The 72089-nt window shown below is 51.2% G+C and overlaps 1 protein-coding gene across 1 annotated transcript; it reads right to left on the bottom strand.

Annotated features, from left to right (window-relative positions):
- Nucleotides 1-953: 953 nt before the first annotated feature.
- On the bottom strand, nt 954-45285 carry LOC140427126 (neuropeptide Y receptor type 2-like). Its single transcript, XM_072512664.1, has 2 exons — nt 44946-45285; nt 954-7843 (listed from the first exon to the last, which is right to left on the bottom strand). The coding sequence occupies exons 1-2, from the start codon at nt 44972-44974 to the stop codon at nt 6655-6657; spliced, it is 1218 nt and encodes a 405-aa protein (XP_072368765.1). The 5' UTR covers nt 44975-45285; the 3' UTR covers nt 954-6654.
- Nucleotides 45286-72089: the final 26804 nt, after the last annotated feature.

A 72089-nucleotide genomic window follows, 5' to 3' on the forward strand; every position in this document is an offset into this window, starting at 1 on the left:
CCTGTCCTGGGAGTGTGGATGGGGTCAGTGGAGAGAGAGCTTTACTCTGTATCTAACCCTGTGCTGTACCTGTCCTGGGAGTGTTTGATGGGGACAGTGTAGAGGGAGCTTTACTCTGTATCTAACCCCGTGCTGTACCTGTCCTGGGAGTGTTTGATGGGGACAGTGTAGAGGGAGCTTTACTCTGTATCTAACTCTGTGCTTTCATAGAATTTACAGTGCTGAAGGAGGCCATTCAGCCCATCAAGACTGCACCGGCTCTTGGAAAGAGCACCCTACCCAAGGTCAACACCTCCACCCTATCCCCATAACCCAGTAACCCCACCCAACACTAAGGACAATTTATCAGGGCCAATCCACCTAACCTGCACATCTTTGGACTGTGGGAGGAAACCGGAGCACCCGGAGGAATCCCACGCACACACGGGAAGAACGTGCAGACTCCACACAGACAGTGACCCAAGCCGGGAATCGAACCTGAGACCCTGGAGCTGTGAAGCAATTGTGCTAATCACCATGCTACCGTGCTGCCCCTGTACCTCTCCTGGGCATGTTTGATGGGGACAGTGCAGAGGGAGCTTTACTCTGTATCTAACCCCGTGCTGTACCTGTCCTAGGAGTGTTTGATGGGGACAGTGTAAAGGGAACTTTACTCTGTATCTAACCCAGTGCTGTACCTGTCCTGGGAGTGTTTGATGGGGCCAGTGTAGAGGGAGTTTACTCTGTATCTAACCCCGTGCTGTACCTGTCCTGGGAGTGTTCGATGGGGACCGTGTTCAATGGGGACCATGTTCGATGGGGACCGTGTTCGATGGGGACCATGTCCGATGGGGACCGTATTCGATGGGGACCATGTTTGATGGGGACCGTGTTTGATGGGGACCGTGTTGCCTGTCGTGGGAAGACCTGTGATAAGATAATAAAGTGACACACAACAAATAAAATTCAAGGGATGGTGCGCAAATAAAATTTAATACTTTGACAATACAATAACATGATTCTTTAAAACATTGCAATAGTTTATTTAATAAAGGTTTAATAACCAGTTAACATTTTAACGCAGTTGGCACTGGAATAGCTGACATAAAGAGGAATGTCAGAGCCTCAGTTGGATGTGTGGTGACCAGATGCATTAAGCTGGAATTGCGGACACACTAACACACGAATGAGTGGCCTCGCTGTGGATTTGTCACTGGATTTATTACCCAGAGAAAACCACATCACGGCAATTTTAGAATTCAAATTCAGTTTCAAAAATAATTCTGGAAAAAGTTGCTCTTGGGAAAATGGATTGTGAAGCCTTCCGATTTGACATAAAAATCCAACTGGTTCCCTGATATCCGTTTGGGAAGGAAATGTGTCGCCCTTACCCAACCTGGCTTACTCCAGAGCCACACCAATGTGGTTGACTCCCAAATTATTGTGAAGTGACTGAGCAAGAGGTCGAGTTTGCATCAAACCTGCTGCCAAGGAAAAGGTTCACGATCACCTTCTCAAGGTAACTAGGAATGACCAATTCAGAAGGGGGTGGCATAATGGTATTGTCATTGGACTAGTAAACCAGAGACCCAGGTTCAAATCCCACCATGGCAGATGGTGGCATTTGGATTCTTTTTTTTTAAAGAATGGAGTTAAAGTTGACTGTGAATCATGAGGGTCATTAATGCCCTTCAGGGAAACAAATCTGCCATCCTCCTGTGCTGGCCTACACGTGACTCTAGAGACACAACTTTGCCCCCAAATGAACGAAGCTGCATCACAATCACAAGTGAGAAGGCAGCTCACCACTAGCTCCTCATGGCAATTAGGAATGGGCATAAATGCTGGCCCAGTCAGCGATGCCAACATCTCACGAATGGCGACAAAAAAAGTTAACATTGACTTTGGGGGCATCGTTGACACCTCGAGACTGAATTTAAAAGAGGCAGGTGCTGAGACTGGGCCGTGGCCTAGTGTCCAGGCTGGGCCATGGCCCGGTGTCCAGGCTGGGCCGTAGCCTAGTGTCCAGGCTGGGCCATGGCCCGGTGTCCAGGCTGGGCCGTGGCCTGGTGTCCAGGCTGGGCCCCTGACCTGGCGCCCAGGCTGGGCCGTGGCCTCGTGTCCAGGCTGGGCCGTGGCCTAGTGTCCAGGCTTGGCCGTGGCCCAGTGCCCGGGCTGGGCCGTGGCCCAGTATCCAGGCTGGGCCATGGCCCGGTGTCCAGGCTGGGCCGTAGCCTAGTGTTCAGGCTGGGCCATGGCCTGGTATCCAGGCTGGGCCGTGGCTAGTGTTCAGGCCGGGCCGTGGCCTAGTGTTCAGGCCGGGCCGTGGCCTGGTATCCAGGCTTGGCCGTGGCCCGGTGCCCGGGCTGGGCCGTGGCCCAGTATCCAGGCTGGGCCATGGCCCGGTGTCCAGGCTGGGCCGTAGCCTAGTGTTCAGGCTGGGCCATGGCCTGGTATCCAGGCTGGGCCGTGGCTAGTGTTCAGGCTGGGCCGTGGCCTAGTGTTCAGGCTGGGCCGTGGCCTGGTATCCAGGCTGGGCCGTGGCCTAGTGTTCAGGCTGGGCCGTGGCCTAGTGTTCAGGCTGGGCCGTGGCCTGGTATCCAGGCTGGGCCGTGGCCTAGTATTCAGGCTGGGCCGTGGCCTGGTATCCAGGCTGGGCCGTGGCCTAGTGTTCAGGCTGGGCAGTTGTGTCCGAGCAGCTAGTTTGACCAGCTATGATTTGTCACTCCTTTGATTGAGGTTCTTGACTTCAATGGCTGCTTCCTACAATTAGATGGCTTTCATTTCTAAATCACTGACCCTTTGACAAATGCTGAGTTCACTGATCAGAGTGGAGACAGCAGCACAGTTTCTATCGCTGGGCTCTGCTACAGAGGTGGGGGAGACAGTAAATCAAACTGTAACTGTTCCCTTGACAAAATGTTCTCTGGCACTAACTGACTGCACCTCTCCATAAAGAAACATCACTTGGGCAAGTGACTGAATGATTGGGAGCTGTGAAAGTTGAGCTTTGTTATAGCTGCAGGATTCTGCATTGGAGTTGGTACTTTTATAGATTTTTTAAAAATCTGTGATGCAGAAACCACATCATATAAAAGTCAGCGAATATAACAGATAGCTACCTTTCTGCAAATTAATTCAGCGCGTTGGGTGATATGCTCAATAGGGCCAAATAACCATTAATGAAAAATGACAACAGCTTAATTACACACTTTCAATCAATTTAACATAACAGCTCCTGAATAAAAGTAAATAAAATCAAAATCAAGAAAAAGCTAACGGCTGCATTGAGCATAATCTCTCGTAGTGTGTTTAGAGGTGGAGAAGGCATTTAATCGAGCAGGTGGGTGGCAGGTGACTACCTCTACCCACTTTGCCATCCTCCCACTCCAATAAGGTTCAGGGCAGGAAGTCTCATGGCTGTCCTTCCCACCCCGCCACCTATTGAGGTCCTTAAGTGCCTGATGGGGGGACCCGGCAAAAGGTGGGTGGAGGTGGAGGGAGGGGGGCGCTGAGAGCCAATCCCCTGCTCTTGCTCCTGACCATCCCCTACACATCCCTACGCCTTCCAAGCCCACAATTCCCGCCACCGTGAAGCCCCTCCCACCATTACTTACCTGTGGGCTGGGTCATTCTGCAATCCTGGGCCTCTGCTGGATGTCATTCAGGCAACAGCCATGGCCACATTAGTGGCGCTGCTGAGCAAAATGGCCTCCTCTCCCACGCTGAGCAAAATGGCCTCCTCTCCCACGGTCCTGATCCCAGGAAAAGGCCCACGGCTGGCTTATCAGCTGCCTGATTTACTTTTTTTAATAATCTTTATTATTGTCACAAGTAGGCTTACATAAACACTGCAATAAAGTTACTGTGAAAAGCCCCTCGTCGCCACATTCCGGCGCCTGTTCAGGTACACGGAGGGAGAATTCAGAATGTCCAATTCACCTAACAGCACTGTGGTAATACCAGGTATTGCAGTACCTGAGAGGTGGATGCCTATTGGCTAGACCTAGGAGTCTACCATTGGCTAACGCACATAGCTCCGCCCTGAGAGGCGGGGTATAAGAACCAATGCCGTCCCAGCAGCCTTCACTTTCTGTATTGAAGCTGCTGGGTACAGTTCTAGCTGATTAAAGCCGATTATAGTGTGACTCTCCTTGTCTCACGAGTAATTGATTGTGCATCAAGCACGTCTTTCGGGACTTGTGGGAGCACCCGGAGGAAACCCACGCAGACACGGGGAGAACGTGCAGACTCCGCACAGACAGTGACCCAAGCTGGGAATCGAACCTGGGACCCAGGAGCTGTGAAGCAACAGTGCTAACCACTGTGATCCGGCGGGCCGTCTCCAATGAAGACAACGCGGATCTCTCGCTGAATCTGCAGCCGACAGGCGAGCCCCCCCTGCCACTTCCAGAAGGTTCCACCCATCAACTCTCCCATTGAAGCTCCGCCCTCTACAGTCCCAACGCAACGTGACCCTCGACCTTCCTAAAACCAGGGCAAAACTCACAAAATCTGGGAAATGGAAATAAAAGCAGGAAGGGCTGGAAATGCGCATCGGTGGCGAGACGACGGTGCTGAGGGGGTTTCCCTGGAGCTTCTGAGCAGCCGATTGGGAGAATTGTCCAGGGGCATTGCCAACCATCAATAGCAGGGACAGAAATGAGTAACCTCTGAAAATAAACAGACGGTTAATCACATTACCAGACTTTAGGATGGATGCAAGGGTCCTCACGAGGGTCCAAAGGGGGATTTACCAGAATGGTTCAGGGTTGAGGGAGTTTAGCTGTTAGGTTAGGTTGCAGAAACTGGGATTGATCTCCATGGAGCGAAGGAGACTGAGGGGAGATTTGACAGAAGTGCAGAACATTGTGTACTTGAGGCATCATGGTGGCACAGCGGTTAGCACTGCTGCCTCACAGCGCCACCGACCCGGGTGCGATTCTGACCACGGGTGACTGTGTGCGGAGTCTGCACGCCCTCCCCGTGTCTGCGTGGGTTTCCTCCGGGTGCTCCAGTTTCCTCCCACAGTCCAAAGATGTGCAGGTTAGGTGGATTGGCCATGATCAATTGTCCCGAAGTGTCTAAAGATGTGTAGGTTGGGTGGGGTTGCGGGGATAGGTCAGGGGAGTGGACCTGGGTGGGAAGCTCTTTCAGAGGGTCGGAGCAGACTCGATGGGCCGAATGGTCTCCTTCTGCACTGTAAAATCTATGATCATGATATGATGGGGAGATGCCGGCGTTGGACTGGGGGTGGACACAGTGAGACGTCTTGCAGGTTAAAGTCCAACAGGTCACCTGATGAAAGAGCCACACTCTGAAAGATCGTGATTCCAAATAAACCTGTTGGACTTTAATCTGGTGTTGTAAGACTTCTTACAATGATCATGACAGGTTCAGATGAGGCAGGCAAAGTATGCTGATCTCATTAGCCAATGAAACAAGGGCTAAAGGACACAGATTTAAGGTTTTGAGTAAGAGACACAGTAGAGGGAGAATAAGAAGAACATTGCTGCCCCCAGGGGTACAGGAAGTGGAGGTATCAGTCGTTTCGAAAGGAAATTGAATGCAAACCGGAGGGAAATTGAAGGGCTACAGAGTGGGGGAATGGGATTCACTGTGTTTCTCCACAGAGAGTGGGAATCGACCCAATGGATTGAATGATCTCCTTCTGTGCCACACCGACTACACCATCGCTGAGATATCGACACTTTTGGCAGGCAGAGAAGCCCAGGACACAGTTAAAAGCTCCTGAGGCAAGAATCCAGGAAGGTTTAGCTCTGCAACTCTCCTGGTCCCTGTCAAGGTTTCGGAATCCTTTGGGCCGACACCCAACTGAGCTGGCAGGCCCACTGTCGCCTGAAAGCTGACCGCGGTGGTTTACCTGGGACATCTAGGAAATGGAGTGTGCGCAGCTCACTCTGCCTGGGAGTGAGGGGTGGGTAGAGGAAGGGGGAGCAGCGGGGAGGGGAGGGTAGGGGGGGTGGGGGGTGGCAGCATGCAAAATGTCAGCGAGACAGCGGGTGAGTAAAGGAGTCAGCCGTTGTGATGTCGAGCATGGCCTTCAACATTGTAGGAAAAGGGCCAACTTGACGGAGAGAGGGAAATTTACATGCATGAAAAATATATTCCATTTCTGAAGCTGCAATAATATCATTCAGGACGATGGGCGGGATTCTCCGCTACCCCAGCCCCGTGTTCCTCGAGGGCGGGCCGTTCGCTGGTGACGGGATCCTTTCTTCCTGCCGTTTGTCAATGGGATTTCCCACTGAGGCCCCCCCCCCCCGCCGCTGGAAAGCCCACAGACAGGGGTGCGCTGCCGCTGGAAAAGAGAATCCCAACGGCCAGAGAATGCCGGCAGATTTTAATTGACAATTGTCGAAATCCTGGAATTCCACCCCTGACAGGACTGTTGGATGGACTGGTGTCTCAGGAAGGCAGTTCGCCATCACTTTCTCGAGAGCAATTAGGGAAGAGCAATAAGCACCAACCTTGCGAATGATGCTCACACCCAGAAATAAAAAGAAAAGTCGATGCCAGGTGTAGGTGGGGTTACTTAATACCTTACTCCATTAGACAATTCCAGCTTAATTGGACAATATCTACCACTGACCAGAAGCAGCCTATCCCACCCGCCATCAATACTTTATCGCTGCACCACAGATGGACCACCCACTAAACGTCTGTGGGCGGATGCCCGTTCGAGTCCCTGTAACGGTGAAGGCTGCAGTTGTGAGCCTCTACCCGGAAGGTGTGCAACCTCGCCTTGACTGAAGTCTCCATGCTGAGGTTGTCCACGTGCTGGGTGCAGCGGAAGAAGTGGATGAAACCGTTGCGATAGTTCTTGTTCATCCAGCCATACAGCAGGGGGTTGGCGAAGGTCGAGCACATGGCCACTACGTGAAAGACGCTGTACAGCAGCTTGTATTCGGTGAACTTAAAGAGGCGCTTGTCCAAATCGCTGGCAAGCTGGAAGGTGTGCAAGGGTAACCAACACACTGCAAAGACCACCACCACCATCACAAGCATTTTGGTGGTTTTCCTCCGCCTGTAATGGCTGTCACTCCGCGCACAAGGGCTAACGTGGTTCTTTAACTTGATCCAGATTCTAATGTAGGCGTAACTGATGATTCCCAAAGGCAGCACGTACTGTAGGATGAACATCGAGACACTGTAGATGGTTCCATCGCGAGTGTTCCCACTGGGCCATTTCTCAGAGCACACGACGATCTGCAGGTTGATGGGTTGTAAGTCGATGACCTTGTATTCTCGGAAGATAGCCAATGGTCCGGCAAGGACAGCAGACACCAGCCAGGTCATGGAAATGGTGATGAAACTGAACTTCTTGGAAATCCGGCTGTCCAAATGGAAGACGATGCATCGATGGCGGTCCAGAGCGATCACCGTTAGAGTTAGAGTAGACACGTGGACGCTTAAAGCCTGGGCATAAGGGACCAGGTGGCAAAGGACAGCTCCGAGTTTCCATTCGTCCAAGAGAGTGTAAACCAGGGTGAACGGCAAGCAGAGTGTGTCCACCATGAGGTCAGCCAAGGCCAGGTTGGCAATGAAGAAGTTGGTGACAGTTCGCATGGTTTTGTACTTGACAATCATATAAATCACCAGGGAGTTTCCTACCAACCCCAGGAGAATGATCAATGCGTAAGCTGTAATGAGTGTGATCTGGACGCCCAACAACTTGGTACTCTCGACCATAGACGGGTAGACCTTGTTTTTGGACTGGCCAATGGTCACCGAGTGCCACTCACCGGAAATGTTCCATTGGCTGCCATCTACAATGTCCGTGCCATTGTCTGCACTGGTTGGCTGCGTCGTGAGAGGTTCGGACTTGACCTGGTGCTGCTCCCTGTGAATAACAAGGACATCGTTAGAGCGCGGAACAACTGAATCAAAATGTTCTGAGGCGAGGCATCTCGCGCCTCTTAATCAGACGTGTTCCTTCATACCTTCGCTCAAAATCTACTCATTAACCTGTTAGAAGTGTGAAATAATAACATCACGGAGAGAGCATTCAGAGACCAGACTGAACAATGGGATCACCAGGGATGGAAATGGGATGGAACCATGGTTCAAAACGGGTACAGAAAAGGAAATAGGGGACTAGAATGATCTGACTTCAACAAGAGAGAAAAAATTAGAGGCTGAAAGGGAGCGAAGCAACAACAAAAAAAATGATCTTGTCATGTGAGAGTACCTTTTAAGAAATGGAGCTGCTCATGTTACTGGAGTGATGTCAGAGTGTGGGTGGAGCTGAGCTCTACTTCCGCTTTTTAGTTTCAGTTTGAGAACAAGCTTGGGGGTGTCTGTGTTTTTCAGTGATCTGCATCTGGAGTTAAAACAAAGGGCTGTACTGTTGATCTCTGCCATCCAAAGACTATCTATGGATCATTTGGTGAACCCAGAATTGTAAACGGTCTCAGTATTGAACGTAAACCTAATGAAGGTTTGTTAAATCTTCTGGATGTTAAAAGGACAGCTTACAGGGTTACTTAGGGTTGTAGTCTTTGGGGGTGTATTTGAATTAATGGTTGCTTAGATGTTCACTGTTTGTTTTAAAAAAGGTTAACATGCGTTCCTAGAATAAACATTGTTTTGTTTTTAAAAATACTTGTCCTTTTCTGCTGTACCACACCTGAAGAGTGGGCCATGTGCTCCCCATACCACAATCTATCAAAAGTTGTGAGTCAGGTGAACTCCATGATACACTTTGGGGTTCTCTAAACCCTGACCCATAACAATATACACTTTAAATTTGGAGTTTATAAAAATCTCTAAAAATTTACCACCCAAAGCAGTTTAAGTTGTTCCCATTTTTGGACCAGAGGGGGAACCGCCCGTTATCGATAATTCTCGTCACTGAAGAAATACTGAACCTCTTCATTTACCTTTCTCTGGTGACTTTAATGTGCAATTGATGTACAAATGTAACAAATTCTTCAAAACAACATGGGGGGGGGGGGGGACCAAGGGCAAGATATCACCTGTGCCAAGAAAACAGCAGAACTATCCGAATCGACCAACAGGTGAAGATTTTTAATCACTGAACATCTCTTCGTCCCCCGAATTTGGACATATGTTGGCCGTTTCTTCATCGCTGGATCAGAACCCTAGCATTAACGGCATCTCCAATGGTACAAAAAGGTCGCTCGCCACTGCCACCTTCTCAAGGGGCATGCGTGGATGGGTAATAAACACCGGCCTTGCCAGCAACACCCAGAGTGAATGAAGAGCAAAAAAGCATTGCCAAAAAAGACGGGTCACAACTGGAAATGAAATTGAGGACGAGGACGAGGAACTGTACAATTATGTAACACTATCAATACTCTAAAGATAATTTATGCATGAAGACAACAATAGGTACGGAACAACCTGCTGATCCAGAGCTCATTATTACAGCTCTCAGGAAGGCTTCAAAGTGCTTCACCAAAAAGTTAATTGCTTTGAAGTGTAGCAATTTTAAAATGGCAAATGCAGCTGCCATTTACAAACAGCAAATCCTCGCAAACAGCAACGGGATGAGGGGACCAGATTATCGAGAGCTTTTCTGAGCAGTCATATAGGTTGAATTCTTCAAAACTTGGTGTGAGGTAAGTACCATATTTTATTATATTATTATTTTTTATAAAAATTTAATTTAGTTGTTAGCCAGATCTTGGTAGAAAGTTAGAGGAATGGCAGGGAAGGGAGTGCAATGTTCCTCCTGCAGGATGTTTGAGGTGAGGGATGCAGTTAGTGTCCCTGCTGATTTTACCTGCAGGAAGTGCTGCCATCTCCAGCTCCTCCGAGACCGAGTTAGGGAACTGGAGCTGGAGTTGGAAGAACTTCGGATCATTCGGGAGGCAGAAGGGGTCATAGATAGCAGCTTCAGGGAATTAGTTACACCAAAGATTGGAGATAGGTGGGTGACTGTAAGAGGGACTGGGAAGAAGCAGTCAGTGCAGGGATCCCCTGCGGTCGTTCCCCTGAGAAACAAGTATACCGCTTTGGATACTTGTGGGGGGGACGACTTACCAGGGGTAAGCCATGGGGTACGGGCCTCTGGCACGGAGTCTGTCCCTGTTGCTCAGAAGGGAAGGGGGGAGAGGAGCAGAGCATTAGTAATTGGGGACTCGATAGTCAGGGGCACAGATAGGAGATTTTGTGGGAGCGTGAGAGACTCGCGTTTGGTATGTTGTCTCCCAGGTGCAAGGGTACGTGATGTCTCGGATCGTGTTTTCCGGGTCCTTAGGGGGGAGGGGGAGCAGCCCCAAGTCGTGGTCCACATTGGCACTAACGACATAGGTAGGAAAGGGGATAAGGATGTCAGGCAGGCTTTCAGGGAGCTAGGATGGAAGCTCAGAACTAGAACAAACAGAGTTGTTATCTCTGGGTTGTTGCCCGTGCCACGTGATAGTGAGATGAGGAATAGGGAGAGAGAGCATTTAAACACGTGGCTACAGGGATGGTGCAGGCGGGAGGGATTCAGATTTTTGGATAACTGGGGCTCTTTCTGGGGAAGGTGGGACCTCTACAGACAGGATGGCCTACATCTGAACCTGAGGGGCACAAATATCCTGGGGGGGAGATTTGTTAGTGCTCTTTGGGGGGGTTTAAACTAATGCAGCAGGGGCATGGGAACCTGGATTGTAGTTTTAGGGTAAGGGAGAATGAGAGTATAGAGGTCAGGAGCACAGATTTGACGTCGCAGGAGGGGGCCAGTGTTCAGGTAGGTGGTTTGAAGTGTGTCTACTTCAATGCCAGGAGTATACGAAACAAGGTAGGGGAACTGGCAGCATGGGTTGGTACCTGGGACTTCGATGTTGTGACCATTTCGGAGACATGGATAGAGCAGGGACAGGAATGGATGTTGCAGGTTCCGGGGTTTAGGTGTTTTAGTAAGCTCAGAGAAGGAGGCAAAAGAGGGGGAGGTGTGGCGCTGCTAGTCAAGAGCAGTATTACGGTGGCGGAGAGGATGCTAGAAGGGGACTCTTCTTCCGAGGTAGTATGGGCTGAAGTTAGAAACAGGAAAGGAGAGGTCACCCTGTTGGGAGTTTTTTATAGGCCTCCTAATAGTTCTAGGGATGTAGAGGAAAGGATGGCGAAGATGATTCTGGATATGAGCGAAAGTAACAGGGTAGTTATTATGGGAGACTTTAACTTTCCAAATATTGACTGGAAAAGATGTAGTTCGAGTACAATAGATGGGTCGTTTTTTGTACAGTGTGTGCAGGAGGGTTTCCTGAAACAATATGTTGACAGGCCAACAAGAGGCGAGGCCACGTTGGATTTGGTTTTGGGTAATGAACCAGGCCAGGTGTTGGATTTGGAGGTAGGAGAGCACTTTGGGGACAGTGACCACAATTCGGTGACGTTTACGTTAATGATGGAAAGGGATAAGTATACACCGCAGGGCAAGAGTTATAGCTGGGGGAAGGGCAATTATGATGCCATTAGACGTGACTTGGGGGGGATAAGGTGGAGAAGTAGGCTGCAAGTGTTGGGCACACTGGATAAGTGGGGCTTGTTCAAGGATCAGCTACTGCGTGTTCTTGATAAGTATGTACCGGTCAGACAGGGAGGAAGGCGTCGAGCGAGGGAACCGTGGTTTACCAAGGAAGTGGAATCTCTTGTTAAGAGGAAGAAGGAGGCCTATGTGAAGATGAAGTGTGAAGTTTCGGTTGGGGCGATGGATAGTTACAAGGTAGCGAGGAAGGATCTAAAGAGAGAGCTAAGACGAGCAAGGAGGGGACATGAGAAGTATTTGGCAGGATGGATCAAGGAAAACCCAAAAGCTTTCTCTAGGTATGTCAGGAATAAGCGAATGACTAGGGAAAGAGTAGGACCAGTCAAGGACAGGGATGGGAAATTGTGTGTGGAGTCTGAAGAGATAGGCGAGATACTAAATGAATATTTTTCGTCAGTATTCACTCAGGAAAAAGATAATGTTGTGGAGGAGAATGCTGAGCCCCAGGCTAATAGAATAGATGGCATTGAGGTACGTAGGGAAGAGGTGTTGGCAATTCTGGACAGGCTGAAAATAGATAAGTCCCCGGGACCTGATGGGATTTATCCTAGGATTCTCTGGGAGGCCAGGGAAGAGATTGCTGGACCTTTGGCTTTGATTTTTATGTCATCATTGGCTACAGGAATAGTGCCAGAGGACTGGAGGACAGCAAATGTGGTCCCTTTGTTCAAAAAGGGGAGCAGAGACAACCCCGGCAACTATAGACCGGTGAGCCTCACGTCTGTAGTGGGTAAAGTCTTGGAGGGGATTATAAGAGACAAGATTTATAATCATCTAGATAGGAATAATATGATCAGGGATAGTCAGCATGGCTTTGTGAAGGGTAGGTCATGCCTCACAAACCTTATTGAGTTCTTTGAGAAGGTGACTGAACAGGTAGACGAGGGTAGAGCAGTTGATGTGGTGTATATGGATTTCAGCAAAGCGTTTGATAAGGTTCCCCACGGTAGGCTATTGCAAAAAATACGGAGGCTGGGGATTGAGGGTGATTTAGAGATGTGGATCAGAAATTGGCTAGCTGAAAGAAGACAGAGGGTGGTGGTTGATGGGAAATGTTCAGAATGGAGTACAGTCACAAGTGGAGTACCACAAGGATCTGTTCTGGGGCCGTTGCTGTTTGTCATTTTTATCAATGACCTAGAGGAAGGCGCAGAAGGGTGGGTGAGTAAATTTGCAGACGATACTAAAGTCGGTGGTGTTGTCGATAGTGTGGAAGGATGTAGCAGGTTACAGAGGGATATAGATAAGCTGCAGAGCTGGGCTGAGAGGTGGCAAATGGAGTTTAATGTAGAGAAGTGTGAGGTGATTCACTTTGGAAGGAATAACAGGAATGCGGAATATTTGGCTAATGGTAAAGTTCTTGAAAGTGTGGATGAGCAGAGGGATCTAGGTGTCCATGTACATAGATCCCTGAAAGTTGCCACCCAGGTTGATAGGGTTGTGAAGAAGGCCTATGTAGTGTTGGCCTTTATTGGTAGAGGGATTGAGTTCCGGTGTCGGGAGGTCATGTTGCAGCTGTACAGAACTCTGGTACGGCCGCATTTGGAGTATTGCGTACAGTTCTGGTCACCGCATTATAGGAAGGACGTGGAGGCTTTGGAGCGGGTGCAGAGGAGATTTACCAGGATGTTGCCTGGTATGGAGGGAAAATCTTATGAGGAAAGGCTGATGGACTTGAGGTTGTTTTCGTTGGAGAGAAGAAGGTTAAGGGGAGACTTAATAGAGGCATACAAAATGATCAGGGGGTTGGATAGGGTGGACAGTGAGAGCCTTCTCCCGCGGATGGATATGGCTGGCACGAGGGGACATAACTTTAAACTGAGGGGTAATAGATATAGGACAGAGGTCAGAGGTAGGTTCTTTACACAAAGAGTAGTGAGGCCGTGGAATGCCCTACCTGCTACAGTAGTGAACTCGCCAACATTGAGGGCATTTAAAAGTTTATTGGATAAGCATATGGATGATAATGGCATAGTGTAGGTTAGATGGCTTTTGTTTCGGTGCAACATCGTGGGCCGAAGGGCCTGTACTGCGCTGTATTGTTCTATGTTCTATGTTCTAAGGCAACACTCAGTGCCGACAAGGCAGCACTCAGTGCAGACTAGGCAATGCAGACAAGGCAGCACTCTGTGCAGACAAGGCAGCACACAGTGCCGACAAGGCAGCACTCAGTGCAGACTAGGCAATGCAGACAAGGCAGCACTCTGTGCAGACAAGGCAGCACACAGTGCAGACAAGGCGGCACTCAGTGCAGACAAGGCGGCACTGAAGAAGCTCTCTTTTTATGGCCCCTAATTCAAGGCAAAGTGTGAGATCCACTCACACAGACAGAAAGAGAATGAAAAGCGCACACACAGACAGATAGACAGAGAGAGAGAAAGAAGCAGAGGAAGAGAGACAGACACATCGATAGAGTGACAAGGTGAGGCAAAAGAGAGATCCACACCGAGACAAACACTCAGAGATAGTTAAAGAGTGAGGTGGAGCCAGAGAGAGAGAGAGAGATAGAAAGAGTTGGAGAATCAACCGAATAGATACAGTCTGTGTGTGGGCAAAGAGACACAGAGTGGCAGTGATGCATATGGGAAGAAAGAAGGAGATGGAGAGAGAAGGAAGAGAGTTAAATACTTCCAGCCATTGTTCCTGAGCTGAAGTAGCAAAGGGTTTCTGCAGATTAAGTACAGTGAGTGTGTTCCCCACTTGAATAGGATGAGACCGAGGAGCCTCTTGTTCATGTTCAATAGGGATTCAATTAAATCATAGGGACACCCCTTTCAGCTGACTTTTGTCATTAACGTTAATCATCTCACTCTCAATAGGAAAGCTCTCAATTTCAGCCTTGAAATCTCCAGTTGACTCTCAGTCTCAACAGTTTCTGGGTATGGGAGGCGTAGATTTCCACCCCCTTTGTGTGAAGAAATGCCTCTTCACATCATCCTGAACGGCCCAGCTCAAATTTTAAGATTTTGTGCCCCTTCTTCTGGATTCCGCCCTCCCACCCCCCCCCCCCCCCCCCCCAGCAGAGGAAGGAAGTTCTCTCTGTCGACCCTATCAAGTCCTTTAATCATTCTAAACACAACCATAAGAATGCGAATTTGCCTTTAAGAGTGCCTTTAATCAAATAAAATATCCCAAAGTGCTTCACACCAGCACTGACACTATTACACCAAAGCACAAAGGAATTACTAGTATCAGGGTTAGAGCTATGGTTAGGGTATTAATCTGAGCATTAGGTTAGAGTCGCAGTTAGGTAATTAGCATTATGGTTAGCGTTAGGGTTAGATTAAGGAATTAGGGTTAATGTTAGGGATGGGTTAGGGCTTTAAGGTTAAGGTTAGCATTCAGATATTAGGGTTAGAGCATTAGTGTTAGGATTAGGGTATTAGGATTCGGGTGTTAAATTTGGGTATTAGAGTTAGGGTTATGATAGTGGGGTTAGAGTGCTTAGGTTGGGGTATTACGATTGGGGTTAGGCTTAGGTTATTGGAGTTACGGTAAGGACCAGGGTGTTAGGGTTAGGGTGTATAATGTTAGGGTTAGAGTATTTGGTTTGGATTATTAGGATTAGTGTTAGGGTTTGAGTTAGGACACCAGTATTAGGGTTAGTGTTAGGGCTCGGTACTAGGGTTAGAGTGAGCACTAGGGTGTTAGTGCTATGATTATGGTATTAAGGTTAGCATATTTCAGTTAGCATATTAAGATTCGCGTTAGGGTTGCAGTTAGGGTTAGGATATTAGGGTTATGGAATTAGATAATATGGGCAGCATGGTAGCACAGTGGTTAGCACTGTGGCTTTACAGCTACAGTGACCGGCTTGGGTCACTGTCTGTGCGGAGTCTGCACGTTCTCCCCGTGCCTGCGTGGGTTCCCTCCGGGTGCTCCGGGTTCCTCACAAAAGTCCCGAAAGTCGTGCTGTTAGGTGAATTGGACATTCTGAATTCTCCCTCTGTGTACACGAACAGGCGCCGGAATGTGGCGACTAGGGGATTTTCACAGTAACTTCATTGCACTGTTGATGTAAGCCTGCTTGTGACAATAATAATGATTATCATTATTATTATTATCATTAGCATTAGATTTAGGGTGCCATGGCTAGAGTTAGGATTAGGGTTAGGGTTAGGGTTAGAGTATTAGGCTAAGGCATTACAGTTAGGGCAGTATGGTTAGAGTTAAGGCCAGGGTATTTTGGCATTATGGTTAGAGTTCGAATTAGCGTAGCAGGATATGAGTGTTCGGGTTAATGTATTAATGTTAGGCCAGAATTACAAATGTTCTGCCCTTGTTCAAAAAGGATGTAAGAATAGTTTAACATTAATGGTGGGCGAGCTTCTAGAAACAATTATTGGGATAGAATTAGTAGTTCCATGGAAAGATTTGGGTTGATTGGGCAGAGTCGGCATGGATTACTAAAGGGATAATCATGTTTAACTAACTTGCTGGAGTTTTGTGAAGAGGGAAGGGTCGATGGGGGTAATGCTGCAGACGTGGTGTTGTTACAATCCCAGTTGGACAGGAAGGTTCCAGAATGGAACTCTAGCTCAAAAGACTGCAACTTCTACTTATTTTATAGAATGTGGATGAATAGAGTCAGTCACAGGGACCGTTGCTCTTTGTAGTATATATAAATGATTTGGAGGAAAATGTAACTGGTCTGATTAGTAAGTTTGCAGACGACACAAAGGTTGGTGGAATTGCAGATAGCGATGAGGACTGTCGGAGGATACAGCAGGATTTAGATTGTCTGGAGACTTGGGCGGAGAGATGGCAGATGGAGCTTAATCCGGACAAATGTGAGGTAATGCATTTTGGAAGGTCTAATGCAGGTAGGGAATATACAGTGAATGGTAGAACCCTCAAGAGTATTGAAAGTCAGCGAGATCTAGGTGTACAGGTCCACAGGTCACTGAAAGGGGCAACACAGGTGGAGAAGGTAGTCAAGAAGGCATATGGCATGCTTGCCTTCATTGGCCAGGGCATTGAGTATAAAAATTGGCAAGTCATAGTGTAGGTTAGATGGCTTTTGTTTCGGTGCAACATCGTGGGCCGAAGGGCCTGTACTGCGCTGTATCGTTCTATGTTCTATGAATGAATTTGATCGGAATATCAGGAGACGTGCCGTCCTTCCCATCATTTCATGGCAAGGGAGTACAGAATGAAATCCCCATTGAGGCATAACAAAAAATAGCTAGAAGTAAAAATAAAAGCCAAGTCAAGTGGCCATAGCCCCAAATGACCATAGGTTGTTTTCCCCTTTGAGGGGAAGAGCTGACTGGTGGTGATTTAACCCGAGGGTCACCTTCATGAATAACCTCAGCCAGTACGGGGATTGAACCCGCGCTGGAGGCCTCGCTCTGCACCACGAATTAGCTGTCTAGCCAACTGAGCTAAACCGGCCCAGCAGTAGAAAATGGAGGAAACTCCGAGGCAAGCGTGTTGTGCGGATAATTGTGTGGACTGGGCCCGAATTTCCTTCACCTCTTACATCTGGCTCTCCGTCCTCGTTTCCAAACACCTCCCGGCCATTATAAATAGGCCTACATCCCAGGCTGTGGAGGTGAATGTCCTGCTGTGCAGTGATCCAAGGCGGCTGTAAAATTAAGCCCAGAATTTTAGACACAGGAAAACCGACATTTTGTTGCTGCTTTTTTTTTTAATTGAGTGGCTTGTTTTTGATTTTAAAACCTGCTCTGCATTTTATGTTCCTATCAATAAATTTGCCTGGCCAGCCTTTTGTGTCAAGTTAAAAATTGAAAAGCTACTCTGGTTGTATAATAATTATGCAGGTGCCAGAGCTCAAAACTTTTGTTTTCGCTTTTAACAATATGTATCTGAGGCGCGTCTGCTGCTTTCCTGGATTGGCCATGCTAAATTGGCCCCCGAGAGTCCAAAAGGTGTGCAGGTTAGGTGGGGGTTATGGGTACAGGGTGGGCTGTGTGTCAGATGAACTTTCGGAGGGTCGGTACAGACTGGATGGCCCAAACGGTCTCCTTCTGTACTGAAATGAAAATCGCTTATTGTCACAAGTAGGCTTCAATGAAGTTACCGTGAAAAGCCCCGAGTCGCCACATTCCAGCGCCTGTTCGGGGCAACTATGATTCAGAAAATGTGGAACAAATGGGCAGAGTTTCCAGTTCAACTGCCCTATTAAACCCTCCACTGGACATTCCACCCCGGTTTCATCATCACCAATCCAGAACAGGTAAAGAGAGTTTCACTGAAGGTTCGTAAAACTGTTTTTACGTTGTACAAATGTGGTATAAAGTTAATAATTGTTAAATACAAGGCAAGGTTTAGTGTGGTTGCAAGCAGCGGTGTGCGAAGAGCAATTGATGCAGCTTGTATGTACCAGAATTATATCTGGGCTCAAAGGTTTCAGTTATCATAGAATCTTAGAATTCCCACAGTGCCATTCGGCCCATCGTGGTCTGCACCGACGCTCTGAAAGAGCACCCAACCTAGGCCCACTCCCCACCCTGCCCCGTAACCCGTAAATGCAGACAGTCACCCACAGCCTGAATTGAACCTGGGTCCCTGGCTCTGTGGGGCAGCAGTGCCAACCACTGTGCCATCCACTAGGGGGCAGGTTGAAGCTCGGTTGCATAGACTAAGGTTTACATACCAACATGCAAACTAGGAGCAGAAACAGGCCATTCAACCCCTCAAGCCTGTTCTATCATTCAATAAGATGGCTGATCTGTCTGGTGTTGCAAATTTCACATTCCCTTCTCTTCCCCCCCCCCCCCCCCCCACCCCGCACCCCCCCCCCCCCCCCCCCACACCAACTAACCTTTAAATACCTTGCCGAACAAAAATCTACCTGAAAAATGTTCAGCGACCCCGCCTCCACCACTTAGGGAGGCAGAGAGTCTTAAAGTTGCGCAACCTTCAGGAAACAATTCTCCTCATCGCTGTCCTAAAAGGGGAACCCCTAATTTTATAACCTTAGTTCTGGAAAAACCCTTTCAACGTACACCTCGTCCAGACCATGCGGGATTTTACATGCTTCAATCGAGTCACCCCTCTCATTCTTCTAAACTCCAGTAGGAACAAGCCCAGTTTGTCTTACCTCATATTAATAAAATATTATTTATATTTCCTTGAATAGAAGCAATTAAAGGACGATCTAACCGAGGTGATTAAAACATTTGATATAGAATTTTAAAAAATAAAACAATTTAGAGTATCCAATTTTCTTCTCCAATTAAGGGGCAATTGTAGCGTGGCCAATCCACCTACCCTGCACACCTTTGGGTTATGGGGGTGAAACCCACGCACAGACACGGGGAGAATGTGCAAACTCCACACGGACAGGGCCAGGATTGAACCTGGGGCCTCGGTGCTAACCACTGCACCACCTACGTTTGATATAGGATATGATATAATACTAGATTGAAGCTGAGCTATCAGGGATGAGGTCAAAATAAACTTGATCACACAAAGGGTAATTGAAATCTGGAAGCCCCCTCAGAAAGGTTGTTGAGGCCAGAGGGAGAATCAATTGAAAATTTTCAGGATGAGGTTGGGGGGGAAATCAGGGAAACAAGGCAAAAATGTTGCGTCAAAATACAAAATCAGCCCCTGTCTAACTATGATAGAACTGGTTCATAATGCTCAAGTTTCTAGATACTGTATGGGAGTTTTCTATTTGATATATGGGAGTATTTTATACTAAATAACTTCTCAGACCAAATGCCTCAAACCAGACCAAACATATATCTGGAGTAGATCAATGCGATCCCGTCAAAGGGTGATTTAAGTGCAATTTGCCATAACTGACTCACACATTGCGTTTCTAGGGCATTCATTTTATATTATCTGGAATTTAATTCCTGCTGCTAGTTTCAACAATATATTATCACAGAATTTGCTTTAGGCATGAACTGAGCGGCTCATTTGGATATTATTCCGTGGCAAGCTGCTGAATGTATGATTTAAGGTGGTCGGTAGAAAGATTAGAAGGGACAAGGTGTAAAACCCTTTCATCAGCAGGGTGTCTGGAGTTCACTGCCTAAGTTGCTGGTTGAGGTTGAAACTCTCAACTCATTTAAAATGGTCCCTGGATCTGCATCTGAAGTGCTGGAATGTGCAAGGCTCGGACCGGGTGCTGGAAAGTGGGATTAAAATCAGGGGCGAATTTCTTTTTTCGAGCAGCGCTGACGTGATGGGATAAACGTGGCTGGATTCTCCGATTTAGAGACTTTGTCTCCACGCCACTGAGAAAACGGTGGCGTTTTACGGCTGGAAAACTGGCGCAAACCGGCCACTGATTCCCAGGGGCTAGCAGGACGGCAGCGTAGAGCACCCGGCCCTAGCTGCCGAAACGCCCCGGAGAATTGCCGGGTCCGTGGCCGCGCACGGCGGCGGCCTGCAGCGGCCACGCCGTGCAATATGACGGATGCCGCGCGCGGACCCAGCCTGCAAAATAGTCCCCCCTCTTCAGCCAGCTCGCGCGCCCCTGACCGGGGTGGGAAAACCAGGAATGAGGAAAGACTCCCTCCCCCGACTGTGACGCTGCTGGACTGAGTCTGCAGCCGCCACGCTGAATTCCCGATGGGTGAGACGACACGCAACCCGCGCCGTCGGGAACTTGGCCGGTCGGGGACGGAGAATCGCGGGGCGGGCCTCAGCCGACATACGGAGGTCGTGGATGTGGCGCGCGGCGGCTTTACAAGGGGAGGAGCATCGTGAAAGAGGCGCTGCCCCCATTTCAAAGTCATCGGGGATTCTCCGCCCCGTCACCCAACACGATTTTGGCGTCGGGGATCGGAGAATCCAGCCCATGGTCTCTTTCGATGTTTAGATGCGAGTGTTGATAACAGAGCAGTGAGGGAAAACCAGGAATGAGGAAAGGTTAGACAGAACTGTGCATCTCCTGAATGAATCAGATAGTGTAAGGGTCCTTCCTGTTTATTCCCTATTCCCCCTTTCTTTTATTTTGCTGTTATCATTTTTGATCCATGGGTGATTAATGGACATGTGTCTTTTAGTCAAGCAGCAGAGAGTTGAGGAATTCAGAAGGTACAGGGGAGAACACTTCTAGTTTGAACAGGAGCTTCAGACTTTTCAGCACCGTTGAGATGGGGTGGGACTCGGTTTGATTGATTGGCTGGTGGCCAAAGAATTGGGCAAAAGGCCGTACTCTGCCCGGTAACAGGTGGTGATTGGATCCTCTCCCAGGGGGATGGTTCTGAGAGATCCGAGGGAGCAGTTGAGTCCTAGATACAGAATAATAATAATCATCTTTATTATTGTCACAAGTAGGCTTACATTAACACTGCAATGAAGTTCCTGTGAAAAGCCCCTAGTCGCCACATTCCGGCACCTGTTCGGGTACACTGAGGGAGAATTCAGAATGTCCAATTCACCTAACAGCACGTCTTTTGGGACTGGTGGGGGGAAACTGGAGCACCCGGAGGAAACCTACACAGACACGGGGAGAACATACAGACTCCGCACAGACCGTGATCCAAGCCGGGAATCGAATCTGGGACCCTGGCGCTGTGAAGCAACAGTGCTAACCACTGTGCAATTCACCTAGCAAGCACGTCTTTCGGGACTTGTGGGAGGAAACCAGAGCGCCCGGAGGAAAACCTACGCAGACACAGGGAGAATGTGCAGACTCCGCACAGACAGTGACACAAGCCGAAAATCGAATCTGGGTCCCTGGCGCTGTGAAGCAACAGTGCTACCCACTGTGCTACCTTGCCACCCATACAAGGACCTGCTTTCGCTTCCTCTCCAGAAAGGCTGTGAGTGCTATATTCCTGAAACTGCAGAGAACCTGAATTAATGAAACGACAGGGAAATCACTGCAGGCTGCAAACAAAGACAAGAACCAGCTCTCTCTCTCTCCAGAAAGCCTGTGCGTGCTGTATTCCTGAAACTACAGAGACCTGAAGGAATCCAGAGTAAAATCTTGAACTGCAAGCAAAGTCTGAAGAGGAGTAATGTGCTAGAAACTCCCATCTGCAACAAAGATTCTTTTACTTAAGGTAGGAATTAGGAAGGCTAAAAGGGGTCATGAAATGTCATTGGCAAACAGGATTAAGGAAAATCCTAAGGCATTTGATACATATGTAAAGCGCAAGAGGGCAGCCAGAGAAAGGATTGGTCCATTCAAGGATATTGGATGGAATCTATGTATGGAACCAGAGGAAATGGAGAGATACTAAATGAATACTTTGCATCAGTATTCAACAAAGAGAAGGACTTGGCGGATGAGGAGTATAGGGTACAGTGCGTAGATATTCTGAGTCATGTTGATATTAATAAAGAGGTGGTGTTGGGCATCTTAAAAAGCATTAAAGTAGATAAGTCTCCAGGATCTACCCCAGAATACTGAGGGAGGCAAGGGGGGATACAGGAGCGGTTTACTAGGATGTTGCCTGGTATGGAGGGCATTAGCCATGAAGAGAGGTTAGATAAACTCGATCTGTTCTCACTGGAACGATGGAGGTTGAGAGGCGACCTGATAGAGGTCTACAAGATTATGAGTGGCATGGACAGAGTGGATAGTCAGATGCTCTTTCCCAGGGTAGGAGAGTCAAATAGTAGGGGGCATAGATTTAAAGTGCGTGGGGAAAAGTTTAGAACTGATGTGCAAGGCTTTTTTTTTTACACAGAGGGTGGTAAATATATGGAACGTGCTGCCTGGGGAGGTGGTGGCAGCAGGTACGATAGCGGCATTTAAGGGGCATCTAGACAAATATATGAACAGGGAGGGAATGGAAGGATACGGACTCCGTAAGTGCATACGGTTCTAGTTTAGGCAGGTACCATGGTCGGTACAGGCTTGGAGGGCCGAAGGGCCTGTTCCTGTGCTGTATTGTTCTTTGTACTTATGTTTTTTTAACCCCCTTTCCCCTCTGTGTTTGTCTATCTTGTGCCCATGTTTAGAGGTTGGGGGGCAAGTTAAAGTGGGGAATTAGGAATTAGATGATAGTTAGCCAGTTGTATTTGCTGCATACTTCATTATAATTCTGGTTGTCAACAAACAGTAACTGTGTTCACATTTACAAACCTGGTGACTGCAATTATTGGCTCACCCAGGACCAAAGACTTGGGGTACCTTTCTCAGAATTATTGCTTAATTCACTGGTGTTGTGACTTCAGGGCGAGTGTGGCTGGAATTGATCGCACACCAGCCTAGGGTCTCGTAACAAGAGAAATGATTGAAAATTAAACAGCATAAAAGCTGTTAGAATGGGTGTATCCAATGACAAATCAGGTACAGAAAGAGAAGGAAAAAAATGGATGAACAGAGAGTGAAAAGCAACAGAATGAAAATGCAAAAGCATTTGCTATTTTTAAAATCTCCAAACAATTACTACCTGAAGGAATGATATTTGTAATAGTTCATTTCCATTGCCAGCGAGATTGTTTGAACCTAATTAACATTGGTCACTCCTTTAAAACAGTGTTTATTTTGAAACATCCAGCCCTAACTTTCTGTGGTGGGTTGAGTCTCTATCTATAGTTCAAATTCAGTAACTTCACTCCATTCAATGTGTTTCAGCCACAAGACAAATAGGGAGATGCTGTCTTCGCAAGGCTGGCTGTGGGGCAGCGCGTCTTAGACAACATTACCCAAATACTGCTGAGCGCACACATTTAATGAGTCCTCGGAGAAAGGTGGTATACCACATACAAACAAATAATGTCAAATGCCATAAGCCTCAATGCTTTAACAGTAATATCTAGGCTATTTGTTAACAGATCAGCCCATTCTAATGCATTTGGCACAGAATCCACAAAGCCCACACCTGGAATTGCCCCCACTTTGTGAGAGTGTCAAAATCCATTCAATCAACCAGCTTTCCTATTGGTTTTTTAAGTGCACCGAGCTGGAAATGAATGGAAGTAGTGAAAAATTGATTACTTTCAGCTAAGCAGAGCTCTTGGAAAGACCAGTCAACCAGCCCAAGACAACACCAGTCGCCGCATGATCAGTCAGTGCAGCAGATGGCTTCCCGCACCAAACAGCCAGTGCTGCAGATGCCAGCCAGCACCAAACGATCAGCATTGCAGATACCAGCCGGCACCAATCGGTCAGCATCGCAGATACCAGCCGGCACCAATCGGTCAGCATTGCAGATACCAGCCAGCACCAACCGATCAGCATTGCAGATACCAGCCGGCACCAATCGGTCAGCATCGCAGATACCAGCCGGCACCAATCGGTCAGCACCGCAGAAACCAGCCAGCACCAAACGATCAGCATCGCAGATACCAGCCAGCACCAATCGGTCAGCATCGCAGATACCAGCCGGCACCAATCGGTCAGCATCGCAGATACCAGCCGGCACCAATCGGTCAGCACCGCAGATACCAGCCAGCACCAATTGGTCAGCATCGCAGACAACAGCCAGCACCAATTGGTCAGCATCGCAGATACCAGCCAGCACCAATAGGTCAGCATTGCAGTTACCAGCCAGCACCAATCCGTCAGCACCGCAGACACCAGCCAGCACCAATTGGTCAGCATCGCAGACAACAGCCAGCACCAATTGGTCAGCATCGCAGATACCAGCCAGCACCAATCGGTCAGCACCGCAGATACCAGCCAGCACCAATTGGTCAACATCGCAGATGCCAGCCAGCACCAATCGGTCAGCATCGAAGATACCAGCCAGCACCAATCGGTCAGCATCGCAGATACCAGCCAGCACCAATCTATCAGCACCGCAGATACCACCCAGCACCAATCGGTCAGCATCGCAGATACCAGCCAGCACCAATCAGTCAACATCGCAGATACCAGCCAGCACCAATCAGTCAACATCGCAGATACCACCCAGCACCAAACGGACAGCATCGCAGATACCAGCCAGCACCAATCGGTCAGCATCGCAGATACCAACCAGCACCAATCGGTCAGCATCGCAGATACCAGCCAGCACCAATCAGTCAACATCGCAGATACCAGCCGGCACCAATCGGTCAGCATCGCAGACACCAGCCAGCACCAATCGGTCAGCATCGCAGATACCAGCCAGCACCAATCGGTCAGCATCGCAGATGCCAGGCAGCACCAATCAGTCAACATCGCAGATACCAGCCAGCACCAATCGGTCAGCCTCGCAGATACCAGCCAGCACCAATCAGTCAACATCGCAGATACCAGCCAGCACCAATCGGTCAGCATCGCAGATACCAGCCAGCACCAATCGGTCAGCATCACAGACACCAGCCAGCACCAATCAGTCAACATCGCAGATACCAGCCGGCACCAATCGGTCAGCATCACAGACACCAGCCAGCACCAATCGATCAGTATCGCAGACACCAGCCGGCACCAATCAGTCAACATCGCAGATACCAGCCGGCACCAATCGGTCAGCATCACAGACACCAGCCAGCACCAATCAGTCAACATCGCAGATACCAGCCGGCACCAATCGGTCAGCATCACAGACACCAGCCAGCACCAATCAGTCAACATCGCAGATACCAGCCGGCACCAATCGGTCAGCATCACAGACACCAGCCAGCACCAATCAGTCAACATCGCAGATACCAGCCGGCACCAATCGGTCAGCATCACAGACACCAGCCAGCACCAATCGGTCAGCATCGCAGATACCAGCCAGCACCAATCGGTCAGCATCGCAGACACTAGCCAGCACCAATCAGTCAACATCGCAGATACCAGCCAGCACCAATCGGTCAGCATCACAGACACCAGCCAGCACCAATCGGTCAGCACCGCAGATACCAGCCAGCACCAATCGGTCAGCATCGCAGATGCCAGGCAGCACCAATCGGTCAGCATCGCAGACACTAGCCAGCACCAATCGGTCAGCATCGCAGACACCAGCCAGCACCAATCGGTCAGCATCGCAGATGCCAGGCAGCACCAATCGGTCAGCATCGCAGACACTAGCCGGCACCAATCGGTCAGCACCGCAGACACCAGCCAGCACCAATCGGTTAGCATCGCAGATGCCAGGCAGCACCAATCGGTCAGCATCGCAGACACTAGCCGGCACCAATCGGTCAGCATCGCAGACACCAGCCGGCACCAATCGGTTAGCATCGCAGATGCCAGGCAGCACCAATCGGTCAGCATCGCAGATACCAGCCAGCACCAATCGGTCAGCATTGCAGACACCAGCCAGCACCAATCGGTCAGCATCGCAGACACTAGCCGGCACCAATCGGTCAGCACCGCAGACACCAGCCGGCACCAATCGGTCAGCATCGCAGACACCAGCCGGCACCAATCGATCAGCATCGCAGAAACCAGCCGGCACCAATCGGTCAGCATTGCAGACACCAGCCAGCACCAATCGGTCAGCACCGCAGATACCAGCCAGCACCAATCGGTCAGCACCGCAGAAACCAGCCAGCACCAATCGGTCAGCATTGCAGATACCAGCCAGCACCAATCGGTCAGCACCGCAGACAAGAGCCAGCACCAATCGGTCAGCACCGCAGAAACCAGCCAGCACCAATCGGTCAGCATCGCAGAAATCAGCTGGCATGAATCGGTCAGCATCGCAGAAACCAGCCAGCACCAATCGGTCAGCATCGCAGACACCAGCCGGCACCAATCGGTCAGCACCGCAGAAACCAGCCAGCACCAATCGGTCAGCATCGCAGAAACCAGCTGGCATGAATCGGTCAGCACCGCAGAAACCAGCCAGCACCAATCGGTCAGCACCGCAGACACCAGCCGGCGCCAATCGGTCAGCATCGCAGACACCAGCCGGCACCAATCGGTCAGCACCGCAGACACCAGCCAGCACCAATCGGTCAGCACCGCAGACACCAGCCAGCACCAATCGGTCAGCACCGCAGACACCAGCCGGCACCAATCGGTCAGCATCGCAGAAACCAGCCAGCACCAATCGGTCAGCACCGCAGACACCAGCCGGCGCCAATCGGTCAGCACCGCAGAAATCAGCCAGCACCAATCGGTCAGCACCGCAGACACCAGCCGGCGCCAATCGGTCAGCATCGCAGACACCAGCCGGCACCAATCGGTCAGCACCGCAGAAACCAGCCGGCACCAATCGGTCAGCATCGTAGACACAAGCCAGCGCCAATCGATCAGCGTCGCAGACACCAGCCGGCACCAATCGATCAGCATCGCAGAAACCAGCCGGCACCAATCGGTCAGCACCGCAGACACCAGCCGGCACCAATCGGTCAGCATCGCAGACACCAGCCGGCACCAATCGGTCAGCATCGCAGACACCAGCCGGCACCAATCGGTCAGCATCGCAGACACCAGCCGGCACCAATCGGTCAGCACCGCAGAAACCAGCCGGCACCAATCGGTCAACATCGTAGACACAAGCCAGCGCCAATCGATCAGCGTCGCAGACACCAGCCGGCACCAATCGATCAGCATCGCAGAAACCAGCCGGCACCAATCGGTCAGCACCGCAGACACCAGCCGGCACCAATCGATCAGCATTAATCCCAGAGCTGAAGGGGTTGGATTACAAGGAGAGGTTGAGTAGACTGGGACTGTACTCGTTGGAATTTAGAAGGATGAGGGGGGATCTTATAGAAACATATAAGATTATGAAGGGAATAGATACGATAGATGCGGGCAGTTTGTTTCCACTGGCGGGTGAAAGCAGAACTAGGGGGCATAGCCTCAAAATAAGGGGAAGTAGATTTAGGACAGGGTTTAGGAGGAACTTCTTCACCCAAAGGGTTTTGAATCTATGGAATTCCTTGCCCAGTGAAGCAGTAGAGGCTCCTTCATTAAATGTGTTTCAGATAAAGATAGATCGTTTTTTGAAGAATAAAGGGATTAAGGGTTATGGTTTTCGGGCCGGAAAGTGGAGCTGATTCCACAAAACATCAGCCATGATCTCATTGAATGGTGGAGCAGGCTCGAGGGGCCAGATGGCCTACTCCTGCTCCTAGTTCTTATGTTCTTATGCATCGCAGGTACCAGCCGGCACCAATCGGTCAGCATCGCAGACACCAGCCAGCACCAATCGGTCAGCATCGCCGACACCAGCCGGCACCAATCGGTCAGCACCGCAGATACCAGCCAGCACCAATCGGTCAGCATCGCCGACACCAGCCGGCACCAATCGGTCAGCATCGCAGATACCAGCCAGCACCAATCGGTCAGCATCGCAGATACCAGCCAGCACCAATCGGTCAGCATCGCCGACACCAGCCGGCACCAATCGGTCAGCATTGCAGATACCAGCCAGCACCAATCGGTCAGCATCGCCGACACCAGCCAGCACCAATCGGTCAGCATCGCAGATACCAGCCAGCACCAATCGGTCAGCATCGCAGATACCAGGCAGCACCAATCGGTCAGCATCGCCGATACCAGCCAGCACCAATCGGTCAGCATCGCAGATACCAGCCAGCAGCAATCGGTCAGCATCGCCGACACCAGCCGGCACCAATCGGTCAGCACCGCAGATACCAGCCAGCAGCAATCGGTCAGCATCGCCGACACCAGCCAGCACCAATCGGTCAGCATCGCCGATACCAGCCAGCACCAATCGGTCAGCATCGCAGATACCAGCCGGCACCAATCGGTCAGCACATCGCAGACACCAGCCGGCACAAATCGGTCAGCATCGCAGATACCAGCCGGCACCAATCGGTCAGCATTGCAGACACCAGCCAGCACCAATCAGTCAACATCGCAGTCGCCAGCCGGCACCAATCGGTCAGCATCGCAGACACCAGCCAGCACCAATCAGTCAACATCGCAGTCGCCAGCCGGCACCAATCGGTCAGCATCGCAGATACCAGCCAGCACCAATCGGTCAACATCGCAGATGACAGGCAGCACCAATCGGTCAACATCACACACACCAGCCAGCACCAATCGGTCAGCATCGCAGACACCAGCCGGCACCAATCGGTCAGCATCGCAGATACCAGCCGGCACCAATCGGTCAGCATCGCAGATACCAGCCAGCACCAATCGGTCAGCATCGCAGACACCAGCCGGCACCAATCGGTCAGCATCGCAGATACCAGCCGGCACCAATCGGTCAGCATCGCCGACACCAGCCGGCACCAATCGGTCAGCATCGCAGACACCAGCCGGCACCAATCGGTCAGCATCGCAGATACCAGCCAGCACCAATCGGTCAACATCACACACACCAGCCGGCACCAATCGGTCAGCACTGCAGATACCAGCCGGCACCAATCGGTCAACGTCGCAGATGCCAGGCAGCACCAATCGGTCAACATCACACACACCAGCCAGCACCAATCGGTCAGCATCGCAGACACCAGCCGGCACCAATCGGTCAGCATCGCAGATACCAGCCAGCACCAATCGGTCAGCATCGCAGATACCAGCCAGCACCAATCGGTCAACATCACACACACCAGCCGGCACCAATCGGTCAGCATCGTCGATACCAGCCGGCGCCAATCGGTCAGCATCGCAGACACCAGCCGGCACCAATCGGTCAGCACCGCAGACACCAGCCGGCACCAATCGGTCAGCATCGCCGATACCAGCCGGCACCAATCGGTCAGCATCGCAGATACCAGCCGGCACCAATCGGTCAACATCACACACACCAGCCGGCACCAATCGGTCAGCATCGCAGACACCAGCCGGCACCAATCGGTCAGCATCGCAGACACCAACCGGCACCGATCGATCAGCATCGCAGACACCAGCTGGCACCAATCGGTCAGCACCGCAGATACCTGCCAGCACCAATCGATCAGCATCGGAGATACCAGCCCACACCAATCGATCAGCATCGCAGATACCAGCCAGCACCAATCGGTCAGCATCGCAGATACCAGCCAGCACCAATCGGTCAGCATCGCAGATACCAACCGGCACCAATCGGTCAGCACCGCAGACACCAGCCAGCACCAATCGGTCAACATCGCAGACATCAGCCGGCACCAATCGGTCAGCACCGCAGACACCAGCCAGCAGCAATCGGTCAGCATCGCCGACACCAGCCGGCACCAAACGGTCAGCATCGCAGACACCAGCCAGCACCAATCGGTCAGCATCGCAGACACCAGGCAGCACCAATCGGTCAGCATCGCAGACACCAGCCGGCACCAATCGGTCAGCATCGCAGATACCAGCCGGCACCAATCGGTCAGCATCGCAGATACCAGCCAGCACCAATCGGTCAGCACCGCAGATACCAGCCGGCACCAATCGGTCAGCATCGCAGATACCAACCAGCACCAATCGGTCAGCATCGCAGATACCAACCAGCACCAATCGGTCAGCACCGCAGACACCAGCCAGCACCAATCGGTCAACATCGCAGACACCAGCCGGCACCAATCGGTCAGCACCGCAGACACCAGCCAGCAGCAATCGGTCAGCATCGCCGACACCAGCCGGCACCAAACGGTCAGCATCGCAGACACCAGCCAGCACCAATCGGTCAGCATCGCAGACACCAGCCGGCACCAATCGGTCAGCACCGCAGACACCAGGCAGCACCAATCGGTCAGCATCGCCGATACCAGCCAGCACCAATCGGTCAGCATCGCAGACACCAGCCTGCACCAATCGGTCAGCATCGCAGATACCAGCCGGCACCAATCGGTCAGCATCGCAGACACCAGCCGGCACCAATCGGTCAGCATCGCAGACACCAGCCAGCACCAATCGGTCAGCATCGCAGACACCAGCCGGCACCAATCGGTCAGCATCGCAGATACCAGCCGGCACCAATCGGTCAGCATCGCAGATACCAGCCGGCACCAATCGGTCAGCATCGCAGATACCAGCCAGCACCAAACGATCAGCATCAAAGACACCAGCCGGCACCAATCGGTCAGCATCGCAGATACCAGCCGGCACCAATCGGTCAGCACCGCAGCTACCAGCCAGCACCAATCGATCAGCATCAAAGACACCAGCCGGCACCAATCGGTCAGCATCGCAGACACCAGCCGGCACCAATCGGTCAGCATCGCAGACACCAGCCGGCACCAATCGGTCAGCACCGCAGATACCGGCCAGCACCAATCGATCAGCACCGCAGATACCAGCCAGCACCAATCGATCAGCATCGCAGACACCAGCCGGCACCAATCGGTCAGCATCGCAGACACCAGCCGGCACCAATCGGTCAGCACCGCAGATACCAGCCAGCACCAATCGATCAGCATCGCAGATACCAACCAGCACCAACCGGTCAGCACCGCAGGCACCAGGCAGCACCAATCGGTCAGCACCGCAGACACCAGTCGACACCAATCGGTCAGCATCAAAGACACCAGCCGGCACTCGGTCAGCATCGCAGATACCAGCCAGCACCAATCGGTCAGCATCGCAGACACCAGCCAGCACCAATCGGTCAACACCGCAGACACCAGCCAGCACCAATCGGTCAGCACCGCAGACACCAGCCAGCACCAATCGGTCAGCATCAAAGACACCAGCCGGCACTCGGTCAGCATCGCAGATACCAGCCAGCACCAATCGGTCAGCATCGCAGACACCAGCCAGCACCAATCGGTCAGCATCGCAGATACCAGCCGGCACCAATCGGTCAGCATTGCAGACAAGAGCCAGCACCAATCGGTCAGCACCGCAGAAACCAGCCAGCACCAATCGGTCAGCATCGCAGAAACCAGCTGGCATGAATCGGTCAGCACCGCAGAAACCAGCCAGCACCAATCGGTCAGCACCGCAGACACCAGCCAGCACCAATCGGTCAGCACCGCAGACACCAGCCGGCACCAATCGGTCAACATCGTAGACACCAGCCAGCACCAATCGGTCAGCACCGCAGACACCAGCCGGCACCAATCGGTCAACATCGTAGACACAAGCCAGCGCCAATCGGTCAGCATCAAAGACACCAGCCGGCACTCGGTCAGCATCGCAGATACCAGCCAGCACCAATCGGTCAGCATCGCAGACACCAGCCAGCACCAATCGGTCAGCATCGCAGATACCAGCCGGCACCAATCGGTCAGCATTGCAGACAAGAGCCAGCACCAATTGTCAGCACCGCAGAAACCAGCCAGCACCAATCGGTCAGCATCGCAGAAACCAGCTGGCATGAATCGGTCAGCACCGCAGAAACCAGCCAGCACCAATCGGTCAGCATCACAGAAACCAGCCAGCACCAATCGGTCAGCACCGCAGACACCAGCCAGCACCAATCGGTCAGCACCGCAGACACCAGCCGGCACCAATCGGTCAACATCGTAGACACCAGCCAGCACCAATCGGTCAGCACCGCAGACACCAGCCGGCACCAATCGGTCAACATCGTAGACACAAGCCAGCGCCAATCGATCAGCGTCGCAGACACCAGCCAGCACAAATCTATCTGCATTAATACCACAGCTGAAGGGGTTGGATTACAAGGAGAGGTTGAGTAGACTGGGACTGTACTCGTTGGAATTTAGAAGGATGAGGGGGGATCTTATAGAAACATATAAGATTATGAAGGGAATAGATACGATAGATGCGGGCAGTTTGTTTCCACTGGCGGGTGAAAGCAGAACTAGGGGGCATAGCCTCAAAATAAGGGGAAGTAGATTTAGGACAGAGTTTAGGAGGAACTTCTTCACCCAAAGGGTTGTGAATCTATGGAATTCCTTGCCCAGTGAAGCAGTAGAGGCTCCTTCATTAAATGTGTTTAAGATAAAGATAGATCGTTTTTTGAAGAATAAAGGGATTAAGGGTTATGGTTTTCGGGCCGGAAAGTGGAGCTGAGTCCACAAAAGATCAGCCATGATCTCATTGAATGATGGAGCAGGCTCGAGGGGCCAGATGGCCGACTCCTGCTCCTAGTTCTTATGTTGTTATGCATCGCAGATACCAGCCGGCACCAATCGGTCAGCACTGCAGATACCAGCCGGCACCAATCGGTCAACATCGCAGATGCCAGGCAGCACCAATCGGTCAACATCACACACACCAGCCGGCACCAATCGGTCAGCATCGCAGACACCAGCCGGCACCAATCGGTCAGCATCGCAGATACCAGCCAGCACCAATCGGTCAGCATCGCAGATACCAGCCAGCACCAATCGGTCAACATCACACACACCAGCCGGCACCAATCGGTCAGCATCGTCGATACCAGACGGCGCCAATCGGTCAGCATCGCAGACACCAGCCGGCACCAATCGGTCAGCACCGCAGACACCAGCCGGCACCAATCGGTCAGCATCGCCGATACCAGCCGGCACCAATCGGTCAGCATCGCAGATACCAGCCAGCACCAATCGGTCAACATCACACACACCAGCCGGCACCAATCGGTCAGCATCGCAGACACCAGATGGCACCAATCGGTCAGCATCGCAGACACCAGCCGGCACCAATCGGTCAGCATCGCAGACACCAACCGGCACCGATCAATCAGCATCGCAGACACCAGCTGGCACCAATCGGTCAGCACCGCAGATACCAGCCAGCGCCAATCGGTCAGCATCGCAGATGCCAGCCAGCACCAATCGGTCAGCATCGCAGATGCCAGCCAGCACCAATCGATCAGCATCGCAGACACTAGCCAGCACCATTCGGTCAGCATCGCAGATACCTGCCAGCACCAATCGGTCAGCATCGCAGACACAAGCCAGCACCATTCGGTCAGCATCGCAGACACCTGCCAGCACCATTCGGTCAGCATCGCAGACACCAGCCCACACCAATCGATCAGCATTGCAGATACCAGCCAGCACCAATCGGTCAGCATCGCAGATACCAACCAGCACCAATCGGTCAGCATCGCAGATACCAACCAGCACCAATCGGTCAGCACCGCAGACACCAGCCAGCACCAATCGGTCAACATCGCAGACACCAGCCGGCACCAATCGGTCAGCACCGCAGACACCAGCCAGCAGCAATCGGTCAGCATCGCCGACACCAGCCGGCACCAAACGGTCAGCATCGCAGACACCAGCCAGCACCAATCGGTCAGCATCGCAGACACCAGGCAGCACCAATCGGTCAGCATCGCCGATACCAGCCAGCACCAATCGGTCAGCATCACAGACACCAGCCTGCACCAATCGGTCAGCATCGCAGATACCAGCCGGCACCAATCGGTCAGCATCGCAGACACCAGCCAGCACCAATCGGTCAGCATCGCAGACACCAGCCGGCACCAATCGGTCAGCATCGCAGATACCAGCCGGCACCAATCGGTCAGCATCGCAGATACCAGCCAGCACCAATCGGTCAGCACCGCAGACACCAGCCAGCACCAATCGGTCAGCACCGCAGACACCAGCCAGCAGCAATCGGTCAGCATCGCCGACACCAGCCGGCACCAAACGGTCAGCATCGCAGACACCAGCCAGCACCAATCGGTCAGCATCGCAGACACCAGCCGGCACCAATCGGTCAGCACCGCAGACACCAGGCAGCACCAATCGGTCAGCATCGCCGATACCAGCCAGCACCAATCGGTCAGCATCGCAGACACCAGCCTGCACCAATCGGTCAGCATCGCAGACACCAGCCGGCACCAATCGGTCAGCATCGCAGACACCAGCCAGCACCAATCGGTCAGCATCGCAGACACCAGCCGGCACCAATCGGTCAGCATCGCAGATACCAGCCGGCACCAATCGGTCAGCATCGCAGACACCAGCCGGCACCAATCGGTCATCACCGCAGATACCAGCCAGCACCAATCGATCAGCATCGCAGACACCAGCCGGCACCAATCGATCAGCATCAAAGACACCAGCCGGCACCAATCGGTCAGCATCGCAGATACCAGCCGGCACCAATCGGTCAGCACCGCAGCTACCAGCCAGCACCAATCGATCAGCATCAAAGACACCAGCCGGCACCAATCGGTCAGCATCGCAGACACCAGCCGGCACCAATCGGTCAGCATCGCAGACACCAGCCGGCACCAATCGGTCAGCACCGCAGATACCAGCCAGCACCAATCGATCAGCACCGCAGATACCAGCCAGCACCAATCGATCAGCATCGCAGACACCAGCCGGCACCAATCGGTCAGCATCGCAGATACCAGCCAGCACCAATCGATCAGCATCGCAGATACCAACCAGCACCAACCGGTCAGCATCGCAGACACCAGCCGGCACCAATCGGTCAGCATCGCAGACACCAGCCGGCACCAATCGGTCAGCATCGCAGACACCAGCCGGCACCAATCGGTCAGCACCGCAGATACCAGCCAGCACCAATCGATCAGCATCGCAGATACCAACCAGCACCAACCGGTCAGCACCGCAGGCACCAGGCAGCACCAATCGGTCAGCACCGCAGACACCAGTCGACACCAATCGGTCAGCATTAAAGACACCAGCCGGCACTCGGTCAGCATCGCAGATACCAGCCAGCACCAATCGGTCAGCATCGCAGACACCAGCCAGCACCAATCGGTCAACACCGCAGACACCAGCCAGCACCAATCGGTCAGCACCGCAGACACCAGCCAGCACCAATCGGTCAGCATCAAAGACACCAGCCGGCACTCGGTCAGCATCGCAGACACCAGCCAGCACCAATCGGTCAGCATCGCAGATACCAGCCAGCACCAATCGGTCAGCATCGCAGACACCAGCCAGCACCAATCGGTCAGCATCGCAGATACCAGCCAGCACCAATCGGTCAGCATCACAGATACCAACCAGCACCAATCGGTCAGCATCACAGACACCAGCCAGCACCAATCGGTCAGCATCGCAGAAACCAGCTGGCATGAATCGGTCAGCACCGCAGAAACCAGCCAGCACCAATCGGTCAGCATCACAGAAACCAGCCAGCACCAATCGGTCAGCACCGCAGACACCAGCTAGCACCAATCGGTCAGCACCGCAGACACCAGCCGGCACCAATCGGTCAACATCGTAGACACCAGCCAGCACCAATCGGTCAGCACCGCAGACACCAGCCGGCACCAATCGGTCAGCACCGCAGACACCAGCCGGCACCAATCGGTCAACATCGTAGACACAAGCCAGCGCCAATCGATCAGCGTCGCAGACACCAGCCAGCACAAATCTATCTGCATTAATACCACAGCTGAAGGGGTTGGATTACAAGGAGAGGTTGAGTAGACTGGGACTGTACTCGTTGGAATTTAGAAGGATGAGGGGGGATCTTATAGAAACATATAAGATTATGAAGGGAATAGATACGATAGATGCGGGCAGTTTGTTTCCACTGGCGGGTGAAAGCAGAACTAGGGGGCATAGCCTCAAAATAAGGGGAAGTAGATTTAGGACAGAGTTTAGGAGGAACTTCTTCACCCAAAGGGTTGTGAATCTATGGAATTCCTTGCCCAGTGAAGCAGTAGAGGCTCCTTCATTAAATGTGTTTAAGATAAAGATAGATCGTTTTTTGAAGAATAAAGGGATTAAGGGTTATGGTTTTCGAGCCGGAAAGTGGAGCTGAGTCCACAAAAGATCAGCCATGATCTCATTGAATGATGGAGCAGGCTCGAGGGGCCAGATGGCCTACTCCTGCTCCTAGTTCTTATGTTGTTATGCATCGCAGATACCAGCCGGCACCAATCGGTCAGCACTGCAGATACCAGCCGGCACCAATCGGTCAACATCGCAGATGCCAGGCAGCACCAATCGGTCAACATCACACACACCAGCCGGCACCAATCGGTCAGCATCGCAGACACCAGCCGGCACCAATCGGTCAGCATCGCAGATACCAGCCAGCACCAATCGGTCAGCATCGCAGATACCAGCCAGCACCAATCGGTCAACATCACACACACCAGCCGGCACCAATCGGTCAGCATCGTCGATACCAGACGGCGCCAATCGGTCAGCATCGCAGACACCAGCCGGCACCAATCGGTCAGCACCGCAGACACCAGCCGGCACCAATCGGTCAGCATCGCCGATACCAGCCGGCACCAATCGGTCAGCATCGCAGATACCAGCCAGCACCAATCGGTCAACATCACACACACCAGCCGGCACCAATCGGTCAGCATCGCAGACACCAGCCGGCACCAATCGGTCAGCATCGCAGACACCAGCCGGCACCAATCGGTCAGCATCGCAGACACCAACCGGCACCGATCGATCAGCATCGCAGACACCAGCTGGCACCAATCGGTCAGCACCGCAGATACCAGCCAGCGCCAATCGGTCAGCATCGCAGATGCCAGCCAGCACCAATCGGTCAGCATCGCAGATGCCAGCCAGCACCAATCGATCAGCATCGCAGACACTAGCCAGCACCATTCGGTCAGCATCGCAGACACCTGCCAGCACCATTCGGTCAGCATCGCAGACACCAGCCCACACCAATCGATCAGCATCGCAGATACCAGCCAGCACCAATCGGTCAGCATCGCAGATACCAACCAGCACCAATCGGTCAGCATCGCAGATACCAACCAGCACCAATCGGTCAGCACCGCAGACACCAGCCAGCACCAATCGGTCAACATCGCAGACACCAGCCGGCACCAATCGGTCAGCACCGCAGACACCAGCCAGCAGCAACCGGTCAGCATCGCCGACACCAGCCGGCACCAAACGGTCAGCATCGCAGACACCAGCCAGCACCAATCGGTCAGCATCGCAGACACCAGGCAGCACCAATCGGTCAGCATCGCCGATACCAGCCAGCACCAATCGGTCAGCATCGCAGACACCAGCCTGCACCAATCGGTCAGCATCGCAGATACCAGCCGGCACCAATCGGTCAGCATCGCAGACACCAGCCAGCACCAATCGGTCAGCATCGCAGACACTAGCCGGCACCAATCGGTCAGCATCGCAGATACCAGCCGGCACCAATCGGTCAGCATCGCAGATACCAGCCAGCACCAACCGGTCAGCACCGCAGGCACCAGGCAGCACCAATCGGTCAGCACCGCAGACACCAGTCGACACCAATCGGTCAGCATTAAAGACACCAGCCGGCACTCGGTCAGCATCGCAGATACCAGCCAGCACCAATCGGTCAGCATCGCAGACACCAGCCAGCACCAATCGGTCAACACCGCAGACACCAGCCAGCACCAATCGGTCAGCACCGCAGACACCAGCCAGCACCAATCGGTCAGCATCAAAGACACCAGCCGGCACTCGGTCAGCATCGCAGACACCAGCCAGCACCAATCGGTCAGCATCGCAGATACCAGCCAGCACCAATCGGTCAGCATCGCAGACACCAGCCAGCACCAATCGGTCAGCATCGCAGATACCAGCCAGCACCAATCGGTCAGCATCGCAGACACCAGCCAGCACCAATCGGTCAGCATCGCAGACACTAGCCGGCACCAATCGGTCAGCATCGCAGAATCCAGCCGGCACCAATCGGTCAGCATCGCAGATACCAGCCAGCACCAATCGGTCAGCACCGCAGACACCAGCCAGCACCAATCGGTCAACATCGCAGACACCAGCCGGCACCAATCGGTCAGCACCGCAGACACCAGCCAGCAGCAATCGGTCAGCATCGCCGACACCAGCCGGCACCAAACGGTCAGCATCGCAGACACCAGCCAGCACCAATCGGTCAGCATCGCAGACACCAGCCGGCACCAATCGGTCAGCACCGCAGACACCAGGCAGCACCAATCGGTCAGCATCGCCGATACCAGCCAGCACCAATCGGTCAGCATCGCAGACACCAGCCTGCACCAATCGGTCAGCATCGCAGATACCAGCCGGCACCAATCGGTCAGCATCGCAGACACCAGCCGGCACCAATCGGTCAGCATCGCAGACACCAGCCAGCACCAATCGGTCAGCATCGCAGACACCAGCCGGCACCAATCGGTCAGCATCGCAGATACCAGCCGGCACCAATCGGTCAGCATCGCAGACACCAGCCGGCACCAATCGGTCAGCACCGCAGATACCAGCCAGCACCAATCGATCAGCATCGCAGACACCAGCCGGCACCAATCGGTCAGCACCGAAGACACCAGCCGGCACCAATCGGTCAGCAGCGCAGACACCAGCCAGCACTAATCGGTCAGCACCGAAGACACCAGCCAGCACCAATCGGTCAGCACCGAAGACACCAGCCAGCACCAATCGGTCAGCATCGCAGACACCAGGCAGCACCAATCGGACAGCATCCAGACACCAGCCAGCACCAATCGGTCAGCATCGCAGACACCAGCCAGCACCAATCGGACAGCATCCAGACACCAGCCAGCACCAATCGGTCAGCATCGCAGAAACCAGCCAGCACCAATCGGTCAGCATCGCAGACACCAGCCGGCACCAATCGGTCAGCATCGCAGATACCAGCCGGCACCAATCGGTCAGCATCGCAGATACCAGCCGGCACCAATCGGTCAGCATCGCAGACAAGAGCCAGCACTAATCGGTCAGCACCGCAGAAACCAGCCAGCACCAATCGGTCAGCATCGCAGAAACCAGCTGGCATGAATCGGTCAGCACCGCAGACACCAGCCGGCACCAATCGGTCAGCATCGCAGATACCAGCCAGCACCAATCGGACAGCATCCAGACACCAGCCAGCACCAATCGATCAGTATCGCAGACAAGAGCCAGCACCAATCGGTCAGCATTGCAGACACCAGCCAGCACCAATCGGTCAGCATCCAGACACCAGCCAGCACCAATCGGTCAGCATCGCAGACACCAGCCAGCACCAATCGGTCAGCACCGCAGATACCAGCCAGCACCAATCGGTCAGCATCGCAGATACCAGCCAGCACCAATCGGTCAGCACCGCAGATACCAGCCAGCACCAATCAGTCAACATCGCAGTCGCCAGCCAGCACCAATCGATCAGCATCGCAGATACCAGCCGGCAGCAATCGGTCAGCACCGCAGATACCAGCCAGCACCAATCGGTCAGCATCGCAGATACCAGCCAGCACCAATCGGTCAGCACCGCAGATACCAGCCAGCACCAATCAGTCAACATCGCAGTCGCCAGCCAGCACCAATCGGTCAGCACCGCAGATACCAGCCAGCACCAATCAGTCAACATCGCAGAAACCAGCCAGCACCAATCGATCAGCATCGCAGATACCAGCCGGCACCAATCAGTCAATATCGCAGATGCCAGCCAGCACCAATCGGTCAGCATCGCAGACACCAGCCGGCACCAATCGGTCAGCATCGCAGACACCAACCGGCACCAATCGGTCAGCATCGTGGACACCAGCCGGCACCAATCGGTCAGCATCGCAGACACCAGCCGGCACCAATCGGTCAGCATCGCAGACACCAACCGGCACCAATCGGTCAGCATCGTGGACACCAGCCGGCACCAATCGGTCAGCATCGCAGACACCAACCGGCACCAATCGGTCAGCATCGTGGACACCAGCCGGCACCAATCGGTCAGCATCGCAGACACCAGCCGGCACCAATCGGTCAGCATCGCAGACACCAACCGGCACCAATCGATCAGCATCGCAGACACCAGCCGGCACCAATCAATCAGCATCGCAGACACCAGCCGGCACCAATCGATCAGCATCGCAGATGCCAGCCGGCACCAATCAGTCAATATCGCAGATGCCAGCCAGCACCAATCGGTCAGCACCGCAGACACCAGCCGGCACCAATCGATCAGCATCGCAGATGCCAGCCGGCACCAATCGATCAGCATCGCAGATGCCAGCCGGCACCAATCAGTCAATATCGCAGATGCCAGCCAGCACCAATCGGTCAGCATCGCAGACACCAGCCGGCACCAATCGGTCTGCATCACAGACACCAGCCGGCACCAATCGGTCAGCACCGCAGATACCAGCCAGCACCAATCGGTCAGCATCGCCGACACCAGCCAGCGCCAATCGGTCAGCATCGCAGATGCCAGCCAGCACCAATCGGTCAGCATCGCAGATGCCAGCCAGCGCCAATCGGTCAGCATCGCAGATGCCAGGCAGCACCAATCGGTCAGCATCACAGATGCCAGCCAGCACCAATCGGTCAGCAGCGCAGACACTAGCCAGCACCATTCGGTCAGCATCGCAGACACCAGCCAGCACCAATCGATCAGCATCGCAGATACCAGCCCACACCAATCGATCAGCATCGCAGATACCAGCCAGCACCAATCGGTCAGCATCGCAGACACTAGCCAGCACCATTCGGTCAGCATCGCAGACACCAGCCAGCACCAATCGGTCAGCATCGCAGACACCAGCCAGCACCAATCGATCAGCATCGCAGATACCAGCCCACACCAATCGATCAGCATCGCAGATACCAGCCAGCACCAATCGGTCAGCATCGCAGATACCAACCAGCACCAATCGGTCAGCATCGCAGATACCAACCAGCAGCAATCGGTCAACATCGCAGACACCAGCCGGCACCAATCGGTCAGCACCGCAGACACCAGCCAGCACCAATCGGTCAGCATCGCAGACACCAGCCGGCACCAATCGGTCAGCACCGCAGACACCAGGCAGCACCAATCGGTCAGCATCGCAGATACCAACCAGCACCAATCGGTCAGCACCGCAGACACCAACCAGCACCAATCGGTCAGCACCGCAGACACCAGCCAGCAGCAATCGGTCAACATCGCAGACACCAGCCTGCACCAATCGGTCAGCATCGCAGATACCAGCCGACAACAATCGGTCAGCATCGCAGACACCAGCCGGCACCAATCGGTCAGCATCGCAGACACCAGCCAGCACCAATCGGTCAGCATCGCAGACACCAGCCGGCACCAATCGGTCAGCACCGCAGATACCAGCCGGCACCAATCGGTCAGCATCGCAGATACCAGCCGGCACCAATCGGTCAGCATCAAAGACACCAGCCGGCACAAATCGGTCAGCATCGCAGATACCAGCCAGCACCAATCGGTCAGCATCGCAGATACCAGCCAGCACCAATCGATCAGCATCGCCGATACCAACCAGCACCAATCGGTCAGCATCACAGATACCAGCCAGCACCAATCGATCAGCATCGCAGACACCAGCCGGCGCCAATCGGTCAGCATCGCAGATACCAACCAGCACCAATCGATCAGCATCGCAGACACCAGCCGGCGCCAATCGGTCAGCATCGCAGATACCAGCCAGCACCAATCGATCAGCATCGCAGACACCAGCCGGCACCAATCGGTCAGCATCGCAGATACCAACCAGCACCAATCGATCAGCATCGCAGACACCAGCCAGCACCAATCGGTCAGCATCGCAGACACCAGCCAGCACCAATCGATCAGCATCGCAGACACCAGCCGGCGCCAATCGGTCAGCATCGCAGATACCAGCCAGCACCAATCGATCAGCATCGCAGATACCAGCCAGCACCAATCGGTCAGCACCGCAGATACCAGCCAGCACCAATCGATCAGCATCGCAGACACCAGCCGGCGCCAATCGGTCAGCATCGCAGATACCAACCAGCACCAATCGGTCAGCATCACAGATACCAACCAGCACCAATCGGTCAGCATCGCAGATACCAACCAGCACCAATCGATCAGCATCGCAGACACCAGCCAGCACCAATCGGTCAGCACCGCAGACACCAGTCGACACCAATCGGTCAGCATCAAAGACACCAGCCGGCACTCGGTCAGCATCGCAGATACCAGCCAGCACCAATCGGTCAGCACCACAGACACCAGCCGGCACCAATCGGTCAGCATTGCAGACACCAGCCAGCACTCGGTCAGCATCGCAGATACCAGCCAGCACCAATCGATCAGCATCGCAGATACCAACCAGCACCAATCGATCAGCATCGCAGACACCAGCCAGCACCAATCGGTCAGCATCGCAGACACCAGCCAGCACCAATCGGTCAGCATCGCAGATACCAGCCAGCACCAATCGATCAGCATCGCAGATACCAACCAGCACCAATCGATCAGCATCGCAGACACCAGCCAGCACCAATCGGTCAGCATCGCAGACGCCAGCCAGTGTCAGCCAGTCACTCAGTTTCAGTAAAGTCAGGGAGTTTTGAAAACAGATTGATTGTGACTGTCAGTTCATGGCGATATACATCAATTGCAATCAGTAAAAATTCAATAACACGAAGGACGTTAGTATCCACTGCCATTGGTCAATCTGACTGACGAACTGTTATTTGTGGAATAAATTCACTATCTGGGGATTGCGATTTCAGAGAATTGTTTGTTTGGGGATTAGATGGATTTGAATTTGAATCATCAGCAAATGTATTACCAGGAATCAAACAGGAAGAAATGTTGAATTGAAACATTTAAACCTGTCAGCAATTGATCTGAAAACCCTTCAAAATTGCCATCCAGGCCCTTGTTAACGGTAACGAAAGAGAAAATGCTGGAAAATCTCAGCAGGTCTGGCAGCATCTGTAGGGAGAGAAAAGAGCTAACGTTTCGAGTCGGATGACTCTTTATCAAAGCTAACAGACAGAGAAAGTGGGAAATATTTATACTGTGGAGTGAGAATGAAAGATGATTACTGCTTTTTCTGACACTCTTCCCATTTTACATGCCAACTTACACCCTCCAAATCAAAGTCATGACACTTCTATTGCCGATAATATAACTCACAGCAAGTTCCGTCCACTTATCATCCTGTCTGTCTGACCTGTATTGGCTCCTGGTTAAGTAAACTCTCACTGTCCTTTAGGGAAGGAAGTCTGCCATCTGTACCTGGTCTGATCTACATGTGACTCCAGACCCACTGCATATGGTTGACTCTGAAATGGCCAAGGAAACCACTCAGCTCAAGGGCAATTAGGGCTGGTGACACCCATTTCAACCGCCACATGGCCAAGACCATCCTTTCTCCTGCCAATAGGGACCGCTAGTCCTAAATAGGACAAAGTTTTAATGGGCTCCCATGATCCACACAATAAACAGGGTTGGCAACCGACACCCAACAGATGCAAAGGTCCCGCTGGGTGTTAATCCAGAATTCTGGTCTCCACCGCAGAAATACCTGGAGTGGGGTTTGAAACCAACATCTTTCAACTCAAAGAGGTGCCTGGCTCAGAATTGGCGCAAAGGCAAATGGGAGAAGGCAAGTGGATCAACAATGAAAGTGGTGTTGTCGAAGAGATAATGGAACAAATGAGAGTTGATGGGCAGCGAGGGGGGAAGAGGGAAGGTGCGAGGTGACAATGATCAATGAACTGAGGTGGAGAAACACTCATGATGGTCAAGAACAGGTGCCAGGAAGGCACAAATTTTAAAGAGAGAAACAGAGAAGGGAGATTCTTTAAAGAGAACCTTTAAGCTCCAAGCAGGTTACAGAGAAAGATTAAGCATGATGCGTGGTTGTACATGGAACAATTAACAGAGAACTGGAAAAAGAGCAGATATTATGTCATTTGTTAAATTACACAATTAAGCTATCATTATTCTCCAGCCTTTAATGCTCGGTGGAGGAATCGATCACTATGGCAGGGGAAACCTTAAAATTGGAGCCAAATCCCTGAGGAGCAAAGTCAGAAAATATTTCTTCATACATCCACAGACTGCCGAAGAGGCCATATGACGCATTGACCCTCCAAAAGAGCACTGTACCCAAGCCCACGCCCAGTCCCCATAACCCCGGGCATTGATCAAAGCCAATCCACCTAACCTGCACATCTTTGGACTGTGGGAGGAAACCGGAGCACCCGGAGGAAACCCATGCAGACACGGGGAGAAAGTGCAAACCCCACACAGTCACCCGAGGCCGGAATCGAACCTGGGACACTGGAGCTGTGAGGCAGCAATGGATTACCAACTGGTAATGGGATTCTGAACTTCTCCCTCCCCACTGAGGCTGGGCAGGTCAATATATCAAACCTGAGGTTGAGAGATTTGGGTTGGGTTGCAGAAGAGCCAAGGCTGGTGGATTTGGAATGAAGAGACAGCGCGGCTAGGATCGAACTGAAGAATGGTTCAGGTTTGAGGGGGCTAGACGGTCAATTGCTGACCCCACCCCCACCCCCCCCCCCCACCCCCCACCCCCACCCACCAAGGGTATCCCTCTCTCTCCCCTACAGAGACCTGCACATGGTGACTGAGGTTGCAGAGTAACTCACCAGTGAGGGGAGTCAGTCTCCCTGAGTGACCCTGGACACAGGGGGGGGGGGGGGGGGGGGGGTCGACCCCTGCCAGGAACTCCTCTCAACTGCAGTGGCTTCACCTTGGCAGCTAATTCTGCACTTTTGTTTTAAAAAGGGGAGTAGATTTGGACAAACGAAGGAATCATAGGGGAATAGCTAGCAGGCTCTACACATTCCAAAGGAGCTACTTTCATCAATTATTAACCTCAGGGTCCGCTTCATTTTAACCGCCAGGCTGGCCACAGACTGTCACCCATCCCAACTGATTTGGGATTGTAAATACTGGCAGGAAGATGCGGGGGGAGAGGGGACCCAATATCCCCCTCGTGGTTTAAAAACTGCCAATAAAACAGTGCCCAAATCTCCATTCACAATTCCACACACACACTAAACGCCGGCTCACACTCAGGCACTTCCACCTCTCCGGTCAGCACAATGTTAACACTATCTCTCCACATGTAATCGCCCACTTGTTTCTGGAATCAATTCACAAGTTTAAATGGGAACAAATTCTTACCAATTCCCCATCTCTGGCCAGGTGGACATCACTGGAGGCTCATTTCCCCGTTCCTGCACTTTGAGAGGGTTTTTTTTGGGGGGGGGAGAGCTGACACTGGCTTGCGAGGTGTTGGGGGGGGGGGCGGGGGGGAACTGCCTCGCAGCCGGGGTTGGGTAGGATCTGCTCCTGTTCCTGGGCTGGACCGAGCTCTTTAAACCCTGGAGACAGAAGGAGAGACTGGACGCTGACTCCTGCAGACCCACTCGCCACCACAATTGCAATCCTCTCGCACAGATGCAGAAATCTCTGCGTCTGCTCTGTCTTTTTCTCTTCAGAAAGAAGCTTTTTAATGAGTTTCGGAAAGAACCCAGTCTGATACTTTCTGTACAGACTCCATCCCGTCTCACAGGCTGTTTATGGGTCGTCTTGGGATTAAATTGCTTCGTCTAAGCTTTTAGAGGGAGAGAGAGAGAGAGACAGGGCGGAGTTTTAACATCCATGTATCGTTTTTCTCTCTCTCTCGGCGATTGCAATCTGGCTACTTCTTTAAACATTTTTTGTTCACCCTACAGTAGACTTCAACCTTGAGTTAATTTCCAAAGTCATTAACTGGCTGAAAAGCAATGTTAATTGGGAAAGGTGCATATTTTCTGTTCCCCTGTTGCATTCCGAGGCTCCTGGGTGGATGTTCGTTTCATGATGATTTTTTGGGGGGTCACTAATGCTTCACAATCTTAACCCTGCCCAATATTTTTTAAAAACACCTTGACCCTGGGGAAAGAGGCAGAGTTGCGATGCCAGACCAGGAGCTGTTCCTGCGGCAGCTTCGATATTTGTTCAGCAATATTATTGCCTCCTATCGCCACATAGCCAGGGAAACGGCGCAGAAGCGGCTGTTCGACCCATTGAACCTGTGCTGGTTCTTCAGTGAGCTGTGAATTAATACCCCACTCCCCCCCCCCCCCCACTACCCTCTCCAACATTCCTCTTCAAAGTAAGCACACAGGTAGAGCAGGCAGCGAAGAAGGCAAATGGTATTTTGGCCTCCATAGCGAGAGGGTTTGAGTACAGGAATAGGGATGTTTTACTGCAATTGTATAGGGCATTGGTGACTGTGGTAAACCACTGTTAGTATATTATATGTATTGTGGTAAACTATTACGGTACTACATGTATTGTGGTAAACCACTGCCTGATGGCTCCGCCTGTGGCTCCTCCCCTCGGGCTCGGTATAAAGGTGGCTGACCTCGGGTACTGCCCCAGTTCGGGATCAGTGGCTACTTCCTGCTTAGCTTATTAAAGCCACAGTTTCGTTCACTACTCGTCTTGTGTTAATTGATGGCGCATCAATGAGGCCACACCTGGCAGCATGGTAGCATTGTGGATAGCACAATTGCTTCACAGCTCCAGGGTCCCAGGTTCGATTCCCGGCTTGGGTCACTGTCTGTGCGGAGTCTGCACGTCCTCCCCGTGTGTGCGTGGGTTTCCTCCGGGTGCTCCGGTTTCCTCCCACAGTCCAAAGATGTGCAGGGTAGGTGGATTGGCCATGATAAATTGCCCTTAGTGTTGGGTGGGGTTACGGGGAGAGGGTGGAGGTGTTGACCTTGGGTAGGGTGCTCTTTCCAAGAGCCGGTGCAGACTCAATGGGCTGAATGGCCTCCTTCTGCACTGTAAATTCTATGGAGTACTGTGTGCAGTTCTGGTGTCCTTTTCTGAGGAAGGATGTTCTTGCTATGGAGGGAGTGCAGCGAAGGTTTACCAGGCTGATTCCTGGGATGTCGGGACTGTCATATGAGGAGAGACTAAGTCGCCTGGGATTATATTCATTGGAGTTCAGACGAGTGAGATGGGATCTCATAGAAATTTATAAAATTCTAGCAGGATTAAACAGGGTAGATTCAGAAAGAATGTTCCCAATGGTGGGGGAGTCCAGAACTAGGGGTCATAGTTTGAGGATAAGGGGCAAACCTTTTAGGTCTGAGGTGAGGAGACATTTCTTCACCCAGAGACAGTGGTGAATCTGTGGAATTTGCCGCCACCCAAAGTAGTTGAGGCCAAAACGCTGTGTAATTTCAAGAAGGAATTAGATATAGCTCTTGGGGCTAAAGGGATCAAGGGATATTGGGGATGGGGATCAGGGTATTGAACTTGATGATCAGCCATGATCATAATGAATGGCGGAACAGGCTCGAAGGGCTGAATGGCCTCGTTCTGGTTATTTCTCCAATTTCCTATTCAAAGCTGCCATCTGCAGCCATCATCCTTTCCAGGTCCCGCACCCCAGATCAGGAGAAACCCCTCTGGATGATTTCACCCCCCCCCCCTTTACTTCTGGCCATTTTGCCATTTCATTACTTTAATTCTGAAGCCTCTGGTTATTGACCCAGCATGATAGCATTGTGGCTAGCTCAATTGCTTCACAGCTCCAGGGTCCCAGGTTCGATTCCGGCTTGGGTCACTGTCTGTGCGGAGTCTGCACATCCTCCCATGTGTGCGTGGGTTTCCTCCGGGTGCTCCGGTTTCCTCCCACAGTCCAAAGATGTGCAGGTTAGGTGGATTGGCCATGATAAATTGCCCTTAGTGTCCAAAATTGCCCTTAGTGTTGGGTGGAGTTACTGGGTTATGGGGATAGGGTGTGGAGGTGTTGACCTTGGGTAGGGTGCTCTTTCCAAGAGCCGGTGCAGACTCGATGGACAGAAAGGCCTCCTTCTGCACTGTAAATTCTATGATAATCTATGACCCTCCCGCCATGGAAACAATTCCTCCTTCTCTACTCGGTCAAAAACTCTTTCCATCAAATCTCCCCTGAAAAGGAGAACGACCTCAGTTCCTCCACACAACTGAAGTCTTTCATGTCCTTAGAATACAGGAGAGGCTCATCATACCTGCTCTAATCTACACTAATAACTCCTGGTCCTGCTCCCTCTCTCCGACCTCCTCCTCCTTCTTAAAGTGGTGGCCAGAACTGAATCCAACAAAGATTCCTGGTTTCAGCTGAGTGTTACGTAGGGATTTCGAAAAGCCGAGCATAACCTTTGCTTTAGAATTCTGTTCGCAAAGCCAAGGGTCCTATCTCATCTGTGCTTTTTTAGCACCTCCGTGGAACTGAGCTCACAGAGCCCCAGGTCTCTCTATTCCTCAACCAACGCATTTGTACCTGTTAGTTCATCTAATAGAAAATAAACAACTTCCTGTCGTCATTTCCAGAAGGAATATACATGGAAAGAACAGTTTCAGGATATGAAGTGCTGGAACTAAGGGCACGTTTTCTAGATCCGGGGTTTCCCATTTAAGATGGAGGTGAGGAGGAATTCTTTGGGTGGTCCATGTTTGGAATTCTCTTCCCCAGGGAGCAGTGGAGGCTGCAGGGAGGAGCGTTTTGATATTTGAGTGACACGGGAGTCAAGGATTATGGGGGGGGGGGGGGCGGAACAGACAGAAAAGTGGATTTGAAGCCACAATCGCATCCGCCATCAACTTACTGAATGGTGGACAGGCTCGATGGGCTGAATGGCCCACTACTGCTCCCGGAATCACATAGTCCCTACAGTGCAGGAGGAGGCCATTCGGCCCATCGAGTCTGCATCAACCCCTCCAAAAGAGCCCCCTACCCATGCCCAATTTTCCCACCCCATCCCGACAACCCGTAACCCCCACCGAACCTTTTGGACACCAAGGGGCAATTTAGCGTGGCCAACCCACCCAACCTGCACATCTTATGATCTTAAATTCTTCTAACGGCGCCTTCAAATAGCTAATGACCGGAAGAGTTGAATGGCCCATCCTTTGCTGCATTATTCCATTTTTTCAAGAAAGATAGATTTTAGGTGAACATTCTTAAAGTTGTAACTTCCAGCAGCTGTGCAGTCCAAACGGGGTGAGTTATGACCATTGACGAATTGGAAACAGTATCTGTTTTATAGGCTCCCCTGTCCTATGGAGCAACCGATCAAAACACTCAGTTCATATCAAAATTGCTACCGGTGATTCAAGAGGAAGCCCCTTCCCACCCACTCCCTCCCCCACCCCACCCATCACCACCACCTTCTCCAGGCAACCAGGGGTAAGCAAACAAAATTTTTCAATAATGCCCACATTCCCAAAAATGACCTCTTTTATTTATAAACCCAACCAATCAAATTTCCAACTTCAACAGGAGATCTCCTCCAGACCTCACCTCCAAACACCCAGAGGAAGTCCATTCCGGCCAGAACGACCTTATTTTCACACTGAACCCCCAAACGAGCTGTGTAAGTCCAGCATGACCCAGTTTTAACATTGATTATCACGCACTCATTCACAAACCAGACTCAAAGGGCAATGGAGTGATGGAAGTACGCTGTCAAAGCAATCTACTTCTGCTGGCTAAATATCAACAAAAATATATCGATTTAATTTTAAATATTTATCTCCTGCTAGTGAACAGGAGGTTTATTTGAATGCGGAGTGGTGTTCCCGTGACACAAAGACAGAAAATTCTGGGCAACCTCAGCAAATCTGACAGCATCTGTGGAGAGAAAAGGGAACTAATGTTTTGATTCTGGATGACTCTTTGTCAAACTTTTGGGTGAGTGCTGCACTGTCAGAGGGTCAGTACTGAGGGAGTGTTGCACTGTCAGGGGGTCAGTATTGAGGGCGTGCTGCACTGTCAGAGGGGCAGTACTGAGGGAGTGCTGCACTGTCAGAGGGTCAGTACTGAGGGAGTGCTGCACTGTCAGGGGGTCAGTATTGAGGGAGTGTTGCACTGTCAGAGGGTCAGTATTGAGGGAGTGTTGCACCGCAGAGGGTCAGTACTGAGGGAGTGCTGCACTGTCAGAGGGTCAGTACTGAGGGACTGCTGCACTGTCAGGGGGTCAGTATTGAGGGAGTGTTGCACCGTCAGAGGATCAGTACTGAGGGAGTGCTGCACTGTCAGAGGGTCAGTACTGAGGGAGTGCTGCACTGTCAGGGGGTCAGTATTGAGGGAGTGTTGCACTGTCAGGGGGTCAGTACTGAGGGAGTGCTGCACTGGCAGAGGGTCAGTACTGAGGGACTGCTGCACTGTCAGGGGGTCAGTATTGAGGGAGTGTTGCACCGTCAGAGGGTCAGTACTGAGGGAGTGCTGCACTGTCAGGGGGTCAGTATTGAGGGAGTGTTGCACCGTCAGAGGGTCAGTACTGAGAGAGTGCTGCACTGTCAGAGGGACAGTACTGAAGGAGCGCTGCACTGTCAGAGGGTCAGTGCTGAGGGAGTGCTGCACTGTCAGAGGGTCAGTACTGAGCGAATGCTGCACTCTCAGAGGGGCAGTACTGAGGGAGTGCTGCACTGTCAGAGGGTCAGTACTGAGGGAATGCTGCACTGTCAGAGGGTCAGTACTGAGGGAGTGCTGCACTGTCAGAGGGGCAGTACTGAGGGAGTGCTGCACTGTCAGAGGGTCAGTACTGAGGGAGTGCTGCACTGTCAGGCGGTCAGTATTGAGGGAGTGTTGCACCGCCAGAGGGGCAGTACTGAGGGTAAACTGCACTTTCAGAGGGTCAGTACTGAGGGAGTGCGGCACTGTCAGGGGGTCAGTATTGAGGGAGTGTTGCACCGTCAGAGGGTCAGTACTGAGGGAGTGCGTCACTGTCAGAGGGGCAGTACTGAGGGAGTGCTGCACTGTCAGAGGGTCAGTACTGAGGGAGTGCTGCACTGTCAGAGGGTCAGTACTGAGGGACTGCTGCACTGTCAGGGGGTCAGTATTGAGGGAGTGTTGCACCATCAGAGGGTCAGTACTGAGGGAGTGCTGCACTGCCAGAGGGGCAGTACTGAAGGAGCGCTGCACTGTCAGAGGGTCAGTACTGAGGGAGTGCTGCACTGTCAGAGGGTCAGTACTGAGCGAATGCTGCATTCTCAGAGGGGCAGTACTGAGGGAGTGCTGCACATCAGAGGGTCAGTACTGAGGGAGTGCTGCACTGTCAGAGGGTCGGTTTAGAGAGAGTGCTGCACTGTCAGAGGGTCAGTACTGAGGGAGTGCTGCACTGTCAGAGGGTCAGTACTGAGGGAGTGCTGCACTGTCAGAGGGTCAGTACTGAGGGAGAGCTGCACTGTCAGAGGGTCAGTACTGAGGGAGTGCTGCACTGTCAGAGGGTCAGTACTGAGGGATTGCTGCACTGTCAGAGGGTCAGTACAGAGGGAGAGCTGCACTGTCAGAGGGTCATTACTGAGGGAGCGGTGCACTGTCAGAGGGTCAGTACTGAGGGAGCGGTGCACTGTCAGAGGGTCAGTACTGAGGGAGAGCTGCCCTGTCAGAGGGTCAGCACTGAGGGAGCGGTGCACTGTCAGAGGGTCAGTGCTGAGGGAGTGCTGCACTGTCAGAGGGTCAGTACTGAGGGAGTGCTGCACTGTCAGAGGGTCAGTACTGAGGGAGCGCTGCACTGCCAGAGGGGCAGTACTGAAGGAGCGCTGCACTGTCAGAGGGGCAGTACTGAGGGAGCGCTGCACTGTCAGAGGGGCAGTGCTGAGGGAGTGCTGCACTGTCAGAGGGGCAGTACTGAGGAAATGCTGCACTGTCAGAGGGTCAGTACTGAGGGAGCTACTTTGACTTCTTTTACTTCAGACTCGCAAACAGGCTGAAATCATTGAGCTCAGATTGTGACCTGTAAAACATGCTGCAGATTTAGTGGCCATTCTCGGTGAATTTTATCTGGACTCCTTGTACATCGATCAGACTCGGTGTCTGCCATAAAACCCGTTCTGGATCGCTCTGCTATGTGGTGTACTTTTCCACTACAACCCCCTCAGTCACTGGAAAGCAGAAGCCAGCAGTTTGCCGTCTATTGGAGGCCTGTTGTAATGACTTAACCACATCACACTAAAGAGCTGAAACCCTCTTTGGATTCATTTTCAATATCGCTTGTGTAGTAGTGTGGCAGAGCATGCCATATTCCTGGTTTCTTCGCCAATTTTTATCCCTCGACCAACATCACCGAAGCCAGATTATCCATCACCTTGCTGTTTGGGAGAGCTTGCTGCGAAAAAAACTGGTTGCCATGTTTCCCAGATTACAGCAGTGGCTACATTTCAGAAAGACTTCACTGAGCATTGACAGCTCTGGGACACCATGAGGTGGTGAAGGGCGCGATAGGGGAGCAAGTTCCTGCTTTCAATCCATTGGACAACATGCCCAGTTTTTGGTCCATTGAAAACAATCGGATAAAGCTGGATGTGTTATCCACTGGGCCGAGACGTCCTCCCCTAACCAGGGTTAGAAATGACCTCTGTTCTCTTATACAGTGACACCATGGGTGGGATTCTCCGCCGCCGTGATCCTCTGTTTTGCCGGAGCCCGGGGGCTTCCTGACGCCGTGGGGCTGCCCCACAATGGGAAACCCCATTGACCGGCTGGCGTAACGGAGAATCCCACCGGCGGGTCGGGGCTGAAAAGTGGCGGGGCGGAGAATCTTGCCCCATGTGTAACCGAGAGCGGCGGGGTTGGGAGAGAGTGGGGCTGCTGGGATCGGCCGATAGGGCATGCATACATTTCCGCTGGCATGGGTTAGCTTCCAATATCGGGCTAAAACGGACCCGGGCAGTGAGCGGTGGCAGGCTATTCCACCGGGCAGTGCATCACTGTTAACAACAAACTCGTCTTCTCCTGAAATCTGTCCCCGCTTATTTCCCAGCAGAGACCGCTGTATTGTGCGGTGATCAGCGGTGGAAGCTTTGCCGTCTCCTATCCCTCTAATGCTACCTTAGCACTCTCTACAGCAGTCAGATTCGGCGAACAAAGAACTAATTCTCATTCCTAATGGTGAGAGACCAGGGTCTGTGGAGGAGCAATGGGAATTAGGTCCCCAAATGAGGAAAATATAAGCAAAATACTGCGGAGGCTGGAATCTGAAATAAAAACAGAAAGTGTTAGAAAAGCTCGTCTTCGTCTATGGAGAGAGAAACAGAGTTAACGTTTCGATTCCAATGTGACTCTTCTACGGAACTTTGGGCTTCTCTCTTGGCAGATGCTGCACGACCTGCTGAGTTTTTGTAGCACTGTTTTTTTTATTCATTCATGGGACGTGGGCATTGCACACTGGGCCAGCATTTATTGCCCATCCCTAATTGCCCTTGAGGGAGCAGTTAAGAGTCAACCACATTGCTGTGGATCTGGGCCAGACCAGATAATGACGGCAGATTTCCTTCCCTAAAGGACATTAGTGAATCAGATGGGTTTTTACGACAATCGACAATGGTTTCATGGCCTTTTAGGTAGCTACTACCTAAAAGTCATAGACTTTTAATTCCAGATTTCTATTGAATTCAAATTTTGCCGTCTGCAGTGGCAGGATTTGAACCTAGGTTCCGAGAGCATTTCTCTTGGTCTCTAGTTTACTAGTCCAGTGACAATACCACGAGACCACCACTTCCTCTTGTTACTCTTTTTATAACCCAAGTGAGTAACATCTAGTGCGCGGGTATGAACAGCAGTCATAAAGCTTCATGGAATCGGGCAGCACGGTGGCGCAGTGGGTCAGCACTGCAGTCTCACGGCGCCGAGATCCCAGGTTCGATCCCGACTCTGGGTCACTGTCCGTGTGGAGTTTGCACATTCTCCCTGTGTTTGCTTGGGTTTCGCCCCCACAACCCAAAGATGTGCAGGGTAGGTGGTTGGCCACACTAAATTGGCCCTTAATTGGAAAAATGAATTGAGTACTCTAAATTTTTTTTTAAATAAATAAAGCTTCATGGAAAGTTGGCCTTTATCCCAAGGGACCCACATGCAACAGACGAGGGAGTGTTGACAAATGTGAGGTTATCCATTTTGGTAGGAATAACAGTAAAAGGGATTATTGTGCAAATGATAAAATATTAAAACATGCCGCTGTGCAGAGGGACCTGGGTGTTCTAGTGCATGAGTCGCAAAAAGTTGGTTTACAGGCGCAACAGGTGATTAAGAAGGCAAATGGAGTTTTGTCCTTCATTGCTAGAGGGATGGAGTTTAAGACTAGGGAGATTATGATGAAACTGTATAAGGTGTTAATGAGGCCACACCTGGAGTATTGTGTTCAGTTTTGGCCTCCTTACCTGAGAAAGGACGTACTGGCGCTAAAGGGTGTGCAGAGGAGATTCACCAGGTTAATCCCAGAGCTGAAGGGGTTGGATTACGAGGAGAGGTTGAGTAGACTGGGACTGTACTCGTTGGAATTTAGAAGGATGCGGGGGGAGGGCTCTTACAGAAACATATAAAATTATGACGGGAATAGATAGGATGGATGCGGGCAGGTTGTTTCCACTGGTGGGTGAAAACAGAACTAGGGGGCATAGCCTCAAAATAAGGGGAAGTAGATTTAGGACTGAGTTTAGGAGGAACTTCTCACCCAAAGGGTTGTGAATCTATGGAATTTCCTGCCCAGTGAAGCAGTTGAGGCTCCTTCATTAAATGTTTTCAAGATAAAGACAGATAGTTTATTGAAGAATAAAGGAATAAAGGGTTATGGTGTTCGGGCGGGAAACTGAGTCCACAAAAGATCAGTCACAATCTCATTGAATGGCGGAGCAGGCTCGAAGGGAGGCCTATTCCTGCTCCTAGTTCTTATGTTCTTATGAGTTATGCTTCAGCTGTGCAGAGTTGCTTGTAGGATCTTCCCATGCACAGCCTGGGTGCCGTGTTCCCTATCGAAGATCAGCCCTTGGCGCTGCTGTGAACTGCATGTGGTGCGACTGCCACCCTGATCAAAGTGCTGTGAAAAACATCCTCGAAAGATGAACAAACTGTATTGTCTCATCTGAGACGTGCAAGTGTTAATAATCAGCGAAAGTGCCCCTTACTCACATTTCAGTAAATATTCAGCTGCCGTGACATTTTCTTCAGGCACTTGTGGTTAATTTAATAAAGCTCCAATCAACATATCCTTGGAAGACGGAACGCAAAAGAGCCGCGTTTCTGTATTAGAAATGGGAAGCAGGCAGAATTAAACACCCGTCTGGGTCCCACAGGAGTAGACATGCTAGCTCCGAGGCTCCAGGCTGATTCTCTCCCAACTCCTTCGATCTACCTCCGTGGATCCATTGCCGACTGGTGAAGTGTTCATGTGGCAAATGGACCAAGAGTTGGGATTGGCATTTGCTCAGAGCAGCACTTCCTCCGGAGCCAGGGTTAAAACATCACAAGTGGCCAATGCACCAAGCAAGTCCCACTGCAGGACTTGAGCACAATAATCAAGATTGTCACTTTAGAGCAGCACTGAGGGATGAATGCGCTGTCTTTCGATGAGGCATACTCTGCCCTCTCAGGCAGACATAAAAGATCCCATGGCACGATTTCACAGAAAGGTAGTGGTGTTAACGCTGGTCTCAGTGCCAATCCCTCAATCAACATCACAGACAGAATTTTATGGTCATTATTGCTTTGTTATGTTTCCTTTGTTACATAAGCGGCTTCCTTGTGTTGCATTTGTCACGGAAGGTCGAGACGTGTAAATAACTTCAACTCATTTATTTACACTATGTACACTTTTATAACTTGAGTTCGACACTACTGCTAATCCTATTGTAGCTACCTAAACTGACTAACCAGCTGCTGTCTTCCACGTGGTGGGTGTGATAATGAATCAACCCTGTGCCTCTCCTCACTGACTGTCTCCACTGGCCAAAAGGGCTGATCATGTGTGTGGTGTCCTTTATGTATGGGTTGGTGTAATGCCCCCCTGTGGTCGTGTCACCTCCTTGTGTATCGTGAATGTCCATTGGTCGCCTCCCATCTAACTTATCTATTGGTTGAGTGTGTGTGTGTGATGTTTCTGGTGCTCCCTCTAGTGTCTGTCTAGCTTACATGTATTTACTGTGATGCAAATCACCACATCCTCCCCTTTTTATATGTTCATATTTTCTGTACACTTTAAGAAAAACTGAACAAAGAACAGGTAGAGAAGGTAAGGTATATACAAGTCATGGGAATGGTGATTAAACAGTAAGTCCAAATCATTCATGTGAGTTCATAAACCATCAATCATTATGGTCAAATGTCTCTCTTGGTTATGAACGCCATCAACAGGAACCAAGAAGTGGTCGAATCACTGCGCTGTCCGCTTTGGAGTCTTTTTCTTTTTTTCTTTTTATGTTTGTGGTGGTGCTGTCGGATGGCATCTTGTAGTTGATAGGTCGTTGACATTGAAGAGGTACCATCAACAGTATCATTCGAGGTCATGGATGTGCCAGATGTTGAAGTCGGATGAGACTGTGCATACTGGTTCTGGCCACATGCTGTGCTGGAAGGGTGATTCTGCTGAGAAGCGTTAAAGCATGTCGATTTGGAGACATAATTGCTGCTCGCATCAATGTCTGGTGATGGTGTGAAACTAGAACCTTGCATCTGATAGGAATATGCCGTCTGGCCAGGCTGTGGTGCAGCAAATCCTGGGCTGTAACTAAGGCATCCAGACTGTAGTGCAGATTGCGCTTGCGGTAGTCCTCCTTCGGTCTTGATTCCATTAGTGGGCAATCCGTAGTGCTGGCCTGTTTGAGAATATGCTGCATAGACTGCTGGCTGCTGCATGCCTGAATACTGGGTTTGTCCAGCATGAGCGGTCATTGGCCGCACTGCTGGTGTGGAACAAATGTGTGGGCATAGCTGTGGTGAAAATTAGTGTATTCCTCTTGGACTGTAGCTGCTGCTTGTTATTGGTGACCCAGTGTGATTGTCACGTGATCCATCTCCTGTCGTTGTGGCATCTGCTATCACCCTGAGCGTGCCATCACTGAGGTTGCGGCACTCCTTGTCTGGAGTAAAGTCCGGCTTACGTGAATCAGAGTCGGCGTTTGGTTGCTCCCCATCTGGAGTCTGGTCTGTTTTTTGTTGATGCTCCCTGTTCGGAGTCTTAGCAGGTTCACTGGAGTCAGCTGAGATTTCTTGAAGCTGCACGTCTGGAGTCGGAACATGCAGGAATGCATTGACTAGTGGAGAGGTTTGAGCAATTGAGGGTGGAAGTAGTGTGGTGTCACCGGAGTCACCAGTGGTCTCACAGTGATCATCGAGTGCCTCTGTAGCTGAGGTCTGTCACTTTGCACCTTTTGCATGGGAAGTGGGATGCTGTCGTCACTCGTTTCACATACCATGGGTAGATCCTCAGTAGCTGGTTGCTGTTCACTAGGGTTGGGTAAATTGTCAGAGTTTTCATCTGGTGGTGCAAACAATGTGGGTGGACTGTCATTGTCTTGCCGTTGTCCTTCATTTGGGCTTTTCTTCTTTGGAATTTTAAATCTTCCCCCAGACATTACAGAACCTTGTCCATTTCTCTCAATTTCTCCCATATGTAGGGCATCAAATGTTAGATCCAATGTTTCTTTCGTCATTGTACTAGTTTCCAAAGAACAGTCCGTTTCAATTTTCTTCTCAGTTACTTCATATGCATCCTTTTCTAATGTACATGCCTTCATAGTCTCTGGCTCTGATTTTGCTGGGACTGGCACAGTCACAGTATCTCTTTTACTGTTCTCAATTGCCCACATTCTACTCCCCAGACATAAATGCTTAATCTCTGGAGTTAATGTGGTACAATGGATAATCGGGTCGACCTTATCTGCATCTTCACCATCACTGGAGAGCACAATTGGTTCACTTGAAACTGCTGCGGGTTTTAAGTGCTTTATCTGGCTACTCGATGTCGGTGTCCTCAGGATTCTTGCTCCAATGTTCTGCTCATTTATCAGTGGAGTGTGCAGAGGTTCAATGTGATTAATATTCCCATCAGGGGTTGAAGAGTCATTACTGACTAACTGCTGGTCTCTGTAGTTGGGACTTTGCGGTTTTGTGTTGAAGGGAGACATTTGTCCCTGCTGTAGATATGATTCAGGTTGTGTTATTTCCATTAAATGTGGATCAATGTCTTGTCCATTTTTTCGATCCGTACTAAAGCAATGGCAATTTTCAGTCTGCTCCTTGCAAGTTAGTTTCAAGCAATTTCTTTAGCAAGTCCTCAGCATCCTTCTGTGACTGTGCAGCATTATTAATATCTCTTCGGCTAGAATGATCCTGAAGGTCAGCGCAAAATCCTTTTTTCTTCGGACTTGGAAGAGGCGATTCCTTTGGCTTGTCTTCATTTGGGCTTGAACAGTCATCAGCGTTGTGCCCTTCATTGTAGCATGATAGACCGTCATGGTCGTCCTGATGTGCAGTGGAGCATGGTAGACTGTTATAGCCTTCTTGCTGTTTACGTGAGCAGGGCAGACTTGCATCGTCTGCCGCTAGTTGGTCAAAGGAGGTTGCTAGACCCTCATGGTCTTGTTCCTGCAAGGACTGCGCATCGGAGTCATGCGTTTCTGCAATTGTGGAGTCTGTCCACGAGCTTGCTGTGGAGTCTTGTGACACTGGAGTCACGTCTTGGTCCTGCAAGGACTGCGGTGTGGAGTCTTGCATGTCTTCTTTCGTAGAATCGGGAACCCTGAGCGGGACGTGGACCACGCTCTGTGTGGCAGCAGGGCGCTCTCCGTGTGCTTGCACCGCTCCCTGTCTGTTACTGTCAGGCTGCAGCATCATCCGGCACTGATGAGTTGGAACGTCATATCTGCTGGGTTGAAGATCCTCAAATCCGAAAAATGAATCCGCATCTGCGTCGGATTCAATGCGGGGGTCGCCAATGTGCAACACAAAAGGTTCGTCCGGGTCGTAGTCGTCTAGGACCATGGAGCTGTCATTTGGCTCGCGAGGTCCAGAAAAAATGTAAAGATCGGTATCGAAGTATTCGAGGTCGGAATCATCGGTTTGTGCGTAGGTAACTGCTTGTTGCAGGGTTCTTCAGAGGTTAAATTCATTTCCTGGGTCAATTTGAGGCATTGTGCTGTCATTCCAGGTGAAGGAAGGTTGTTTTACAGCTTTAAAAGATTTTTTCTTTGATTTGGGACGTTTCCCCTTTAAATTGGTGCAGTCTGGGGCCTCTGACGTCATGACGCGCGTGACGTAGCACGTAGGAAGCGATTGCGCATGCGCAGATCGCTGTTCCTTTACCGATGGCCGTTTTCTTGATTGCGCATGCACGGCGTCTCGCGCATGCGCAAACGAACCTTCCGGTTCTGCGCACTTCTCGCGCAACTGCGCTAGTGTAATCCCTTTAGCAAGATGGCCACCGACCTCGACCCAACAAATCGCTCTCTGGTCCAGGATTTCGGCCTCGAGGTAAGTACTGGCGCTTCTCTTACCTTTGATAGAGTTTTTCGAGGAGGTCACTAAGATGATTGATGCAGGTAGGGCAGTAGATGTTGTCTACATGGACTTCAGTAAGGCCTTTGACAAGGTCCCTCATGGTAGACTAGTACAAAAGGTGAAGTCACACGGGATCAGGGGTGAGCTGGCAAGGTGGATACAGAACTGGCTAGGTCATAGAAGGCAGAGAGTAGCAATGGAAGGATGCTTTTCTAATTGGAGGGCTGTGACCAGTGGTGTTCCACAGGGATCAGTGCTGGGACCTTTGCTCTTTGTAGTATATATAAATGATTTGGAGGAAAATGTAACTGGTCTGATTAGTAAGTTTGCAGACGACACAAAGGTTGGTGGAATTGCGGATAGCGATGAGGACTGTCAGAGGATACAGCAGGATTTAGATTGTTTGGAGACTTGGGCAGAGAGATGGCAGATGGAGTTTAATCCGGACAAATGTGAGGTAATGCATTTTGGAAGGTCTAATGCAGGTAGGGAATATACAGTGAATGGTAGAACCCTCAAGAGTATTGAAAGTCAAAGAGATCTAGGAGTACAGGTCCACAGGTCATTGAAAGGGGCAACACAGGTGGAGAAGGTAGTCAAGAAGGCATACGGCATGCTTGCCTTCATTGGCCGGGGCATTGAGTATAAGAATTGGCAAGTCATGTTGCAGCTGTATAGAACCTTAGTTAGGCCACACTTGGAGTATAGTGTTCAATTCTGGTCGCCACACTACCAGAAGGATGTGGAGGCTTTAGAGAGGGTGCAAAAGAGATTTACCAGAATGTTGCCTGGTATGGAGGGCATAAGCTATGAGGAGCGATTGAATAAACTCGGTTTGTTCTCACTGGAACGAAGGAGGTTGAGGGGCGACCTGATAGAGGTATACAAAATTATGAGGGGCATAGACAGAGTGGATAGTCAGAGGCTTTTCCCCAGGGTAGAGGGGTCAATTACTAGGGGGCATAGGTTTAAGGTGAGAGGGGCAAGGTTTGGAGTAGATGTACGAGGCAAGTTTTTTTACGCAGAGGGTAGTGGGTGCCTGGAACTCGCTACCGGAGGAGGTGGTGGTAGCAGGGACGATAGTGACAATTAAGGGGCATCTTGACAAACATGAATAGGATGGGAATAGAGGGATACGGACCCAGGAAGTGTAGAAGATTGTAGTTTAGTCAGGCAGCATGGTCGGCACGGGCTTGGAGGGCCGAAGGGCCTGTTCCTGTGCTGTACATTTCTTTTGTTCTTTGTTCCTTGCCGATTGGAGTGTGTTTTCCTCACAGTATTTGCCGAATTTGTCCAGGACTGCCTGGAAGTCGTACCTGTTTTGCCCCTTGGAGAACTTGACTTTTTAAAAGATTTCTTCTGCTCTGGCACCGGCGATGGTGAGGAGAAACTCTATTTTTTCACCATCGGCCAGGTCTTTAAGTTCGGCTGCCACCAGGAAGCGTTCAAACGTTTGCCGGAATCGCTGCCAGTTTTCGCGGAGATCGCCGTGGCACTGGAGCGGCTGTGGAACCAGGAGCTCGTACATGTTGCCTGGGTATTGCTGGTTGTCACTGTACGGTGAGGTATGGCTATCTGGATTTAAGCAGTTCACTACTGGTACCATGTTTTGTTATGTTTCCTTTGTTACATAAGCGGCTTCCTTGTGTTGCATTTGTCAAGGAAGGTCGAGGCGTGTAAATAACTTCAACTCATTTATTTACACTATGTACACTTTTATAACTTGAGTTCGACACTACTGCTAATCCTATTGTAGCTACCTAACTGACTGACCAGCTGCTGTCTTCCACGTGGTGGGTGTGATAATGAATCAACCCTGTGCCTCTCCTCACTGACTGTCTCCACTGGCCAAAGGGCTTGATCATGTGTGTGGTGTCCTTTATGTATCGGTTGGTGTAATGCCCCCCCTGTGGTCGTGTCACCTCCTTGTGTATCGTGAATGTCCATTGGTCACCTCCCATCTAACTTATCTATTGGTTGAGTGTGTGTGTGTGATGTTTCTGGTGCTCCCTCTAGTGTCTGTCTAACTTACATGTATTTACAGTGATGCACATCACCACAATTATCACATGGCTGCTTGTTGGAGCTTGCTGTGTACAAATTGCATTTCCACATTGCTACACTGAATACACTTCAAAATTCCTTCAAAAGTAAAGTAAAGTGCTTTGAGATGTCCAGTAGTTATTTAATGGAGTCTGAGCTTTAGACAGAGAGCTAGGAATTTAGAGCTGTGGCCATGGGGGTTTTTAATCACCAACAAGGTGTCACACCTGTCTCAGTGGCGAGCTCTCTCACTCTGAGGTTGGACACTCCAGATACTTGAACCCTTAATTTAAACTGACAGTCCCAGTTCAGTATTGAGAGAGCATTGCACTGTCAGAGGGGCAGTGCTGAGGGAGTGCTGCACTGACAGAGGGGCAGTACTGAGGTGGGCTGCACTGTCAGAGGGTCAGTATTGAGGGAGTGCTGCACTGTCAGAGGGTCAGTACTGAGCGAATGCTGCACTGTCAGAAGGTCAGTACTGAGGGAGTGCTGCACTGTCAGAGGGTCAGTACTGAGGGAGAGCTGCACTGTCAGAGGGTCAGTACTGAGGGAGTGCTGCACTGTCGGAGGCTCAGTACTGAGCGAATGCTGCACTGTCAGATGGGCAGAACTGAGGGAGTGCTGTACTGTCAGAGGGACAGCACTGAGGGAGTGCTGCACTGTCAGAGGGGCAGTACTGAGGGAGTGCTGCACTGTCAAAGGGGCAGTACTGAGGGAGTGCAGCACTGTCAGAGGGGCAGTACTGAGGGAGTGCAGCACTGTCAGAGGTGCAGTACTGAGGGAGTGCTGCACTGTCAGACGGGCAGTACTGAGGTAGTGCTGCACTGTCAGAGGGTCAGTACTGAGGGAGTGCTGCACTGTCAGAGGGTCAGTACTGAGGGAGTGCTGCACTGTCGGAGGCTCAGTACTGAGCGAATGCTGCACTGTCAGAGGGGCAGTACTGAGGGAGTGCTGCACTGTCAGAGGGGCAGTACTGAGGGAGTGCTGCACTGTCAGAGGGTCAGTACTGAGGGAGTGCTGCACTGTCAGAGGGTCAGTACTGAGGGAGTGCTGCACTGCCAGAGGGTCAGTACTGAGGGAGTGCTGCACTGTCAGACGGGCAGAACTGAGGGAGTGCTGCACTGTCAAAGGGGCAGTACTGAGGGAGTGCAGCACTGTCAGAGGGGCAGTACTGAGGGAGTGCAGTACTGTCAGAGGTGCAGTACTGAGGGAGTGCTGCACTGTCAGAGGGGCAGTACTGAGGGAGTGCTGCACTGTCAGAGGGTCAGTACTGAGGGAGTGCTGCACTGTCAGAGGGACAGTACTGAGGGAGTGCTGCACTGTCAGAGGGGCAGTACTGAGGGAGTGCTTCACTGTCAGAGGGGCAGTACTGAGGCAGTACTGCTCCTCTAAAGCAAAAAGTGCAGAGGATACCGGAAGTCTGCAGAGGGATTTGGATAGGTTAGGTGAATGGGCTAGGGTCTGGCAGATGGAATTCAATGTTGCCAAGTGTGAGGCTATCCATTTTGGAAGGAATAACAGCAGAATGGATTATTATTTAAACGGTAAGATGTTAAAACATGCTGCTGTGCAGAGGGACCTGGGTGTGCTGGTGCACGAGTCGCAAAAAGTTGGTGTGCAGGTGCAACAGGTGATTAAGAAGGCTAATCGAGTTTTGTCTTTCATTGCTAGAGGAATGGAGTTCAAGACTAGGGAGGTTATGCTGCAATTGTATAAGGTGTTGGTGAAGCCACATCTGGAGTATTGTGTTCAGTTTTGGTCTCCTTACCTGAGAAAGGACATATTGGCACTGGAGGGAGTGCAGAGGAGATTCACTAGGTTGATCCCAGAGTTGAGGGGATTAGATTATGACGAGAGGTTGAGTAGACTGAGACTGTACTCATTGGAATTTAGAAGGATGCAGGGGGATCTTATTGAAACATATAAAATTATGATGGGAATTGATAGGAGAGATGCGGGCAGGTTGTTTCCACTGGTCGGGGAAAGCAGAACTAGAGGGCATAGCCTCAAAATAAGGGGAAGTAGATTTAGGACCGAGTTTAGGAGGGACTTCTTCACCCAAAGGGTTGTGAATCTCTGGAATTCCTTGCCCAGTGAAGCAGTTGAGGCTCCTTCTTTAAACGTTTTTAAGAAAAAGATAGATACCTTTCTGAAGAATAAAGGGATTCGGGGATATGGTGTATGGGCCGGAGAGTGGAGCTGAGTCCACAAAGATCAGCCATGATCTCATTGAATGGCGGAGCAGGCTCGAGGGGCCAGATGGCCTACTCCTGTTCCTAGTTCTTATGTTCTTAAAGGCGCCGGAATGTGGCGACTAGGGGCTTTTCACAGTAACTTCATTGAAGCCGACTTGTGACAATAAGTGATTATTATTATTATTAGCTAATGCACTCCATACCAGCAACATCCTGGTAAATCTCTTCTGCACCCTCTCTAAAGCCTCCACAACCTTCTGGTAGTGTGGCGACCAGAATTGAACACTATACTCCAAGTGTGGCCTAACTAAGGTTCTATACAGCTGCAACATGACTTGCCAATTTGTGTACTCAATGCCCCGGCCAATGAAGGCAAGCATGCCGTATGCCTTCTTGACTACCTTCTCCACCTGTGTTGCCCCTTTCAGTGACCTGTGGACCTGTACACCTAGATGTCTCTGACTGTCAATACGCTTGAGGGTTCTACCATTCACTATATATTCCCTCCCTGTATTCGCCCTTCCAAAATACATTACCTCACATTTATCCGGCTTAAACTCCATCTGCCATCTCTCCGTTCAAGTCTCCAAACAATCTAAATCCTGCTGTATCCTCTGACAGTCCTCATCGTTATCTGCAATTCCACCAACCTTTATGTCGTCCGCAAACTTACTAATCAGACCAGTTACATTTTGTTCCAAATCATTTATATATATTATGAACAGCAAAGTTCCCAGCACTGATCCCTGTGGAACACCTCTAGTCACAGCCCTCCAATCAGAAAAGCACCCTTGCATTGCTACTCTCTGCCTTCTATGACCTAGCCAGTTCTGTATCCACCTTGCCAGCTCACCTCTGATCCCGTGTGACTTCACCTTTTGTACCAGTCTGCCATGAAGTACCTTGTCAAAGGCCTTACTGAAGTCCATATAGCCAACATCCATTCCCCTACCTGCAACAATCATCTTTGTGACCTCCTCAAAAAACTCTATTAAGTTAGTGAGGCGCGACCGCCCCTTCACAAAACCATGCTGCCTCTCGCTAATACGTCCATTTGCTTCCAAATGGGAGTAGATCCTGTCTCGAAGAATTCTCTCCAGTAATTTCCCTACCACTGACATAAGGCTCACTGGCCTGTAGTTCCCTGGATTATCCTTGCTACCCTTCTTAAACAAAGGAACAACATTGGCTATTCTGCAGTCCTCTGGCACATCACCTGAAGACAGTGAGAATCTAAAGATTTCTGTCAAGGCCTCAGCAATTTCGTCTCTTGCCCTCCTTCAGTATGCTGGGGTAGATCCCATCAGGCCCTGGGGACTTACCAAGCTTAATGTTTTTCAAGACGCTCAACACCTCTTCTTTTTGGATCTCAATGTGACCCAGGCTATCTACACACCCTTCTCCAGACTCAACATCCACCAATTCCTTCTCTTTGGTGAATAGTGATGCAAAGTATTCATTTAGTACCTCGCCCATTTCCTCTGGCTCCACACATAGATTCCTTCCCCTGTACATTCAGTTTTTACACATTGCCTGTAGAAATTGCCTTGGAAGAATGATCAGGAGAGGATAGTGAATGGTTCTTGGCTGCTGACATACTACGTGAGCAGTGTCCTGGTTACTCCCAAAGCACATCATCTCACTAATAACAAGGTCCTGATTCTGATTCAGGCGGGGGCAGGGGGGAGTGGATGGAAACCGCCTGGCTCTCTGTGCAATGGAACATGAGAAACATTACCCTGGAGTGAACTGCATCTCTGAATAAAACAAGAAGATAGCTGCTTAACCCTGTGCTGGCGCATATTTGATCCTGAAAAAAAAACCTTACTTTGCGAGGCCGCAATTTGGTGGACGACGTGTTAATTATGGGAGAAAAAAGCTAGTTTCTCAATTTTCACCCTCATTCTGCTAATGTGCAGGAGTTCGGTTGCCTTTTCCCTTGAATATTATTTACAGATACTTGAAAATAATATTTTTAACTCGAGTTCTCCAGTCTCTGCTCCCTATCCAGAGACGCTTGATTGAAGGAATAAGATGTAGCTGATGTGTAAAAGCACATTAGCCGGCAATTAAGCTGTCAGCTCTGTCACCGTGTGTCATTTTACTGGTAGCAGAACTGAAATCAGAGCCTACAGGGGTTGCTTCGGTAGTAGGTTGAAACAGGCAGCAAAGGGTGCTGTGTTAGTAGAACACGCCTGTTTGAAAGTCGAGTTTTACAGGCACATTTGGTCTTAATTGCTGATTGCCGTAATGTGAACTTGCCTGGAGGAGCTAAACCAGAGCGAGCTGCAGTATCGGCATGTTGGCAACATTTTCACAGAACAGCGAATGCGAGCATCTCGCACTGGGTCCCACCGAAAGTGTGGCATGCTCTGGTTGGATGGTACACAATGGCAGGCTACAGGATGGCTCGAGGGACAAGGATGAAGGTGAAAACTTTCTCGGGCATCAGATTGGAGGCCCTGGTGGAGGAGCTCCAGAGGAGGAGGGTTGGCCTATCCCCACAGGAAGGCAATCCACCTTGCCCGTCTCCCCCTCCTGCAGCAGCTGGTGCTGCTCCGCCTGGTATCTTGTCCTCCTCCCATTCCCTGATCCTGCAGAACAATGTTGTGTTTTGTGCATTGGAGATATGCAGAGATGAGACACTCCAAGTTATATGTTTGAACAGGAGTTTTAGTCAAAGCTTTAATGCTCACAGCAGCTGGCCTCAGTTTAGTTCGGGTTTTTTCCTAAGTGACCATGCTAAGGCTTAACTAATCACACAAAGTGCAGAGAAGACTCAACAGGCATGTGTAATCAAATGCCAAACAATTGATCAATTGAAAACCACAATGAAGGAGACCCCTCGCAAGATGGCCATGATCAGGTTACCTTTCTCCTGGTGACTCCCAGGTGTTCAATTAAGCAAAATCACTCTTTTCTTGTGAAGTTGCCACAGAATTTCCGGAGTAAATGTTGGCAAAGTCCTGGCAAAATATCCCAATGGATTTCCGAAGAGTTTTTATAATAATATCCTAACGTCCAGCAGCAAGCGAATTGCAAAAGGTGATGCACCTTTAATCACACTCAAAATCTTCTGTAATGCCCTGTTTGTTCCCAATCAGCTGTTCCTGGTTAGCAGAGGATGCCCGATCAAGTGCTACCCACATAATCTCATTAGTGAGAATGAGCAGGCAATTTAATTGGCAATCACTGCTTTAATAATCATTGGGACCGCCATTTCTATCGCACACTTCACTCCTTTACCAAGATGGTGTCTTGTGCGAAACATAGGCTAAAGAATCATTAAGACCCCACCTTGGAGGTTCTTCGGCACCTACGGTTTCTGGGGGGAAATTGGCTCAATGTACCTCACCTTACACAGGATTAGCATTGATTTTTTAAAATTTAGAGTACCCAATTCATTTTTCCAATTCAGGGGCAATTTAGCGCGGCCAATCCACCTACCCTGCACATCTTTGGGTTGTGGGGGCCAAACCCACGCAAACACGGGGAGAATGTGCAAACTCCACACGGACAGTGACCCAGAGTCGGGATCGAACCTGGGACCTCGGCGCCGTGAGGCAGCCGTGCTAACCACTGCGCCACCGTGCTGCCCTGGGATTGGATTGGATTGGATTTGTTTATTGTCACGTGTACCGAGGTACAGTGAAAAGTATTTTTCTGCGAGCAGCTCAACAGATTAAATACATGGGGGAAAAAGGGAATAAAAGAAAATACATAATAGGGCAACACGACATATACAATGTAACTACATAAGCACTGGCATCGTTATTATTCTGGATTAGCATTGTTAACTTTCATTTACCACGTGACCTCCTGCCTCCAACAGCCCTACCCCCAAACTCCTGCCATTGGCCATCTGACATGTACATCCACCTCCAATTGGAAAGCAAACAGTCCCCATTGATCGATTGGTTGGTTCAGTCAAACAGGCCTTTCTTCCCCCTTTGCCAACATTTGTGCAACTAGTAAAACAGTGTTCAAAGAAAGTGAAATAAAGACACCGACGATCTTTCTCCTGGCTTCTGCTTGCCACAGTATCTTGAAGATCAATCTTCAATTCCTGGAGGCAGGTTTGGCAACCCATATACAGAGGACTTGGAAAGCCTCACAGGTACTCCTTGTTTCCTCTAGGCTTGACTATCCCAATGCTCACCAAATATCTCCCACCATCCATAAAGGAGAGCTCAGCCAAAAGTCCTTTGCCCCTATCCCACCTTGCATTGATGCAGTACCCCTGTGCTCACTAACTTACATTGGCTCCCTTACATGCAGCGCCTCGATCTTAAAATCCTGAGCCTCGTATTCAAATTCCTGTCTGGCTTTGCTACTTCATGGGCGGGATTCTCCCAGCCCCGCGCCGGAGAATCCCCGCAACCGTGCCCCGCCGCCGGCACCCGATTCTCCGTGGAGCGGAGAATCAGCGGCATTTGCGTTGGTGCCTTTGGCGCAGCGCCGGTCACGAGCCACTTTACCCGGCCAGCCCGCCAATTCTCTGGACCGGATGGGCCGAGCGGCCGGTCTAAATAGGCTGAGTCCCGCCGACGCCGTCCAGACCTGGTCGCAGCCGGCGGGAACTCTGCACGCAGGGTCGGGAGCGGCCTGTTGGGGGGGGCTTCAACCCCTGGGGGGGGGGGGCCTCCGACAGGGCCTGGCCCGCGATCGGGGCCCACCGATCGGCGGGCCGGCCTCTCGCTCCCCCGGCCTATTTTCTTACGCGCCAGCCCCTGAACTCCCGCGCCATGTTGTGTCGGGGCCGGCGCGTTGAGGGGGGCCACCGCGCATGCGCGGGTTGGCGCGGCGCACAGTTCGCGCCGGGATGGGAGGCTGGAGCGGCGTGAACCGCTCCAGCGCCGCGCTGGCCCCCTGTCGGGGCCAGAATCGGTACTCCCAGCGGCACGTTCACGGCGTTTCCGACGGCGTGGACACTCAGCCGACGAATGGGCGAATCCTTCCCATGCCTTTGTACTTCCCTCCAACCCTCCGAGACCTCGGCGCTCCTACAATTCTGAGATCTGTGGTTTTAGTTGCTCCCTCATTAGCGACCATACCTTCAGCTCCTTGGGCCCTCAACCTCTGGAATTCCCTTGCTAAGCCCGTTCGGCCCGCTACATCCCTCTCCACTGCCTCCTTTTCCAAGCTTCAGCTCACCCGTCCAATGCGGATTGATATCCAATTCTGTTTGGATACGCTTCTGTGAAGTGCCTTGGGCGTTCTACTATATAAATGCTGGCTCTTGCACTTGTTGTGGGGACCATCTTTCATCACAAATTATTCAATCCCCACCAACATTCTGGCCCCCACGTTCCAGCCGGCGTCAATGCCAGAGAAGGAGCCACTCAACCTCAATCAATGATGTGTCGATATGGTAGATGTAAAGGCCATTCACACCAACCAACCTCTCACCAACCCCTGGGAAATATCAGGGGAAGGTGGTATTAGTATTACTAGTTATCCTGAAAATTGCACTCTTTAGGCCTCAGTAGCATACCTTAAACCCAGCAATGGCTGTCATCAAAGACTCTTGAAGGACCGTAATGGGAGTAAACAATTGAAGGAGGGATCTGGAGGCATTTTGAGCTCTTTGTGGAGCTACTGGGTGTTATAATTGATCTGCGGTGATTGCGTAAGATGGCCAATTGTGAATTAACCTTTGCACCTTGCACAATCTTTTCTGCTAAAGGAGTATGCAAGGATGATTGGGTTCAGTATCTACAGAAAGGATGTATGGACTCTGCGATTGGGAATAGATGGTAGAAAGTGACTGTGATGCTGTATCAACCATCCATTGGTAGAGAATTCACATCCTATGACAGTGAAATTGAATTCTTGTCATGTATGAGTGCTCAGCAAGGAAACTGACCATGAACCAGATGAGTTACTGTAAAGTCTCAACTAGCTTCAGGGACGGCAATGTACCATCCTCACCCAGTCTGGTGAGGTCCTATGGCTCAGTGGATAGCATCCGTACATCTGGACCAGAGCTCCAGAGTGAATTCCCACACCATGACTTGGCGGCCATGGAAGGGGCATTCATGAACCTGGTTCAGTGGACTCGTAACCGACCCAGGAATCCTTCCACCACCTCCCCACTACTCCCCAAAAGTCAAAATGTGGGTGTGAAGGTACACTTTAAAAAATCACTCGGGCTTACATGTAACTCCAATGTTGTTGTGTTGCTTCACTCCAGGCAACTAGAGGTGGGCAAATAATGCCAACGTCGCCTTTATCCCCAAACCAACAAAACACTATTGACTGCAGTGAAAAGAAAATGATAGAGAGGGGCACCTCATATGGAGAGAGGTGGGCTCTGGTGGGAGAGTTGGGTTACTGGAGGGATGGTTTCTACGGGGCGCTGAGGGTTTCGAACAATGAGCTCTGACGGGCAAGTCAGGATAGCACGGGCACAATCTGATGGGAAAGTTCGGGCACCGGAGCAACGGGCTTCAATGGAGCATGAGAGAATTCAGCTTTACCTGGTTCTGTAGCCATCTGGATGGCCACTTACAACCAGGAATAGAGAAACTCGCAGAGCATAGCGGGTAAAATGGACAAAGCAAGATTCAGGCAGGCTCAGAGCCTGAAATGTATATTTGCAAGCAAGGAGTCCAGACGGTATTGAAACTCCGACCAATTAGTATTTTGATGGGCCGATTTGATGGCCCATCTCCACCAAGACAAAGGACTGGTACTTGAGCGACCGGTACAGTCCCAGACATTTCGGCGCCACTCCCTGTTCTAGGGAAGCGTAAACAACAGGGTCAGTGACCGCTTGGGACACACCCAGCCATCCAGGCACCCGCCCATTTATTGGTTAGAAATCGAACATAGTGATCGGGGCTCACCCAATTAGTGGGGTCCAAACTGAAGGACCGCCCAAAAGAGCGCGAAAACAAGAAGAGTCCGCCATATGTTCGTCCTCTTTTGGACCTGGCGCCCTGGCACCGACCACCTCCAATCGCAGCACCACCAGAAGCAAGTCCAAGTTCAACGCCCGCTACCAGACGGATGAGCCCAGCTGAGCAGCAGTTACTTCTCCAGGCTCAATAGATCCAGAATCGAACAACGGCCACTGTTCCTCTGACCCAAACCCGGTGCCCGAAGTTAAGTACAGGTTGTCTTAGCCGATAGGTGTAGTTAACTAGTGGTGTTTATGTTGCATGACTAATTGTGTGTAAATAAAGTACCCTTGACCTTGAACGAATTAACTGGTGTTTGGCTCTTTGATCGATAGCCGGCTGAACCTTGTGGTGGTATCATTTGATACCTGGCGACTCCGAGCTTTAGAATATAGATAGCCAAAGAAAGGAGGGCAACCTCACTGATTGCCATAGTTACAGCAGAGCCACAGAAAAGGCAACAGTTCAAAGGGAAATTTTCATCCCCAACTTTTCATGTGGCTCAAACATTTCGACACAGCTGTGTGTTTTTATTTTCCACAGTGCAATCAATAAAGGATGCAGAATGAATGAAGAAGTGTCTAATGCATTGATTCGACAAGTGGAATGCAATCAGTTTGTCATTTACTTGTTGAAACCATCAGCAAATGTCAGGAGTCTGTTGGCATGACCACAGGCCCATTAAGAGTTCAGATTTGATGTATGTACGCCTTAAATTCAGTTTTGCCTTGTGCGCGCCATGGAATGATTATTAATATAGATGGACATTTGCAGAAACTGGATAGCAGTCTACTTCTGCGGAGCCAATTATCTCAGAAAATCTCAGACAATCATCAAAAAGGTTGGGCATTAAATGGAGTGGGGGTCACTTCAATGCATTTCCCGGTGGGATGTGTTCCTCCACATCAGAGAGCCTTGTAGTCATCACTAAACAGCATTAAACTCAAAAGGCACATGATTGTGAATTGGAGAATATGGTCGCCTTGATTCAACGGGGTGGGGGGGGGGGGGGGCCTTACCGAAGGCTAAACGATGAATACTTCAGAGGCTGGAAGCGTGAAAGAAGAACAGGAAGCGCTGGAAACACTCCAGAGGCCTGGCAGAATTTGCGGAGGTAGAAATAGAGTTACCGAGGTTGCCAGTCCCGCCGGTCACCGGAATGGGCAGGATGGAAAATTTCATGGATCCTGCAAATGGTGCCTTGACCTTGGGTGGAAATTTCCGGCCCTTGCAGCGGGTTTGACCAGAAAATCCCAACCCCCAACCCCCACAACATTCCAGGTCGATGACCCTGACCATTCATGAGAGGTGGGGGTGGGGGGGGGGGGGGGGGGGGGGGGGGGGGGGGGGGGAGTTGGATATCGAACAGGTTTTGAGCAAGTACAGAGCAAGGGTAAGAGGGGAGAGAGGAAAAGAGAAAATCTGTGACAGTGTGGAAGACAGGAGTGGTTGAAGGACAAAGGTGGGTGGTAGTGAAGCAGTTGCCCTCTTCCATCCTTCCCGATAACATTTCCACTTGCAGATCTTTCATCAGAACTAAGAGGTGTTCCAGGTGTATTGTCTTGGCTGAGGCTCATTGCTGGGGGAATGTAGAGGGAGCATTACTTTATATCTAACCAGCCCTCGCAATATTTGATGAGCCAGTGCAGAGCAGGGGGTCCTGAACTGTGGCCTATGACCCCCCCCCGCCCCCACCCCCCCACCCCCCCCCGCCATCCCCCCCCCCCCCGCCACCCCCCCCACCCCCCCCCACCTCCCCACCCCCCCCCCACCGCCCGCCCGCCCCCAACCCCCCAATCCCCCCCCCCCATACCCCCCCCACCCCCCACATCCACATTGTGGCTTAAAACATGTTCCCTGTGACAATTCACAC

The sequence above is a fragment of the Scyliorhinus torazame genome, chromosome 7, assembly GCF_047496885.1.
Source record: "Scyliorhinus torazame isolate Kashiwa2021f chromosome 7, sScyTor2.1, whole genome shotgun sequence".
Lineage (NCBI taxonomy): Eukaryota > Metazoa > Chordata > Chondrichthyes > Carcharhiniformes > Scyliorhinidae > Scyliorhinus > Scyliorhinus torazame.

What these genes read in the sequence shown, in the direction of transcription:
- LOC140427126 (XM_072512664.1), bottom strand. Translation starts at nt 44,974, where the DNA reads ATGTCCACCTGGCCAGAGATGGGGAATTG. An exon ending in TGGCCAGAGATGGGGAATTG is followed by an intron (nt 7,844 to 44,945) that starts GTAAGAATTTGT and finishes TGTTATTCACAG; the next exon opens with GGAGCAGCACCAGGTCAAGT.